General features: G+C 40.9%; 1 protein-coding gene across 4 annotated transcripts; it reads right to left on the reverse strand.

Moving 5' to 3' along the window:
• Positions 1 to 1,686: 1,686 nt before the first annotated feature.
• On the reverse strand, positions 1,687 to 56,770 carry HSF1 (heat shock transcription factor 1). Of its 4 annotated transcripts, none has more exons than XM_031947389.1 (14): positions 56,654 to 56,770; positions 25,396 to 25,504; positions 19,599 to 19,735; positions 18,657 to 18,781; positions 8,338 to 8,413; positions 8,124 to 8,185; positions 7,845 to 7,941; positions 7,396 to 7,532; positions 6,787 to 7,047; positions 6,200 to 6,286; positions 4,064 to 4,169; positions 3,909 to 3,974; positions 3,538 to 3,607; positions 1,687 to 3,279 (listed from the first exon to the last, which is right to left on the reverse strand). In XM_031947389.1, the coding sequence occupies exons 1-14, from the start codon at positions 56,768 to 56,770 to the stop codon at positions 3,074 to 3,076; spliced, it is 1,656 nt and encodes a 551-aa protein (XP_031803249.1). In that variant the 3' UTR covers positions 1,687 to 3,073. The 4 variants fall into 4 exon arrangements, with proteins under 4 accessions (XP_031803249.1, XP_031803248.1, XP_031803250.1 ...); XM_031947388.1 differs by having other exon boundaries at positions 3,538 to 3,631; XM_031947390.1 differs by lacking the exon at positions 6,200 to 6,286 and having other exon boundaries at positions 3,538 to 3,631.
• Between the last annotated feature and the right edge of the window lie 15,319 nt (positions 56,771 to 72,089).

Consider the following 72,089-nt stretch of genomic DNA (forward strand, 5'->3'; position numbering starts at 1 on the left):
GAAAGCAAGGGAAACGTTCTAGAGTCCGAGTCGCGAGATGGCCCCGATTCTGACTCAAGCCAGAACTTTGCTGAAGAGGATGCAGGCAGCGAAGAGGCAGATGGTGAGATTCTCCAGACAATGAGCCCATAAGGGAGGGGACTGTGCTCCTCCACCCAAGGCAGGGATATGGGAAGATGAGGCAGTCTGATCAAGAATTGCTTTTACCCTTCCTTCTCTCTCCTTTGCCCCTTGTAGAAATGGAAGACGAGGAGAAGGCAAACGAGAATGAGGAAGAGGAGCCTTTTCAGAAGGCTCGAGGTGAGCTCAGCATTTTCCAACTGGATCTTAGGGGGAAGGGAATGTATGTAGGCACAGCATACAAGAAGTCAACAGACAAGAAGCAGAAAGCCAGAAAAGTTAATGAATTTTAGGTCTTGAAAGGATTTATGGAATTGTGGGTCTCTAACTTTGAGGATTAGGGCCGGGTCACCATCATCAAGTGCCTGAAGGATTTCCGTGGGCAAGAGAGGGTTAGATTTGATTAGTAAGGCTAGAAGGCCAGGAGTCCCTCTTGGGAGAGGTTTTTTTGGCAAGGATGACTGACCAGAGGGATTGTGTCAAGGAGGGGATTCTCATTCAGGTCTAGATTGCACATGATTCCTACACTCCCTTCTACTGAATGAATGGGCAGTTTGCCTGTGGGTGGGACAACCCTGGGAGTAATCTCTCTCGCCCCCCACCCCTAACAATTGTAAAGACAAGCTGGAAGAGTTCAAGGAAATAACTCCCCTGTGCCTCAAAACACTCATTTCTCAGATGAATGCCAGAAAGGGAAGATCTAGGAAGAATTCACCTTCATTAAGTGCTGGCACTATGGGAATATGGGAGGAAATGGGCGAGAAGTTACTGCATTCAACCTGGATGAATGACTGCCAACAATGACTCTATCCATGTCCTCCTTATACCCCCAGAGGTGGCAAGGACCTAAGAAGAGTTAGGGGTGTAGCAATGTGAGACTGGAGCTTGAGACCCACTGCCAGACAGATTTCTTAAGTGAAATCTGGTCCACAGATTAGGCCTCAGGGAGGGCTGTGCAGGAACCCAAGGGAAACCCTAGTCTGACATCCTTTTTTCTCTCACAGGCCTATGAAACTGTGGTCAGGAGCCTCTGCTAAGAATCAGATACTGGTCTTCATACCCTGTTCTCTCTTCTCACTTTATTCCTGGGTGATAGGGAAATATTCCCCTATCCCCTCAATAAATATATCTGAGAAAAATCTGGCCTTAGCTAATGAGGGGGGCTGGCTGTGGACTAGGGACAGGGAAAGAGGGAGGGGGAGACAGAAACAGAGAGAAGAGGGGAGGGGGAGAGAGAGAGAGAGGAGGGAGGAGATAGGGAGAGAGAGGTGGAGGGAGGAAATAGAGAGGGAGGGGGGGAGAGAGGAGAGAAAGAGAGAGAGAGAGAGAGAGAGAGAGAGAGAGAAAATGAATGCGTTGTGTGACTTAGGGGAAATTTGTGTCCTTTAAATTTTGATACACATCGGAATGCATCTACCTTACACACTAAAGGGGAGTCCAGTGGCCCAATCACAGTTAGTAGCAGAGAGGCTGGAGGGAGCACAAGTCAGGTTGGGGAGTTTCTTCACCCAAAAGGTCATTAGGATAAAATGCAGAATAAGAGAAATTTCAAGGAAGCAGGACAAATCCAAGTAAAACATCATAGACTTCATTAGTGAAAAAAGACCTTCAATGGGCAAAGGAGGGAGACAAGAATGGCCTGAAAAGAGAAGACAGCAGGAGTAGTGGAGCACTGAATTTGGAATCTAGAAGACCTGTTTATGAATCCTGGTTCCATTTACTATCAGCTTTGTGACCATGGGTAGGTCACTGAAGATCACAGAATTTAGAGAAGGGACTACAAATCTAGGAAGACTTTTTTGCTTTAAAGATGAGGAAATTGAGGCCTGAAGTTAAGGGACTTGGCCCAAGATCACACAGCTAATTTGGAGCCCAATGATTCCAAATAATCCACTGTTATTTCCATGACATGATGCTCTCTTAACCTTTCTGGGCTTGGTTCCTCACCTACAAAAAGGGATTGGATTAAAAAAATTTCTGGTTGCTTCCTGTTCTAAACTGTATAATCCTGGGGTGGGAGGGTCCTAGGTCACCCCTTCAAACACCCCACTACAAAGGGAGCACAGACAAATCCATAAGGACTCGGCAGCTTCCCCTGCTCAACAGAGGGCCCCTTCATTTGGGTATGGTCCCCAGCCCAGAGGCCAGCTCCTGCTGCCTCTTTTCCTTCCTGACCTCCCTCCTCAAATACAGAAATCAACTTAGCAGCCTCAACACAATCCAAATTCAGTGTAACTCTCCCCTGAATGCCAGGGATAACAGTCCCCATTAGCTGAGAAACCACAACCATATAGCCTCTCTGTTTATAGATGTCTGTCTTCATATATATATATATATGTATGTATGTATGTATGTGTATATATATATATATATATATATATATATATATATTATATATATATATTCTCTATATAGGGGGAGAAGTAGAAACTTCTCTCGTGTAAAAATCCAAAATACAATTCTATCAACAATCAGCGGGGTCAGTACAAAGTGTAACCGAGAAAACCCCAAACCAACCAACAGGAGAACATACGGAGCCAGGGATGGGGAGTGGGGCAAGCCTGAGTTGCTGCCCAGTGGAGCCACAGGAAAATGTGAGAGGTGATGGGCAGGATCCCACCCCATGGCATGCATGGTGTTGGGGTCGGGTCCTTTCTCCTGTTGACCTCTGCTCACCTGGGGCTGCCTCCATTATACCAAGCTCTGTCCAGAACAGCCCCTTGGGTGCACACTCTCCCCTTGCTCAGATGGGTGGCCCCTTAATTATGGCCTGGGTCCTATCTGTTGCCAGGTTCCCTCCACCAGGCTTGTCTGGCCCCAATTTAGATTTCTGGCAACTTCTCTGAGCACAAACACAAGGGACAGTGTCCCTCTCCCACCCTCAGGAAGGCTGGCAAGGGAGGGAGAGGGACCCTGATGCCTGGATCATCCCCCTCCCAGAGGAAGAGGGGCCTTAGGAGACGGCAGGGTCCTTGGCCTTGGTGGGCTCAGAGCCAGACAGCAGGGAGATGGTGGGATCATCACTGTAGTCATCCCCCTCCGAGAAGTAAGGCCCCTCCCCCAGTTCGAAGAAGATAGGCAGGTCATTCCCTGTTGTATCCAAAGTGCTGGAGTCTACCAGGAACAAGGGCTGGGCTGTGTAGTGCACCAGCTGCTTCCCTGGGTGGGTAGAGGAAGAGGGTCATGGGTGGGGGGAAGGGAAAAACAAGCCTTTGGAACTTGAATCATGGGTAGCATGGGGATCCCTCGCCCAGGACGGTGTGATAGCGGGAAGGGGGGTCACAGAGAAGGGGAACAGGCCCCAATCCAGTCCAGAGCCGAGGAGAAATGGAGATCCCAGGTACTGGTGTCTGGGATGCCTGGGGTGGGAGCAGGGGACCACAGGGATGGCAGCCCAAACTTCAAAATCCAGCTCACCTGAGTCTGCACCACCTGTCTCAGTCTCCAGAGGCTTTGGTTGCTCCTGGGAGGAGAGGAGATCCTGGATCTGTAGGGGGTGGGGAGTGAGGGGCTGTGGGAAGGGGAGGGGGGGCAGCTGGGTCTGGGGCCAAGGCCTTAACGACCTCTCTATCCCACCCTGGCCTGGACCATCCCCGTCCTATCCCACTCCACCCTGTCCCATCTCTTCCCTTTCTACCCCAGCCCCCCAGCCCTTCTTTTCCCACCCCCCTTGCCCCTTCCCTCTGTGCTGGGGGCCCTGGGGATCTGGCAGAATCGATGGTGGACACCCAGGACTCCTGCTAACCACTTGATCCCTCCCCCGGCTCCCGGGGCCCTTGGCTACGCACACTGGCCAGGCTGCTGTCCAGGTCAGGCAGGCTCATGTCTGTCACAGACATTGAGGGGCTAAAGAGCTACCAGAGAAAAGACAGGTTGTTGAGTGGGAAGGCTGGGCTCACTACGGACGTTGGGACAGTGATGTGGGCGGGCCTGGAACACTCACATCTAGGAGGGCGCTGGTATCTACACTGAAGCCGTGGGTGGTTAGCATGGTCTGTAGGTTGTCCAGGTTGGAGTCCATGGTATCCAGGTGCTCACTAAGCTCATTTCTAACCAGGCAAAAAAACAAAAGGGACTAAGGATGAGAGGCGGGACCAGACCGAAGCCAGCTCTGCTATTCAGAGCACAGGTCAAGGATGGGAGGCCATCCTAAGCTGCAGAGAGCAGGGAAGCAGTTAATCGTGGGCCCCAGAGCCCTGGGGGGCTCCTGGTGACCCATCTGTCTTGGAGGAAAAACCGTGGCTGTGTACGGGGTCTCATTCACAGAAGCAGGGCTTATAGACTAAGAGGCCCTAAGAAAGGTCATTGATGCAGCCTAGGACTGCGTACAGACATGGGGGTGTGAGAAACTAAGTGAGTGAGACATAATTGGCTGCTATTGCTCCTTCCCACCCCAGGGCTCCCTCCCTTTCCTCACAAGGTCTGCAGACGTGCCCTGGACTTAATTTCCCACCTCAATTCCTCTCAATGACCCCTTCCTAGTTGATGGTCCTGCCTCTGGGCTTTAGTTCCCACTGTACAACCAATGAAGTGCCCACACATCATGGATGTCTAAGTGCTGGCTGACTATACATCATCACCTGACACTACTTCCATGGCTGCTTAAGAACTCCCAAACCTAGCCAAACTAGGATCAGAGCACAAATGCCCCTGACAAAATCCTGGATTAATCCAGATTTATTCTCTGGACAAGTCTAGCTGCTCTAAACTCCTGACTGGAATTTAACCTTTCTCTCATTGCTCCTAAGACAAAGACCTCTGTTCTATCAACTGAGCCCAGAATAATGTCTTTCATTATTCTCTGCCCCTGTACTGCTGTCCTTCCCCAGCCAAGAGCTAGGCTTCTCTTTCTCACCATCCTGGTGATGGTGAGCCTCACCATCCTGCCTGGCTTTTGGTAGACTGATGTGTAACTCAAACGTAAATGCTTTTCTTGGAGGATTGGGAATTTAGGAAGGAAAAAGTTCATAGTGAAGTTTGGACACAATGTTGCATGGGAAGATAAAGGAGAAGAGTGACTACAATTAAGTTTCTGATACAGGATGAGACTAGACTAATTTTAAGTGACATCAGGCCTGGGTGTAATAGCTGTGGAAAAAAAGGAGGGAAATTTTCACTCTATGTAGGACTAGCAACAGAGCTGCCCAACAGCAGAAGAGGGGGAGAGGCAGGCAATGATCTCCATGTTACTGGAAGTGTTCAAGTAGAGGCTGGGTGACCGTTTTGTGGTGGGAGCATTTTGGCTAGACAGGATGACCCTGGAGATTCCTTTTAATGGCAAAATTTTTTGATGCTATTTAGTGCTGGGCTCTTGGAAAATGTGTGGGAAGGAAGAAGTAATAAATAAGAGACTGAGGGCAGAGGTTAGTGTAGCAAGCAAATTTTTCTTGGGCCACAAATTAATACTTGGTTAACAACAATCCCATCTGACCAATCAATATAGCAATCAATTCCCCCTACCAATCAAGGGAGAGGTGGCTGGGGCCTGGAAGGGATGCAACTCAAAATGCTTTCAATAGCTGTCCACCTTTCTCTAGGTTCAAGTCCCAAATGGGTGACCTTGATCCATACTGTGTTTCTGCACTCCCAAGGATTCTAGAGCCTCACTGGGGAGGTGAGGCCCTTTGAAAACTCAGGCAAAGTCTGAGCGCACAGGATGACCAGCCTCTGAACAAGCCCCCAAGGATCCCGGGGACAAATGAGCTGGCAGACCAGTGGATGTCTCTCCACCATCGCTAGACCCAACTAGGGAGCCTACCTTAAGGCGGCTCGACTATCTATTCCTGGGAACACCTGGCCTAGGAGGGTGGTGACTGACGTGGCTTCACTGGGAGTGACTCTCCCCTGCATAGGAAAGGGAAAGGATCCCGCATATTACTGGTCTCATCCAATCCAGGTTCCCCTGGGATGTCTTCTGGGCCAGGCAAGCCTCCCTTTGGGGTCAAGTTCACCCTAGCTGAATCACAGTCACTGGCGTGAGCAAGCTGGGACAGACCTTAGGTGGAGCCTTGGGTGGATGGGTCAGGAGCCCTTCCCAAGCAGGCCCTTTGGACCTCCCCCCTTCGGGGGCAATGCTAACCCTGGCTGTGATCGGCAATGCAGAGAGGAAGAGGCAGGGCTGGGGAAGAGGCGGCTGACCTCAGACATCTGTGGAGTGCGAGTCAAACTGTAAGATACAAAAGACAACAGCACACGCCCCATTCAAAGTAGGGATGGGTGGGGGGGGGTTTCCACCTCACCCCTGGGCTCCTGGCCAGAAAGCGGGCCAGGCCCTCTGGGAGCCCTAAGCCACTGTCCAAGGCCCTGAGCTTCTCTCCGGGGTTGGCCCTAGGCCAGGGCAGTAGCTAAGCTGGGGCTCCCTAGGGGCCTATGGCCTGAGGCCTGAGGAGGCAGGGGCTATGCAGGACTAAGTGAGCACATACAGCACTTCTTCCCATCCAGGGAGGCAGATGGGGCAGAGAAAAAGCAGCAAAGAGCACGGAGCAGCCAGCAGGTTAAGGACAGAATCAGAGCAAGCGGTGGCGGTGGCAGCGGCAGGCAGAGGTGTGTGTGGGTGCTGGAAGCCCAGCTGGGCGCAGCTCTCCCGAGCCAGCAGGGAGTCCCAGCGCCCGCTCTCCTTCCCTCAGGCGGGCTCAGGGCGCCGTGTCCCTGCACACCCACACTCACTTGTCGAGGCAGGCCACGCTGAGGCACTTCTCAGGAGTCTGGAGGGGGCCAGGGGGTGGAGGGGAGATGGCCCCCCCCACCGTGCCAGAGACAGAGGCGGCAGTGCTGGGCTCACTCTCCTGAAGAATGGAGTCGATGAAGGTGCAAGGGGACAGGGGCGTCTCCACCACCGAGGGGGGGTGGCTCGGGCTGATCTCCTCGATCTGGGGGCTTCGTGGTGGGCTGGGAGGCTCCTCCTTGATTCGTATCATTGGGCTGATCCTGAGGAGAGATGGGGTTGCCCATACATATAGACACCCAGAAGCAAGGTCAGCATGGCTTGTGGGGGGCCCTTCCTGAATCCTCATATTTTCTCTCCCTGGGGCTTCGTGGTCTATGGCTTCTACTGTGAACTGTGATCTGGTCTTAGCAAGGCAGGGGTTAACAGGAGCGAGTCAAGCGTGGGAAGAAGGTAGGGGGCCATGGGGAGTGCTTACAGAGGAAGAGGAGGGAGGCCAGAGAAGACAGGCCAGCCTGCCCAGGGGTCTCTAAGTGCTGACCTCGACTCTGCGTCCCTAAGGCTCTCCGGGGACGCCAGGACCGGGGGAGGGTGTGGTGCTGGGGCCCTACCTCTCATCCACGCTGCCACTGGGGGAGGCCGAGGGGCTGGACTGGGCCAGCTCTGTGACATCTGAAATGATGGGTCCACTATTGGCTGCCGAGTCTGAGGAGTATAGGTTGGAGCCACTATAGGTTGGGGAAGAAGCCTGGAACAGCCAAACGGTTGGGGGGATGGTCAGGGCAGTAACCCTCACTTCTCCTTTCCTCCTCTTCCTTCTCTGTTCCTATAATCTCCAAATGGGATTCCCTTGCAGGGCTAAGCTCTCCCTTCCCTGTCCTGGCCCCAGGATGCGGACTTTATCCAAGGCCAGCCTCCTGAGTCTTTCCTGACCTCTTTCCCTTCTCCTGTCTCCTCCACACTTCCTTCCTCCCAGGAACAGGACCAGAGGAGCGCACTTCTCCCAGTGCCCAGCCCACAGCAGGCGGGCTTGTCGGCATCCCCTGCCCCGTGTGCTCACCGTGTAAGGAGAGGAGCCGTGGACGTGCTCTAAGGAGTACTGGCGGCTGTACTTGGGCATGGAATGTGCCGAGCTGCTGTCATTTAACATCAGGGGGCTGCAAGGGAGGGAGTCACAAGGAGGAGACGTCAGGCAGCAAGGGAAGAGTGCTCAAGGACCACTGGCAACAAGTGTTAGGGGAGGACGGTCTGGCCCTTGGGAGAGCAGGCTAGGGGACGCCGGGGCGGTGGCTGGGGGGTTTCCCAAGGTCTGCTCTGAGGGATGGTGCGAACTACTCACATCTTCCTCTTCACCCCCAGGATACGGTTGGACTGGACCAGAGAAATTAGGAACTGGATCAGCTGTACAAACAGAAGAAGGCTGTCGGCCTGGGCTCCCTATCCCTAGGCCTTGAGCATGTGTCCCCTAGCGTTAGGCCTAGGAAGTGGAAAGCAAGCAGCTCTGGGACCCAAGGGGGAATCTACCCTTTCTCTCCTATTTTCACAGCTCTCACCTTGTTGACTACTTTTTGCTGTTGGGCGTGCTTCTGCCGAAGACTGGCCACCTCTCTCCATAGGGCTTCATTCTCACTGCAAGAAAAGCAACGGAAGAAGGCTCTGAGAACCCACAGGAACCCAGAACAACACTGTGCTGAGCATTATCCTGTGCCTGAAGAAGAAGAGCCTCCACTAGACAAGCTGGCTCCCCTCATGGGGCTCGCGCTAACAGAGGCAAATAATCACACTATACAGTAACACCGAAGAGCGAAGCAGGCATGTCACGGATCATTTAGTGTTATCTTGTTATTTTTCAGATAACGAAATTGAAATTTAAGTGATTTGCACAAGTTTACAGATGTCATAAATAGTAGGGACAGGATTTGAAGCAAAGCTCACTGAGGCCTCCTCTGGCACTTCCTCTGCATCACAGAGTTTATGGGGACTGGGCATGACTGGGGACTTAAACTGGCCCCACAAAGTGCAGCTGCAAGTTTGGAGCACAAGCTAACTCCCCTCTTTTCTCTCTCCTTTCATTGGTCAGACTAGCTAGATAACTGGGGTATTTATTTAGCCAAATCTTCCTTGGGAAAGGAACGACAAGTGCCCTGCTCTACAGTGAGAGAGGCTGGAATCAGGGGAGAAAGCCTTGGTCTCAGTACCCTGATTTGGAAAATCAGGAAGAAAGGACAAGCAAACGTCAAGATAATGATTTTGTCTCCTTGGAGCTGTCACTGATGCAGCTTAATTAAACATAGCCCCAGATCTCATCATGTAACAATCAGGACAGGTTATCTGATGGGCAAGGCTCTATGCTGGGGGTATGCCAGGAGGCCTAATGATGGCTCAGGCAGCATGCCATTTCTCTTTCTGTATTGACCACCTCTTCCCCCATCCCTAACTGCTCCCTACTATTTATTTTTTTAAGTCTGCTTCCTGGCTTCTATTAGCAATCCAGAAATAGAATCTTTAAAAGACTAAAGAGACAGAAATCCATCCAAAAGACAATGAGGATTGTTTCTGACCTTAGGAGTCTTACAATCACCTATTTCAAACTGCTTCTTAAAAACGGTGGGATGGAGAGGATTTCTTGAGAAGTTACACAGGGATGCAATTGGACGCTTGGTTTTTAGCTGAATTGTAGCCTGAGGAGTAGACTTGGGGAAATATGCGTGAGACCTTTCTGGAGTCATGTCTCAGTTCTGGGGTCACAAAGGTCATTGGAAGGAGTCAGGGGGAGGAGAGGCAGTTGGTGCCAGTTGGGTATACTTCAGAGGGTGGGACCGTGGGGGTAGGTGGAGTCCCTATTCTTCTGGAGACCAAAGTGAAGCAAGATTAAGAATAAAAAACAACACAAACATCAATCAATCTTCAATGTCATAGGCTACTAAGGACAATAGTCACAGTCAACTGTCACCAAACGTTTGTATAATTCTACTCTACTTTTTGTGATGGGGATGTGTTTAACTGCTCCCACTGCTGGAGGGAAAAAACAAGCTCTCTGCCTATATCTCAGCCCTTTTTGACCTGGCTAATATTCCCGTGTTGGCCCCCACATGAGTACTCTGTATATTTCGGAGGTCCCCGATGTTCATTTCTGCCAGCTTCTCCCCCTACCCCGATGCACAGCTCTGCAGGCAAGGGAGGGGCTGCTGGTCTCACACTCACTTAGGAATCACAAACTTATAAAGCTGGGCATCAAGCCTGGCAAGATTTGAAGCAGATGGGTGGGGTGGGAGGAGTGGGGGATGGGTCTCACTTTTTTCAGTGGGGAAAACGAGCACAAAGTCAGCCTGCATAAGTATTATACTCTGAATCCCAGCAAAGAAGGCCAGAGGGAAGGTTTCAATAAATGGCTCTTGTGGCCTGGGTCAGACGCCACCTTTTCCCACTGAGACATAAGCTTCTCAACATGTGTTCCTTCCTTCCCTCCAGGCCCCAGACAGGAGCACGGAATCATTGTTGCCGTTGTTGAGCTGGTATTCGGGCATGTCCAAGACACTCTGTGACCTTCTCTGGGTTTTTTTTGGGAAAGAGACCAGAGGCGCAGGTGGGTGGAGCCCTAGAGTCAGGAGGACCTGACATCAAATCTGAGCTGAAATACGCATTAGCCGTGTGGCCCCGAATAAGTCACATACTCCTGATCTCCTCTTTAATAAAAAAAGATACTGGCATGTTTTGCCCGGGGTCACCCAGCTAGTGCCTGTCTGGGGCCAGATTGGGAGGCAGGAAGAAGCCTCTCCAGAGTCCCCGCCAGTGCTCCCTGCACTATGGCACCACCTAGTGGCTCCAAATATATAAGTCAGAGGGAAGTAAAGAGCAAAAGGAGGGTTAGCTGGGGGGCACAGTGGGCAGTCCCAGGCCTGAAGTCAGGAGCACCTGAGTTCAAATACAGCCACTTCCCACTTCTCACCTGTGTGACCCTGGGCAAGTCACTTAACCCCAACTGCCTCGCAAAAAGAAAAACAAAGAATAAAGAGAAGGCACAGCAGTAGTGGGGGAGGCGGTTCCTGCAGGACGGAAGAGACTCAGGTCAGCTCGTAGGAGACCATGGCTCCTATTTTGCCAAAAAACAGGACCCTCTGGTTCTGAGCAAAAGACCCCTCAGTGAGGGCACTGTATAGGGGAGAACTGAAGCCACCTCCCCAGGACCCGTGAAAGACCCAGGGAAAGGATAGGAAAGGGACCTTCTTTCTCACCAGTCTCCTAACTCCTGGTAGCTCCTGATGGATCATTGAAGAGTGTTGGTCCCAGGCTGAGCTGGGGGGCCGGCCAAAACCTCTCTTTGATTATTCAGCTTTCCAACAAAAAGCTCTCATCAGGACTGCACAGGCCTGCCAGGATCCCAGCACTGAGAGCTGTCAAACTGCCAGCGTGCAGCTAAAGATTAGCATCTGGGAGTACTTGTGTGTATGTGAGCGTGCACATGCCTCTGCCTGGAGATCACAGAGAGAAGCAGCAGAGGAGGAAGGAATCTGACACAGCGCGGGTGGCCAGACCAGAGGGAACCTCCAAGTGGGGAACAAAGGCAAGCAAGGAGATGGAGTCAAATAAGAGGAAGAAGGGAGTTCCTGCAACATACACTGCCCCTTTTTTGGGAGAGGGAATGGAAGGATTGGGAAATAACTAAAAAGCTCTGCCCTTTTCCCTGAACGCCCCAGGAAAGGGGTCTACATTCTCCACCATCCTCCTTCCTTTGGAAGAATCGATCTTTCCTGAAATATGTCCAGGGAAAAGTGATCAGCATGATGAGAGAGCTGAGAACTGGATACCATGCCATGTAAAGATCAGCTCAAGTAAGTGGGCAGGCAGCTGGAGAAGCCACCAAGTACAGGGGACCTCATTATCTGAATGTTCCAAGTTAAAAACATTTCATTCAAATTAGATAAGGTACAAAGACTGGATGGTTCTCTCACCTACTTCATAAATAGACTCTACTTCCCTCCAATCCTCCTCAGTTCACTACTGTTCTACTAGTCATCTAGGTTTCCAATCTAGAGGTCAACCTAAGTTGCTTACTCTCACCTCTCATGTAATAAAAACAGCTATTGTTTACACAGAGCTTTAAGGTTTGGGAAGTGCTTCACAAATATTATCTCATTTGATCCTCACAACAACCTTGGAGAGAGATGCTATAATCATCTCCATTTTACAAATGTACAAACAGACTGAAATAGGTTGACTTGTCCAGGTCAAATAACTACTAAGTGTCTTGAGCCTAGACTTGAACATTTCTTCTTGACTGAATTCAATTCAATAAACATTTTACTAAGTATCTACTGTGGGCCAGGCATTGTGTTAAAATCTGGGGATACAACTAAGAATATAAAAAGACAGACAGCATATAAAAGGAAACTGGAAAAGTATGTTGTGGACATCAGGGGGAACCTGGCCTGGGCGCATCTGGTTCCATGGAGTAGTCATTCAGTCCAGTAATCTGGTTGTCTTGATGGTTTTTGAACAAAATTCCTCCCCTTTTCTCCCCTCCCATATGGCATTTTTATTGATTGCCCTTCCTTCCCCGTCTGGAATTCTCTCCCTCTGCATCTCTTTACCTCCTTGCTTCCTTCAATCTCAGTTAAAATCTCATCTTCTACAAGTCTTTCCTGATCCGCCTTAAAGCTAGTACTTCTTTGACATCATCACTAAACAGCTTATTTTGCATTTATCTTGTTTTGCTCTTACATGCATATCTTCAACCCCCCACTAGATTGTAATCTCCTTGGGAGAAGGATGAGAACTTTATCCCTAGTGTAAAAACTACACCCTCTAATGTATATACATACATGGCATAGGCACTACTGTAAGCACAATGTATGGCACACAGCAGGTACTTAATAAATGCTTACTGACTAGAACTATATAACTAGGGATTCCTCCCCTTCTATTTTTTAAAGGGGAAGAGTTTGGTAGTGGTGGTGAGGCAGAAGAAAAGAGTTGAGGCACATTTTTAAAAGTACAGAGGAGAACAGAAGGAAATTAGGATAGACACTTTTTTAAGCAAGTGAAATGGAATGACATTCAGAATTTTATACAGAACCCCTTTATTTGTGGGAGTATGGTATAAAAAAATTTCACTTCCAATTTTTAAAATTAATTTTTTATTGTTTCCATGATTTGTTATTTGACTCACCAATTCTTTAAAATTAGACTCCAATTAATTTTTAGTTCTTTCTTTAAAGGCCCGTTACTGAATCAACTTGTATTGCACTGTTTTGAGTAAAGGATATCTCTGTACCATTTCTGCATTTGTTAATGAGGCATTTATATGCTAACATATGTTCAATTTCTATACAAGCGTATTGTATAGTAGAGGGATATGTATAATTCTTTTTGTTCTTGTTCAATAATAGTCAGAGATAATCTCTAACCATTCCAAGAATCTATATTCCAGGATATTTAAATTTGTTAGATTTATCTAGGTCTGAAAATGGTACACTGCTTTCCTGTATATTTCTTCCTTGACTCAGATCATCTTTTCCTTTGGATGCAATTTAGCATGTGCATGCTTGTTGCTACAGTGTACATATGCATTGCTACTGATTTGCTGCCTACGTGCCTTCAAGCATAGGGTAGAGGTTGCCTGCTAACATGTCTATTTTTGTTCCTTTATGAGATGATTTCTCCATTTTTCTTTTTGAGTTTGCCTGAAGCAGAACAGCTTTTGTCCTAGTGCTTTAAAATATGAATCTTTGTTTTAAAGATATTTCTTATATATATTTTGTCAGATTTTGCTTTCTAATCCCCAATTCTGCCAATCCTCTTCTGTTTTATGGGTGAGTTTATTCTATTCATATTCAATAATGTATTTTCCTCCATCCCATCATCTAGTACTTTTCTATCTCTTTCTTCTCTCTTTACAAAATGGGTAATAAAAGAGTAAAGTGTTTAACTCTAGTGATAATTGAAGCCATGTTTCCAGTCTGTTACCCCTCTTCTTTTCCTGTCCTCCTACATCCTATCATAGATTTTTACTTTTTACTTCCTTTTAAAAGCAGCTAGGTAGCATGATAGATATAGTTCAACTGAGAGTAAGGAAGAGCCAAGTTCAAAACTTGTCTCTGACACTTGCTATGTGACTCTGGGCAAGCCACTTTCTGCTTCAGTTTCCTCATTTGTAAAATGTAGCTAATAATCATCTACTCCCAGGGTGGTTGTGAAGATTAAATAAGATAATAATTATAAAGTATTTAGCATAATACCTGACTCATAGTAACCAGTATATGTGTTAACTACTACTTTATTATCTTTTCACATTATCGCCTCATGATACTAGAGTTTATTTTGGTTATGATTAATCCATCAACAGTTTTATTACCCCCTTAAATTTTCTTCTGATTTCTTCAAGTCTCTGTTTCCTTGTGACTTTTGACGTATTTTCACACCACATTTTGTGATTGTGCATGTATACATATGCACATGTTCAACTCTGCTTTTTGTTCAGATGAAACCAAAGTTATTTATTTCTCTTACCCTCTTATTATTATTCAGCTCTTGAACTCTTAATATGGGAGATAGTAAGTCCCAACCCATTTCCCTTCCTTCCTTCGTATATTCCCCTTTCCCATCTTTTTTTCTGTTTTTCTGGACAATAAAAACAGATCAGTCTCAGATACTTACTAGCTGTATGACCTGGACAAATTAACTTTTTTCAAACTGTTTGTTCATCTATAAAAAAAAATCTTCCTCACAAGATTTTTGAGGATCAAATGAGACAATACATGTAAAGTGCTATAGTAAACACTGAGTGCCATTATTCTTCCTTTCTCATGATGTGGGCAGGCCTTGCTTGGTTGTGGTAGCTAAAACTAAATCCTGATGTCTATAAGTTATTTTGGGGTTTTGACTCAGTCTCTTGGTGGCTTGATTGAGGTTGGCTTCCCTTCCCCCGATCTCTTCTTTACATAGTCCTGATCTCAGAGCTTACACTACTCTTTGCTTTGACCCTGAGAAGCCCCAAACACATATCTACTGAGCTGTTAGCAGACCTCCTGCCAGTTCCCAGATGCTGTTCTGGTATTGTCTCCTGTTATGAGTTCAGGTTGTGTACACATTGTGTACAACAGGAGTTGCCTCAAATAACAATCTTACCTACTCCTGATTCCACCCAGAACAGATTTTTGTAAATAATCATTATTAATTAATATAATATTATTATCTTACCTGTGAATTTCTAGAGCTTTAATGGGATATTTTGGGGAGTAGAGGGAGGATGGGGTCCTCTAAGTTTTAATACACTGTTATTTTGGCCAGATAGTACTAAGGAAGGAATTTTAGAGATTATTCAACCCATTACTCCATGTCTTCATATAATATGGACATGAAACTCCTTATGGATTTCATAACTATCTTATGAGGAAATTCAGAAACTTCATGATATCTACCCCTAGGTTCTTTCCACTTTCAGCAACTTCTTAAGCCTTAAGGCCAGGAAAGTCAGAGAGTCTGACCCCAAAACTAGGTTTGTGACAAGTCTAAAGGAACCAACTGTAGAGACTGTAGTAAGCTCTGTAAAGCTCATGCAGGAGACAAGATGTTTTGAGCTAATTTTCTTTAGAATGTTCTAGAGCCAAAAGGTGAATCCCCACTTTATAAGGATGGGGAAAAGTTCCACTACAGTTTACATTTGTGGGTTGGAATTAAGGGCATTACAATCTTAGTTGAACCTCATGAGTGTTTGTGGAGGAGACTGGGAGACACCAAATGCATGTGTGATATAAAATGACTATATCTGGGATATAGGCAGAGGTGTGAAGGCTCTATTTGCATTTTCTTAATAAGTTTGCCCCCTAAGATTCAATAGCTATTAGATAAAATCCTGCCCCAGTGACATTAGGTCCATACAACCCAAGATGAGCTGAGGAAGCAAAAGTCATTGAGTGAGCAGTGGAGAGAAACACAGCTATTGCCAGCACCAGCATTCACTGCCTGGGCTTCAGTCTCACATGCAGGATACAACAGAGCCATCTGGTCTCTTTCCTCTCCTCATCCCAATTCTGCCCTTATTTCTTTGGAAAAAAGAGGCAGCACAAGACTGGGTCACTGTTCTTTTAAGCCATAGGCCTGCTTCTGCCACTCACTACCTGTGTAAGCTTGGATAAGTCTCACCTTTCTCTGGAGCTCAGTTTCCTCTTCTGTAAAATAGGGATGGATAAAATGACTTCTAGTTCCATTTGGCAAGATATTTAGTTATCTATTATCCCTTGTGACTGCCTATTTTACAGTACCCATTGAAGACCCCAATGGGAAAGAACTACACAGAGAGGAAATGCAGCCTTGCAGCCTGTCTAAAGTCACAGAACTAGCCAGTGGCCTCTCCAGTGCTCTCCTCACTGTCCCCGCTGCTGGGGCTTTAATGTAAGTGCCTGGTCCTCAGAAAGATCTCCAATTTACAGTGCAGAACTTGTAGTACAATGCTGTTTAAAATGATATCTCCCCCATTAGAATGTGAATTTGTTGAGAATAGAGACTACTTTTTGGCCTTCCATTGTATTCCCAGTACAGTACCTGACACACAATAAATATTTTAAAAATGATTGTAGAGTGATTCAAGATAATTCCAATAGACCTGGGATAGAAAATGCCATCCAAATCCAGAGGGAAAACTATGGAAATTTAATGTGGATAGAAGTGTACTATTTTTTCCTCATGGTTTTTTCCTTTTGTTCTGATTTTTCTTTCACAACATGATTAATATGAAAATGTTTAAAATGATTGCACTTGCAATCAGATTGCTTGCTGTCTTAGGGAGAAGGAGGGAAGAAAGAGAAAAGAGAAAAAATTTGGAACTCAAAATCTTACAAAAGTGAATGCTGAAAAAACTATCTTTACATGGATTTTGGAAAAAAAAAATTAAGTGAAAGTAAATTTTAAAAAACCACACTTAATAATAAAAAAAAAAAAGCCTGTATAATGATTGCTCTAACTCTAGTGCAAAATACTCAATGAAGGTATTAGGTTCTCTTCTTTCCCCCCTGAGCCATCCTGCACTCTGTTAGACTCATCTTCCAAAAATATCATTGTCATTCATTCAAACTACAAACACTTATTACTGTTTATTACACACAAAGATCCTATTCTGAAATATATCCTATTCATACAAAAATGAACAAGTCCAGACCCCCATTCTTTAGGGAACTCAAGGAAGGGGAGGTAGAGAAACACATACACAAATAACTATAAAGTACAATCAAGATGCTCTGTTGGTCAGAGGGAAGAGAGACCATTTCTTGACAGGGATGAAAAACTTCCTGAAGGAGGTAGCATTTGAGCTGGCCCTTAAAAGGGAGATATTTCAAAAGTAGAAATAAGAGAGCATCCCAGGCAGAGGGAGCAGAATGAAAAAATACAGGCAAGAACGAGCCAAATATACTTTCTTCCATGTGGTTGGAGCATAGAATGTAGATAAAAATAATGGGATAAAACTTGAAATATACAGAGAAGACTTATGGAGGATTTTGAAGCAGGTCATAGGACTCTTTATCATCACTTATAAAAGCACTTGGCCCATGCCCCAAAGTGGCAGAGAACATATTTCTAGGCTGAGCTTGGTAAAGGTCTCCTATGCAGGTCACCCTAGGAAGAGTGACAGCAGCAGAGTGTATTTTCCTTTCTGAGTTGGAAGAATTAAGGTGGGAACAGCTGTTCCTAGTTGCTTGCTCCAAGGAGTAAATCTTTCCCTACATACAAGGGCTCCAGGCTCTAGAGGCATTACAGAACCCTGACTCATACTTTAGAAAAATGACAAATAACTGGCAACTAAAACTAAACATTTTTTTTTCTGGAAAGAAGGGAGCTATTCCTGTTCCTGATGTGTCCAAGGCTTTGCCTTATTTCCTTTCAAGAAGGCAGACAGCAGATGTAGGTGCCCCATTCCTTTTTTAAAGTCCATGTCTGATAGGCTGCAGGCTCCTCTGGGCACTCTCGTTTCCAAAGGAATAGCTATCTCTGAGGCCACAAAAGGAACCTGAAAAAATCTTAGTTGGTCACTCTATGTAGAAGATTCTTGCCTCAAAGACAATTACAGAGAGATGATGGTCAGGGATGTGAATTCAGGCACTCACTCTGGCCCTACGTTCTGAAAACTAAGAACAAGTCCGAGGATAAAGGAGAAAAGCTTACAGATCCTTCCCCCAGGGGTAGCAGAACTGAGACCGGAAGTGGCTCAGTGAGGCTTCTCTTGCTCTGGCCCACATCTGAGGTGAGAAGGAACAGGACTGACTGATCTTTAACATCCCTTTTAACTCTAAATCTATGATCCTCTGACCCCTCAGCTTGACAGCCAAGACACTATTCTGCCTCTTTCAGGCTTTCCCCAAATCCTAAGAACCAAAGTACTTTGAACAACAGAGTCTACAAAAACTGAAGGGGAAAAAGGTTCTTTTAAGAAATATCTTTTGAAGCAGGGCTGTCCCTGAAAATTCCGCAATGGATTCAGCCAGAAAGACAATAATTATAAAGGCAGAATAAACTCCAAGGCCCAATTCTGTGGTGCTGAGTGAGGTAGGTGGGCAGAGGGGGAAAGAATAGGGACTGGCCTAAGGTTCTGGGATGAGAAGGGCGGTGCTGAATGCACCTGAGAAGCCTTCCCCCAAAATAAGGAAGGCACTGATAGGTCAGTGCACATGTTCTCCCAGTCACTTTGTTTGGCCTCTCAGAATGGAGATGGGGAAGAGGGAGAAAAGAATAAAACTAACCTTATCCCAAATGGCTCACTAACCCACCCCCGCCCCAACCAAGGAATATCAGCCACATCCTCATAATTCCCAAACACAGAAAGCCATGTGCCACACATCTTCCTCTCTGTTCCTCTCCCCTCCCTTCCACATGTACTTACTGTTTCATGGCCATGAGCTTTGAGTCCATACTCTCCTGTTTGCCCTTCATCATCTGAACATCTGTTAACAGCTTGGTGACATTGTCCTGTCGGACCTTTATATCCTCATGCTTTATACTGGAGACCTGGGGGCCCGAAAAGATGGACTGAGTCAAAAAAGTCCCTCATTCAATCTTGGTCTGCTTTAGGACCTATACAAGCCAGAAATTAGCCCTGCAAGCTTGAAGCAGGACTGGAAAGCAAGATTCAGAAAATAGGTTTTATGTTTTTTTTCCCAGAAAACGTATGTTGGCCTGAGGGGACTCTTCTGTTAACAACAGAGGGAGGAAGGTGGGGTTGAACCAGGTTAGTTATGCATGCATTCACACAGCAACATACACCCATATCTGCAGAGACATTTTATTTTCAAGTACCCTGGGACTAAAGCAGTCTGACCACTGAGCTAATGGGGAAGGAGTGTACAAAGAACTGTTGAGCAAGCAAGCAAGCAAAATGGGGAACAGAGAATGAATGGGGATTGGGGTCCTTGGGGTTTTTCCTTAGACCTAGGTCAGCCTGGACACTGCCTCCATTTCTTGTGGGAACTGAATGCTCTGGCTACAAAGTAGTACAGAATTGTATGCTCTAATGAGCTTCCTCCCACTCATGACATTCCAGGGCTCTTGATTCTGAGCTGCCCTTTTTCATATGTGGAGGGAAGCTAAAGGGAGGAAGTGCAGGGAGGGAATCTAGGCACCACAACCTGGGGACTCCAATCTGACTCAGATGGGGTGTAATTCAGAGGGAGGGCCACACAGAGATCATCTAGGCTCAACAGGTAGAAAAAGAACCTGTTTTGAGCTGGACACTCAGTGCTGTCCCAGGCATCTCTGCACTGAGAGCTACAAAAGCTGTGGCAAAGCTGGCCCCCACACAGGCTGCCCACGCTGTCAGGATACTCACACTGGTCACTTTCCTCTTGATGTTCTCTAGGAGCTGCTCCTGGCCCCGGATAAAGTATGGGTGCTGAAATTCTGTGTCATCTTTCTCCGGCTTTACAAGGCCCCCTTGTTCAATGTGGACAACCTTCCGAAAACCATCTGCCAAAAGGAAGGAAGAGAAAAAAAGGTCAGAAGAGCCCACCCAATCTTTTCCATGCTACATCTATCATGTCTCTGGGAGGAAGGAGGGACGGGGCACGACCCTTCAGGGCTTAGGGCACTTCTTAAAAAGCCCTCTCTTGACAGAGGTGTGAAGGGAAGCACCACTGCATCAAGGTCCTCCCCACAATGCTGCATTTAAAGTCTCACCTTCAGGGAAGGGGCAAGAAGCTATCAGCCCCAAGGCAGGTACTGGGTCTTTCCTGAAACAGCCAAAGTTTATCTTTGCTTTCTTGGCATCTGGATTATACTGCTGACTCATATTGTATTCAGGCCATTAAAATCCTGAGATCTTTTTCAGATAAAACACTCTATACCCACACCATCTTGTACTTGTGAAATAGATTTTTTGGAACTCAAGTATCAAGTCTTTTTTTTTTTTTTTTTTTTTTTTTAAATTAAAGCTTTTTATTTACAAAACATATGCATGGGTAATTTTTTCAACATTGACTCTTGCAAAACCTTTTGTTCCAAATTTTCCCCTCCTCTAGCCAGCAGGTAGTCCAATACATGTTAAGTATGTTAAAATACATGTTAAATCCAATATACACACACACAGTCATACAGTTATCTTGCTGCACAAGAAAAATCAGATCAAGAAGGAAGAAAAAGAAAAACTGAGAAGGAAAACAAAATGCAAGCAAACAACAGAGTGAGTAAGAATGCTATGTTGTGGTCCACACTCTGTTTGCATGGTTCTCTCTCAGGGTGTAGTCAAGTAGTAATTCTTAACATTTATCTTTAGTAAATTTTATTTTATTAAATTTGGCAAAATTATATTTTGCTCATCAAAATCTTTGTGTATCCTGACTCTATTACCCAGTATTAGTTAGAAAATGAGTTAGAATTAGTTCTGGGTAGTTCTATTACCCAGAATTATTAGCTAGAAAATCCTTTTCATCCTTCCTTTCATCCTATCCAAATCCTATTCATCCTTCAGGGCTCAGGATTTCTCCCTGAAATTTACTTGATTACTCTAGTCTACCTTCTGCCTATGAAAAATTATAATCTGTATCGCTTCATTTAGGGCAGAATCTTAAGTATACTTTTTGTTCCCAGTACACAGCACAACTTGATTCTCAGAAAGAACTTAAGAAAGATTTGTTGTATTAACACTTATGTTCTACAAATGCCCTCATCTTGTTGTGAAGGTGTTTTTGAAGACTATGCAAGCAAAGCATTAAATTCTAGTAGGTACTATCATTCAGCAAAGGGTTAGCTTATGTAAGACCCTGGGAATAAACTGTCTGATGTTCAAGGATTAACTAACCTAAAATAGTTAGTAGGTTGGAGGCTAAATGATGAATTCTTTGACCATGGCACACATGAAACATATCCTCCTCTGTTTCTGTAGTGATGGTGGTAGAGAAGTAGCCAGAAGGTGCTTTTCACCTCTAGTTTCCAGATTTTACAAATATAACTGTCAAGTACTCATTGGAGTCTTTGACTACAGAATTGACACACTGTTGTAAGGACGCCAATCACACCAAATGGGATTGAAGGATGTCCTTAGTAATCAATAAAAAACAACAACAAAAAAAAGAAGTTACAGCCAAATGGAAGGTTAGTTCAAAGTAGTTCAAAGTAACTAAAGGGAGTAAAGGAGTTACTTGCGTTACATACCCAAAGGCAAATATATCATAGGACACTTGGTCATCATATCTAGTAGTCCTCATGATGAGTTTGAGCAAAAATATCATGACAAATATACTTGCAGTTTAAGCCAACATGTTTACAAATCACAGAGAAGAAGCTGACAATCTCTTCCCAAGTCAACCATGGCTTTTATTTGGTGACTTCAATGTGAAGTCAGGATTGAGGAAGAAGACAGCTGAATTACAGGTCTGCAGACTCATCTCACTTATAGGGCAGGAATGTACCATTCCTCATGTACTGTACCTCCTTTTCTCACTAAAGAGAATATCAGTACATCTACTGGGCTTGTACTTCAGTCCCGACGCCACCTACTTCTTAAATGAATTTAAGCCTAAATTGGGATGAATATCACCACATAAGACAAAAAGTCCCAAACCACGATGCTGGTGTTTTCCTTCCAGTTCTTTGCCTTTATCACCATGGAACGGCATGGAAGGCACCACTGGCTCAGTGATGAGGTGATGATGCCCTGCTTGATGTTTTATTGTTTGGATAAGTGAGCCTGAAGTATAATCTAGAAGTGAAGATGACTGATCTAGGTTGGGCCAGCTGTGACAAATTGAACTGTCACTTCAGAGGCTGGTGAGAATGGGATCACAGGATTGTTGATTTCTTGTTAATCCTGAATATCCTTTTAAAAAATACCTTTAGCCTCATGTCTCTTTCATGTAGTCACTTCTAGCACTCTTTAACAGGAAGTATTGATCAATTGATTCTTCATGTTGAGTAAAGAAAGGAGTAATAAAAGATGTGTTGGAAAACAGTTTGGGTTTGAGAAACAAAAATGGCCAAAGATTTGTACATTACTTGCAGTTTCATGCCTATATATTACAAATATTTATTTCAAATTGAAGACTGCTGGACACTGCAAAAAAGTAAAACTGTCTCTAACTTAAACAGCAAATACTGGTTACTGATGTGGGAGTCAAATCATAATAAACTCTCTAACAGTCACAATACAAATGAGATATGAGATATACTAAAAGTTAATATTAATAAATTAAAAGGCCAAAGATGAGAAGATGGCAGTGGAAGCCCTGACTTGATTTATTCAAATAAGCTTTGAAACCATATAGAGAGAAATGGAAGACAAAGCTGCTGACCTCGAGTATTGCCATTTTTTTTTTCTTATTACAGTTTAACTAAAGTAAAACATCTTCCACAAGGAGGTGGCCACAGCCAGTCTGAAACATTGCTTGATCTCATAGTCAAGCATAGAGATGCCACTCAAGGGCAACATGCAACTCAGAATACAAACTTACTAGGAAACTATGATGGAGGAGGATGGTAGAAGACTACAAGGGCTATCTTCTTTATAAAATGGTGAAAATAAAAACAAGTCTATAGAAAACTTGGCTTGAAAACCAAATGAATCATATTGTCAAAGAACATTAATAAATAAAACTGGCAGAAGAACGACAGAATGAAATGAATGTCAAAATTTTCATATTAATCTAGTTTCATAATTATTGACAGAAGAATTATCTTATTTGGATCCTAACACCACATCTTTAGTGTTATGAATCAGAACTGGTTTTAGAAAAGTAAAGCCTAGCTGGGCCTTTTGGCTGTGGAGGCTAAGGCTAGTGAATTGTGTGAATTTGGGAATTCTGAGTTGCAGCAGACCTAAAGCCAAACAGGTGTCAGTATTAAGTCTGACCCTGAGACCTCAAGGGCTGAAGGTCACCAAGCTACCGAAGGATATATGAATTGGCCTACTTGAGAAAACAAGGAATAGGTTCTAGCTTTTAAATTCATCACTATTGGGATGTGGCCCCTGAGTGGTTATCACAATTCCAGGCTGAAAAAAAAAATAGAGACAATCCAGTTTCCCCTTATCTTATCACTCCCTTTGCCCCACTTCGCTCCCCTTTCCCCCCAAAAAAAAGAGAAGGAAGGAAGGAAAGAAAGAAATAAACGTCAGAAGGAGTGGCAGGTATATACCAAAGAAATCTATGCTGGATGCCATATAAACTTAGAAGCCTAAATTATTAAATTAAATTTTTATTTTCAGACCCTCATTATCCCTCCCTCCCCCCATTCTCCTCCCTCACTGAGGTGGCAAGAAAAACAAAACCTGTTACAAATATGTATACTCAAAAAGAACAAATTGCCACACTGACCATGTCTCCAAATATGTGTGTACGTATCTATATCCATACATATATCTATAAATTGAGTCTTTCGTTTCTCTATCAGGAGATGAGTAGCTTGTTTCATCTGGAGTTGAGGGATACATTTATAAGAAATCTCAGAGAGGGTAAACAAAAAGATAATAAAATAAATCAGAGATGATTTTAATATCCCAAAAGGCAAATGAGATATTACCAATGAAAAGATGCAGGGAACATACAAAAACTAAAAAAAGCCCACATGCTTTTGGCATGGTGAGATCCAAACATGGCCTTAAAGACTACACTTCAACAACGAGTTTCTTATGTATAGTTAAGATCACATAAAATTTATTAGAAAAAAAAAGTTTCTCTTATTATCAATGTCAATGAAGGTATAAAATAGGGAGATATATTCTTTCCAAAGTGGCTGATAAAATCACTGAGGATAATTTTTAATAAAAGTCCAAATGGAAGAGATATTCCTCCCCTCCCCCCCTAATAAAAAAGATGGGCCACCTCTAGATGGTCCAGCTTCTGGATGATAATGTGCTGATTATATCAAGTCCTAAAGAAAACATATTTCCTCAATGAAAGCCATCCCAATCTTAAAGAGACTGGCCTAACAATCAATTTAGGAAAACTAAATGAATAAAAAATGCTTACTATCTAGCCTATGACACACAGCTTAGAAGTCTATCTTTTTTTTTTTTAATTAAAGATTTTTATTTTCAAAATATATACATGAATAATTTTCAACATTTACCCTTGCAAAACTTTGTGTTCCAATTTTTTCCCCTCCCTTCCCTAGACGACAGGTAACGTATGTTAAACATGTACAATTTTTCTATACATATTTCCACAAATATCATGCTGCACAAGAAAAATCAGATCAAAAAGAAAAACAAAAAGAAAACAAAATGCAAGCAAACAACAACAGTGAGTGAGAATGCTATGTTATGATCCACACTTAGTTCCCACAGCCCTCTCCCTGGGTGTAGATGGCTTTCTTCATCACTGAACAAGTGAAACTGGTTTGAACCCTCTCATTGTTGAAGAGGGCCACATCCATCAGAATTGATCATTGTATAGTCTTGTTGCCATGTACAATGATCTCCTGGTTCTGCTCACTCACTTAGCATCAGTTCACGTAAGTCTCTCCAAGCTTCTCTGTATTCATCCTGCTGGTCATTTCTTACAGAGCAATAATATTCCATAACATTCATATACTACAACTTATTCAGTCATTCTCCAGCTGATGGGCATTTAGTGGTTTACTTTTAAGGAGATGTGTGCTTGAAGAAGGAGGCTGGCCATTTATCTGACAAGAGCATTTGGTAATCTAGAAGAGGCCTTTGACAGGAGGGCTGTGCTGGTCCTGCAGGGAGGGTCTATGCACTGCTGAGTTACCTACATCAGCAAAACTACAGGACCCTGAAATCAAGTGCTGGAGGACCAGTGCTTCATCTTAGAGATTGCTGTCAGAATCACTTTAACACTGGATGTGACCTGAGAAATCACCCAGGTGAATCTTTTCTTTGACAGAAAAGTCCAGAAGTCATGTAGCACCCCATGGGGGAAGTGGGGCCAGAACCAGAAGACTAAAAAAATAACTAAAAGAAGTACTTGGGGTCTCATTTGGTCTCCTTGTGCTTCACCAGGCTGTCCTCATCTCCCCTCCACTACCTCTCCCCCAAGAAGATGGCACTCTGTGGAGCCCAGAGCCTCACCGCCCCCTCCCCCGGGAGAATGGAAGGGAACAGATCTGATGTCTCATCTTCATGCCCCCATGAGTGCTGAGGTCTGGCCTTATCCACACCCAGTATTACTCACACATATTGAGTTGCCGAACGAAGCTGGCCATGTTGTTGTGCTTGAAGTACTTTGGCAGCACCTCCTTGGCAAACTGGCCTTGGTCAAAAACATGGAAGCTATTCCCACTCTGTGGAGAAAGGAGGCAGAGGGGAGTTAGTGATGGACCTGCAGCAGGGAACAAGATCTCGCCTTGTCTCTCACTTTCCTTCCCTCCTGCGTTAAAGACAATGCTGGAGCGCTGGACCTGAGTAATGAATTTGTATGTTCGCCCAACCTGATAGGTAAGCATGGTCTCCACTGGACAGACTAAAAGTAGAGGGCCATCAGAAGACTCAGCATTTAGAAACAGAGTTAATAGTCACAAAGGCTCCCTCCATCTGGCACAATTCCCATGAACTGTTTTCTCCTGACTGCCCCTGGCTTACCCGGAACCATTCTGATCTTCCAGCTCAAGATCTCTCATACACAATGCTGGATGATGGGCTTCCACTCCCACTGACCCTAGCACTTGAATGGACCAAATAAAAAGCCAGATTCAAAAATTATAATCACTGCAACTCAATCCCTCCTGGCATGTGGGCCCCATTGGCAGTGAACTTTGGAAAGCCTAGTAAAGACCTGAGGTTATTTCTAGGCATCTGCAGAAAGCCTCATGGGCTCATGAGAGATGGCTGGAAAACGCACTGGATAGAACAATGGGCTGGAGGCACAAAGAGTTGAGTTCAAATCAGGTATAAGACATTTTCTAGCTCTGTGACCCTGTGCCAAATATTAAGCCTTTGCCTGCTTCACTTTCCACATCTGTTAAATGGGGATCGTAATAGTATCTACTGTCAAAGCTGTTGTGAGGTTCAAATGTGAAAATATTTCTAAAGTGCTTAAAACAGTACTGTGCTTGGCACATAGTAGGTGCTTAATAAACACTAGTTTCCTTCCTTCCTTTCTGGTTAGACTAACCCATCTTAAACACCTGCTTTTACATTATGTTCCCCCTCTTCTGGGAAACTAGGTGGCTCAGTGCCAGGCCTGAATGCAAATCTAGTCTCCTACATTTCCTAGCTGTCTGACCCTAGGCAAGTCACTTAATCCATTCTGCCTCAGTTTCCTCATCTGTAAAATGAGCTGGAGAAGGAAATGGCAAACCAACTGCAGTATTTTTGTAAAGAAAATCCTAAATGGGGTCACAGAGTCAGACATGATTGAATGAATGAACAATAATCCCTTTTCTGGAAAGTTTGACCTCGCCCTTTTCTTAGTTTTTTTTTCTTTTCCAGAGAGTTGTCCTGGAAGACAAAGTAGAGCTACCCCCCCCACAATGAAACTTGTATTTCAACTATTCCAGAGGAAAGCCAATGACAGTGGTTTGAAGAATAAAACATAAAGCAGGAAATAAGTAAGACAATAAAATCACGTCTACAAAAGCTGGCTAGAAAATTTTCTGCAACAGGGTACAATTCCTAACTTAATTTCCTTTCATGAGAAGGGTTTGCTCTAGTTTCACTTTTCCCTGTGCTAAGTGGAGCAGTGAATAGAGTGCCATGCCTAAAGTCAGGAAAACTTGAGTTCAACTATGGCCTCAGATGTTTACTTGCTGTGTGACCCTGGGCAAGACACCTAACTCTTTGCCTCAGTTTCTTCATTTGAAAAATGAACTAGAGAAATGGCAAACCACTTTAACCATGTTGCCAAGAAAATCTCAAATGGAGTTACAAAGAGTTAGACATGACTAAAAAAATGATTCGACAATAAATAAGAAGAGAAAAAATTGATGGATAGAAACTGAAACTGAAAATTAAGAGAAAAATAAGAGATAAAGAGGTAAGGTCTCTAAAATGATAAGAGGATCAAAGGCCCAAATAGGAGCACTGGTAGTAGTAAGGGGAAAAACTATCTTTTGCTCCAAGACTGGGGTAATTAATAATAGCTGGCATTAATATAGTGCTTTATGTTTGCAAATGGATGTACAGAAAACATATATTAGCTCACTAAGGAGAGAATGGGATATTGTTGAGATGAATGGCTTAGGAGAGAGAGCTTGTGACAGATGGTCTCAATTTTCCCAGTAAAATTTGAGGCAAGCTTCTATAAAATACTTTGTAAACCTTTAACTAATGAAGAAATGTTCATAATTCTACTATTCCATCCATGCCATAAAATGATAATGTAGCTGAAAAAAAAAATGCAGATCCTACTTTCAAGATATTTATAGTCTGAATTCCTCAATGGATCTGTGATTTCACTGGTGTGGGTATCCTCTTCAAAGGTGTAGTGTAATCAAAACATATTTTCTCCTGTGGAGCTTTTGTCCATATCCTTCCAAATGTCCTGCATAGGGAAACACCCTCTGCAGCTGAACATTATGTGGGTACCAATGCAAAGGTCTTTCAGACCATGTATTGTCCCTTACTCTTTCTATAGGACCGATCTATTTCCTTATGCCCATCATATATCTCTCTTATGCATTAAAATATGGCATAGTTAGTTTATGCCAATCATTTCATTTGTGTCTCCATTGTCCTTCAGCTTGTCTTCAATTTTGATTCTTGGAAACTGTTGTTTGCCATGATTCCCAGACATATTACTATAAGAATATTGATGTGAAATAGATTATATTTCAAGGAGAAGCCTGTTGAAAAGTGTGCCATTTCAGTCCATTTCAAATCCATTCAGTCTTTTTTTTTCTAACTTTTCAACTGTTAACTCAGGTCACACTGTGTCTATTTTTAATTTCTGGACAACATACATATATAGATAGATCAATTGAATATCACAATTTGGACAGTGTTTATCAACTTGGTTTTTCCTACCTGGATTACTGGCTGAATTCTTGAATGTCTATATTCCTGGACATCCTCATAGCTAGATCCTTATTAGTTGTAAACTGACCATATTATTTGAATCTTCACAATACATTTCCATTAGGTTGGTACAATGACCAAATTTTATGTAAGTATGATTTATTTTTCAATGCAACATTAAGAGAAGATTTCATTATAATTGAAAATATTTTTAAATTAAAGTGACAGAGGCAGCTAGATGGTACAATGATTAGAGCAATGAAGTCAGGAGGACCTGAGTTCAAATGCAAACTCAGACACTAGCTGTGTAACCCTGCACAAGTCACTTAACCCCAATTGCCTCACAATCTCCCTCCCAAAAAAGAAAGTGACAGAATTAGATTCTAGTGATAAGAGCTCAGTGTGGTATAGATGTAGCTTTTTGTGCAATCTGGATAATCTGCATGATTCACAATCACTTGCATAAAAATATATATATATATAATAAAAGGGCACAAGTTAGGTGGCACAGCAGTAAAGCATAGGCTCTTGAGTCAGGAAGACCTGAGTTCAAATGTGACCTCAGAGAATTACTACCTGTATAACCCTGGACAAGTCACTTAACCCTGATTGTTTCAAAAAAGAAAGAAAAACAAGAGCAAACATTTTCCAAGTTACTATAAAAGTAACTGGCTTTATAAAAAAAAAACTTTTCATCATGAGAAACACTCTTTGCAAAATTATGTGGCAATATTGGGATAGGGGAATAGAGGGCTCCTATATTATTGCTCAAAATGGGGGCTTTCCCATGCCAAAGTATTTCAAAAGGTGTTTGAACTGAAATAATTTGCCATTTTCTTCACTTATGAAAAAAATTCACTTTATAATAAAAATTTCTTCTTGAAATTACAATTATCCTTCCCATATTGCAACTTTTCCCCATCACAGTTTGGGAGTTTTTTGCAAGTTTTGCAGAAGCCATAGATGACTTATAATGGCCAGCATATGACACAGAAAAAGTTTAGAAGCTCAGAAATGCTTAAAATATATGTAGTGTATAATATCAACGTATTTTATTCTTTGAAACTCATATCCAATTTCTTTTTTTAAAGTTAAAGTAAGCAAAAAATTAAAGTTTGTGAAAACATGAAAGTCAGCAGATGACACACTAAGACTAGAAATATAAAGATCTATTTAAAAGTTTAGTAACTCAACACCCTTTAAAAGAAAAGAAAAATTCAGACTTCTCTGGTATGAAGGGAGGGCCAAAATTTTTTTTTATGAGATTTTCCAGATTGTGAGGGCACTGTACCCCTATTCCCCATAATGTGGAAGGAATAACTGTAGTATATTTTTTGTACTAGATATTTTTGAAACCTGAGACCTCTAAATACATTGCTGTAAGGGCTACAAAAATCATATACTGATTCACAAAGATAAAATGACTGCACTTATGAAAAAACTGGAGCTATAGACAATAATTTTCAAAATATTTTAGATGTATAATTTTTAAAATGACCTGTTTTGCAAACAAAATATAGCATTTAAATAGTGCCTTAAAGTTTGCAAAGTGCTTTATACATTTTATTTCATTTTATGCTCACAATCACTCTGTGAAGTGTTTGGGACCTATTTTGAATACAGTCTTCCTTGCTTTTGGGTCCAATGAAAAAAAAGTAAAGACTTACTTACTGACAACACTCCAGTTTATAGAAGTGTTTCTCATTTTAAAGAGCTATATATTTCTAAGTATGAGTGGATAAGAAATTTGTTTTACTATGGACAAGACAAGAATGGTTAAAAGACTTAATTAAAGCTAAAAGTAGGGTCAAGTCCTGTCACTGAAAAAGACTAGCTGTATGACCTTGGGCAATTCTTAATCCCTTGGTGTTCCTAGCAAATCAATGACTTTAAGCTGAGAAGCAAGTGTTGATATATTAAAAGATGTTTCCTTAAACCATTTGAAGGTACAAGTTCAATTAAAACAAACAAACAAACAAAAAAAAAAACAAACCAAAAAACAATCCAAACCCATCAACACAGTTCCTAAGACTGGTTTATAAAAATCACACATTTTTTGTCATCAATTGCAATAATTTATTTGTGTAACAATTTTTTATGATAGCTATTATGTAAACAAAATTAGTAGTATTCAAAAATAGTTATGAGTAGCAACATCCATTATTTTGATATGCTTACAAACAAGATCATTCATATACTATGTTTACAAATTATAAACATGAAAATTATAAAGGATTTTTTTCAATAAATCTGCATGTATTTTTGTGCTATCATAAAGTCTGATATTCTTAATTTTATTTGAATAGAATTTGAACTAACAATGTTATTTTCATAGATTTATCATGAGAAGTGTTGGGGTGTGACAACTTTTGTTTTTTTTTTTTTTTTTTTTTTAAAAAAAAGAGGCTTCCATATTATCACATGCAGTTTGGACATCACTGCCATTATGACTTCTCAACATACATATACATTTGCATATATTTGGCTGAGTTCAGCTGTTCTGTCTTTTTTTTCCCTTTGAGGCAATTGGAGTTAAGTGACTTGCCCAGGCTCATACAGCTAGGAGTGTTAAATGTTTGAGGCCATATTTGAACTCAGATTCTCCTGACTTCAGGACTGATGCTTTATCCACTGTACCACCTAGCTTGCCTCTCCTTCTTTACTTTCTTTAAAGTGCCCCTCACATCAAAGACAAGAGAGAATCCTAATATGATGGCTCTGGATTTTCTTTTCTTCTTCTTCTTCTTTTTTAAATGTTTGAAGCTTCTAGCTTCATCAAATACTCTTTGGATAACCTGGTTTGAATAAGTATTAAACTAAGCTTTCTAAAAACTGTTCTCTGAATTGCTCCTTAATCCCATAAAGTGATAGTGTTCAAAATTTTCCACCATTATTCTCCATAAGATTTTGCAAGTGAATTTATATCTCAAATCAGTCTGGATATTGCTTTCAGATTATCAAGCAGGTCAGATGTCTGCTGGGTAAAGTAGTGTACAGGATCTTTTGGTCTCTACATTATGGCAATTGCTTTATATTTTATCAATAGATGGTGGTGAGAGATCATGATGATGTCAGTTCATGCATTCCTTTTCCCACTTTTTGGAGTCAAAAGATTGTTTAGATAGGTTACTTTTTTTAGTTATGTTTGTGTTTTTGTTTTTTTTTTTAATTAGCACACCGTAATGTCTCATCTCTTCTAATTTGGTGCTAATTTTTATCTTTACATAATAAATCAATGATGTGACTATCCAGATGTTTATTTTATTTTAAAAAATTCATTTTTATTTTGAAGATAAAAATCAACTATGAATATTTTAATAAAGATTAAAAAGCAATTTATATTCAGCTACAAATCTGCTTATATAGTTATTTAAAAGTCTGTATTAAATATAACACAAAGTAACAAAATTGCCTTCCCTATCTTTGTCATCTCCTGAGCTTCTTTCTCCTTTTTGTGGTTTACTTCACTGATACCTTTTCTTGCCTGGCCCCAGTAGTCACTGTCCTAGAAAATAGTCTTTGAAGATGAGACCTATATCCCCACAGTTGTTACAGCTCCTCCTTTCCTTGTAAGGCAGGTAAGAACAGCTTGGTAGGAAACAACTACTGAGGATGTAGAAGACAAAGTTCTCCATCTTTGCAGAGACCTGCAAGTCCTTAACATTTATCAAATAGTTCAACTTCAAAAATCATGTGGATCTGTCAAGTAAAATGACATGAAATAGATAAAATGCTACCTGCTTTTTGACCATACCTGAACAACCACAAAACTTTTCAATTTGACTTGCTGCTGAACTCTCTCCCAAATGTTGTTTATCTTCTATGAGAATGAGCTTCTACATAGAGGAGGCTGTCTCATTTTAAAAATGTGTGGTCTCAGTGCACAGTACAGTTCTATGTATATATATGTATAAAGCTATAAAGAGAGTCTCAGCTTTATGTATAACCCTCCGTTTTACTGTCTATATAGAAACGTTCATTTTAGTGGATGTAAAGTTCACCAAAAATATAGTACTCAAAGTTTTTTTCATTCATTCTTTTCTTTCTTTCTTCCTTTTGAATCACTTTCATTATTCACCATTTCCTAACCTACTAGAAAGTAGCTGTTGTTCAATCATGTCAAACTCTTTGTGACCCCATGGACCCTTGCACACTAGGCCCCTCTGTCCTCCACTATCTTTTGAAATCTTTTAGGCTCATGTTAATTGCTTCCATGAGACTATCCCTCTCATTCTCTGCTGCCTTCTTTTGCCTTCAATCTTTCCCAACAAGACTTATGTTGGCCAAAGTGTTAAATTTCAACTTCAGTATTTGTCCTTCCAATGGATGCTTTGACTTAATTTTTAAAAAGTATTGCCTGATTTGATTTCCTTGCTGTCCAAGGGATTCTCAAAAATCTTTCTTCATACATAGCAGCATAATCCAAAAGTATTAATTCTGTGATGCTCAGCTTTCCTTATAATTTAACGCTTACAATTATGTATTACCACTAGAAAAACTATAGCTTTAATTGTATGGATCTTTGTCAGCAAGAGAGAAGCAAGCCATCTCAAAAAAGGAGTCAAGAAAAAGAATTTTAACATATATCCGTACCTCCTGTATCTCTTGTTTCTCTGCTAAATTAAAGGAAGGGTTTTTTGAAATCATAATTAATTTTGGCCTTGATCATATCTAATTCCAAAGCTGTTTTCTTTAATGTTATTGTACTCAATACTTAACACATTTTGGTTCTCTTCTAGCTAGGTTTATCTGAATCGAAAATATGTCATTTCTTACAACAGAATGACATTCTAAAATTGCCACAGAATGGCAGAATAATATAAACCATTCAGTTATTCCCCAATTGACTCCTATCTTTTTTTATTTCCAGTTCTTTGTTTCAATCAAAAGTGCTGCTTATTGGGTTGTAAGTGATATCCCTAGATCAAAGAATATGCAGTTTAGTGAGTGACTTTTGGGTACAATTCCAATTTTTTTCCCCTAAATGGTTGTATTTATTCATAGCTCCATCAACACTGCACTTGTACTTGAGTAGCACTTCTAAAAACTGTCATGTTCCTTTTTTGGTCATCTTTGACAATCTGAATGGTGTGAAGTAGAACTGCAGAATTATTGTGTTCTGTATTTCTGTAACGATTAGCAATATGGAGGATTTTTTTCATCTGGATGTTGATAGCCTGGGTTCTTCTTCTGAAAGCTGCTTGCTCATCTTCTTTGACCATTTATTTATTTACTGGAGAATGCTTCTCAGACAAGTACTTTAAAAATCATTCATTTCTTGTTAATTTTACTTTTTTTTTCTGTGATGCTATTTGATGTTTACCATGTATACTGTTTCTTTACTTTTATTAAAGGGAAGAATTCTATTTAAGGTCTTTCATTCCTTGGTCCTGAGCCATATTTTCCCAATTTTTTTGGCTGTTCTCCCCTACTAACACCTTTACACTGGAGTTTCTGAGTATTAAAAAAAATAGAATGATTTAATTTGGCAAGCCTATTCATCAAGTTAATTAAACTTTTCAGGATCTGTGACTGATATTGATAAGTAAACTACAATTATCTTCATGGTAGTCTTTGCTTTTGCAAATCATGGGCACCACAAACCAAGATGACTAAGTGTTCCATGAAATGGTATTTTTACTTGCTTTTGGACAGGATAAAAACAACTCTGCCAACTTCTTTACTTGCTTTTCCAAGGAGAATCTAACTCATCCTTCCACAATGATGCAATTTCCTTATGCCTTATAGTTTATATAGAAACTGTTAATTTATATAGAAAATGTTAATATTGATATGATTTAATTCTTCCAAATATATGTTGATTTACTGATTATTGGATAAGGATGCCACATTAAGAGATTGAGTGCTTATAGTCTACAAACTGAGTAATTCTTAATACTCTCTATCACCTGGAATGCAGAAACAGAAAAGGGTCAGAGAGGAATGAAAGTCATTTTATAATTTTGCTTTATGGCCAAAGAATTAATGAGTCTTGTAATATGCATTTCTGTGCTTAGATAGTCTGGGTAGCAGATACAACCTGTTGTTAGAATTGTATTTCTTAAGGATGGCACAACTTGCCAGAGCTTATATTTCTTCAGTTTAGCTCTCAGGATTTCTAAGCTATATCACTCAATATTCAATCACTAAGTATTAGAATAAGACTACAGTAGAGTCTAGCATGAAAAATAAAACAGGAACACATACAAGACAATATGGGATAAGACATGAGGAGAGTAACATAGCATTTATATAACATTGACATTTATATAGTACTTTAACATTTGCAAAGAACTTAAAATGTTATCTTATTTGATATAATGTAGTACAGAGGTTCAGTTGTCGGGGGAAATCAGGGAGATATTAGTACCTGAATTAGAACTTGAAGGATATGTAGGATTTCACCAGGCCAGTGGAGAGAGAAAGACAATGCATGAGAAATAGGGAAAGCCCTAGATTTTTATGGGGAGTAATGAGTGGTTAAATTTGGTTAGAATCCAGAGTCCATGGACAAGGCAGATTGTGAAAGCCTCTTAATGCCAGGCTGCAGTTTATGTACTTCATTTAGTAGTTGGCACCTCATGTTGGCACTTCACTAGTATATAGATTCATTTAATCCATTCTCTACGTGCAGCTGACAATGACAAAGATAGTATCGACGTGGCAAGAAAGTGGACCTTCGATGCAGAAATTAAGAATGTGGAGAAATGAAGAAAACACTCCGTCTTATTGAATTTGTAATTTCTTGACTTGAATCACATCATGGGCCACTATTGCAGCAAAAACTGTAGGTCAAACCTATAAAGGAAGTTAAACCAGTGGGCAGGGGGCATTCCAATCGCTTGTGAAGTAGGCTTACAGGCCTTTCATAATACACTGGTGTTAAAAATACTCTCCTGACCACACAGCCATCTGACACATGATAATGTACCTGGACCAATGTGCTTTTGCAAGGCCATTCCAACTTCATAAGCAAACTATTCAAACTTTTGGCCAAGATGACTACTGAACAGTGAGAGATGCAGCTCTCTCATGCCTACTCCACAAGTTACAGCAGAGTGAAAAATAATAGAGACATCCAATGAGAATTGGCTAGGCCATAGACAACAGAAAGAGGTCCATAAACAAAATCAGCACCAGCAGAAGCTAGTTAAGTTGGAAATCTACCAGTAAAATCACATACTAATCAGACATCTATGGCCTGCAGGGTTCTGTGTTTAGAGGCAGCAAAATTTTTCTCCCGAAAAAGCCCCAGGGTAGAAACATTGTTAACTCCAGAGCAGCAGCAACTAATCTGAGAAAGTTCAGGTACCCAGAGGTCCTTATTACTCTGTTCTAAAACATTCTAGAGCATCCTAAAGATATAGCTCTCTGAACTACAAAAAATCCAAGAGGACCTGACTCTGGGAAGTGAAGATTAAACAAAAATCCAGGTGATTCAGGTCAGAGTTGACCATCACTCAAAAGCCCTAATACAAGCCCTAGTTAAGGACTAAAGTTAGAGAGGAGACACCCAGTTAATATTAAAAATTTTTGTACCTTTTAAAGAACTCTAAAATGGTAAAAGTACTTCTACAACAAGCAGGGACTCAAAGGGGGAAAAATGAATTTTTCATAAGGACTACATGAATATCAAGAAGACAAAAGAAAGTAAATAAAAGCTGTGGAGGAAAGAATTAGGATGATAAACAATTTAGAAGAAAAAATTGTAAGCCTAATTAATGGACTTCTTGAAAATCAGAAAAGAGCAAAAAGAAAAGTAATTTTTTTGAGACAAAAAGTATTAAAACAAAATCAAGTGACTGAAAAATTTAGAGAAAAAAATTAAGATATGTGAACAGTTAATTAAAAAAACCAGGTAAAAAAGAAATAGCTTAGGAACCACAGGATCCTCTGAAAGACATAATTAAAAAAAAAAAAAAAAGAAAGAAAAGAAAAAGAAACAGTCTGGCACTACAGAATGCCAGTCTCTGAGGTCTAGGGAAGATAAATCAAAATTTTGGGGAAATTATGAAGCCACAGAACTACTCTTTTTCTCCAATTCAAGGAAAAAATGTTGACAGGAAATACTTGTGTTTTAATTTTTTTTTAAAGTACTAAACTCCTTAAAGTCTTAATGCACTATGGCATGCAGGTGACTTTGGGTGTTAAGGACTATGCCAGTGTATGCAAACTTCATTAACAAATACTTTTGTGTCAACAACTTAAGAAACAAAAGAAAATACAAAATAGGCTTCAGTCTAATGTGGCCCTCTTCTGGTTTCTACTGTGATAATGGCAGAAGAGTGGAAAGGCAGGAAAGTGCTAAGAGAAAAAGTCTTTAGACTTTAATATGGTTGTTCATATCATAAATGTGAAAGCTTCATTCAGTGACCAAGAAGACATACTATATTTCTGGAGGAAGAATATTACACTGATCTCGAAATTTAAAAAAATTATATATGAATCCAGGACTGAAAACTAATTTGCTCATAAAAATGATCATGTATGGAATAATTGAATATGAAAGAGAAGAAGAATTCATCTTACCATTCCTTTTGGATCTACTGTGACTTTCCAGGAGATTAGCATGAGCCAAAATCCTTAGAGAGGAGAAAATTGTACCAAATCTCCTTGTATCTGAATCACAAATCTCCATGTCAATTAAACCAAGTGGCATTCACAGTCCATGTTTGCTTGAGGACTAAAATGGGACTATCATGGAAGATGGACAAAAATATTGGGGCTTATGGAGATATACTGGAAAGCTATTACATACTCTGATATGTATAAACAGAAACTGTTTTTTTAGGTTTTATACTGGCTTCCCTAAAATCTTCTAATGCCTCCTCATTGTGAAGAAGAAATACTGAGTTGTTGAAGGCTTGCCAACAAAGAGCCAATATGGCAATTCTTAGTCATTTGGAAAGGTCTGAGTATTGACTTGGTGATAGATTGTATAAGAACCAGGCTAGTACAATGTTTAGTTATCACAAAATAGTTGCCCTGTCACATCATAAATTTTGTAAATAGATAGTAGAGCTGTGAATTGTGTTTGTAAAGTGATTACGAATACTGATGGGATCTATATAGATCCTTGGGGATCCTAGGGGATCTATTACCTAATGATTTTCTCCAAGGATCTGAATTTCCTCTATATCTTTTTGGGAACAAAAATTGGACTATCCCTAAGTCAACACCCCAAGAGACCCTTTATCACATTTTTGGCTTTGGCTACCATTCCTTCCTCTTACTCTTATCTCTTCTTATCTACTAGTTTCTTGCCTGCTGCCTAAAAATATGTCACATCTCCTCTTCTCTAGAAAGACTCATTTGATCCTACTGTCCTTACAGTTATCAGCCTATATTGCTCCTTCCTTTCTCTGCCAACTCCTTAAAAATGAATAATGTCTGCATGGATGTGTGTGTGTGTGTGTGTGTGTATGTATGGTACCCTTTTCTCTCCTTACTCTTTCCAATCTGACTTTCTACCTTATTATTTAACTGAAACTGGTCTTTTCAAAATTACTAATAATCTCCTAAATGATAAATCAAATGTCCTCTTCTCAATCGTCAAAGTTCTTAACTTCTCTGCATCAGTAATTGGCATTTTTTAGCCACAATTTACTTTATGCAATCTCAACTGAGCCTTCAGTACAGAAAGGCAGTCCTTTTATACCTCTCTAATTGCTTTACTAATCTTACTCAAGAGAGCAGCTTTTTCAAACCTTTTCATACTTCCTCAAATCTCTTACAGCTAGTCCTCCCAATTCCTTCCTTCTCAATTGAGATCCTTGCCTGAAAAAAAATTAAGGCCATTCACTCTGAGCTTCCTCTTCTCCCTTTCTTCCTAAACTCGTACTTCCCAAGTGCTTTGTACTACTCTCTCTGACTTCACTAATGTTATGTCTAACAATGGGGAAGCCTTTTCCTCACCTAGGTAAATCTTTTTCTTTGTACAAGGGATCTCATTCAATCCTGTCCCTTCTAATCAAACTGAGCCTACTGTCACTCAATCTTTCCTTCAGTCTCTCCCTGTCTACAACTTTTTCTCTACTGCCCACAATCCTGTCCATGTTTACTCATCCTGGTTAGCTGTCTCATACCTCTCCCTCTCATTTGCAGCTAAAATTCCTTGAGAAAAACCACCTGCAAATGGAATTTCTACTTCCTTTCCTCACTTTCTTCTTAATTCTCTATATTCTGGATTCTGAACTCATCATTCAACTGACATCAATCTTTTCAAAGTCATAAAAGATTTCTCAATTGAAAAGTTTAAATGGCCTTTTCTCAATCCTCATTCTCTTTGACTTCTGACCCTGTCAGTCTCCTTTTCCTCCTTGAGACTCTCTTTGTATTCTTTAGATTTTCAGGGTACTACTCTCTCTTGGTTCTCCTACCTATTAGACTGCTCCTCTAGTCTCCTTTGCTGGATCTTCATCCAGATCATGCTTTCTAACTACGGCTACCCTTCACAGTTTTGTCCTGTTTCACATGGTGATCTCCTAAACTCTCCTGAATTCAGTTATCGCTGTGCTGATGATTTTCTAATCTTCCTCCTGGGCTCCCAATGTAGCCATCATTCTCACCTTCTCCAATGGAATTTGTTGCCAAGGCCTGCTGACCGTTGCAGTATCTCTCAGGTATTCTTTTCACTCCTCTAACACTACCACAACCCTGGTACAGGCCCTTCCCCCCCACCCCCCACCTGTTATTACAAACAGCCTGCCTCAAAAGTCTCTCTCTGTTCTGGCCCAAAGTGACCCTCTTAAAACAAGATTTGACCATGTCACCTCCAAGTCCCCATCTAACCCAGCCGCCTCCCCTTCTAATAACCTTACTCCCCCCCATGGACCCTGTGATTCAGTGGTGCTGATCTTTTTGCTTTTCAAAAGCAAGACTCCATTTTCCAACTCTGTATGATTTTATTCAATGTCCTCTATGCCTACAAGGCTCTCCTTCATTATCTCCACCCACTAGCTTACAAGTCCCAGATAAAACCTCACTTTCCACAAGGAACTTTTCATGATCTGCCTTCTCTATTGATTCTCTTCACTTCATCCTGTCTGATCAAACTTGTTTGGATGCTGTTTACACGCAATCTCCTTCAGTATACTGTGAGTTCTTGGAAAACAGGTACTGCCTTTTGCCTTTCTTTGTATCCTTATCACTTAAAACTGTGCTTAGCACACAGTAAGAGCTTAATAAATGTTTATTGTTTGACTGTCTTCTGGATACTTTCACCCCTTCGATTCTCCTAAAACTGTTCCCCTCCCATCTGACCATTATTTTGCTGGATGTTCATGCTTTAATGCCCTGAAACTGAGAGTTTCTCTTAAGGATCTATCTGGGACTTTCTTTTCTCCCCATACTAAGTGATCTCATTAAGTTCCCATTTTTTCCCAGTATTTAATAAATACTTGTTGCTTCAACCTAGCTACAACCCAGTCCACTTCCCCTTTTTGAATATTATATCTATTTGAAGATTTTTTAATTCTATTTTTTATGTGCAATGGTATATGTTTCAATCTTTTTATGCATACTGTATATGAGAGGTCCACTGTCCTTTGATGACCCGAAATGATGATTGACTGATAAATACAAAAATAAAAAACATGCCAAAAGTTCAAAGAGGAAGAAAAAAAAATGTCAACAGGCACCCTGAATGAGTTAGAACTTATATTAAGAGTTTTGGGCTTCTAGCAGTCAAGAGAAAAAGAAAAACACATTATCTTTAGATTTTCAGGATACTACTCTCTCTTGGTTCTCCTACCCATTAGACTGTTCCTCTAGTCTCCTTTGCTGGATCTTCATCCAGATCATGCTTTCTAACTACGGCTACCCTTCACAGTTTTGTCCTGTTTCACATGGTGATCTCCTAAACTCTCCTGAATTCAGTTATCGCTGTGCTGATGATTTTCTAATCTTCCTCCTGGGCTCCCAATGTAGCCATCATTCTCACCTTCTTTAATGGAATTTGTTGCCAAGGCCTGCTGACCGTTGCAGCATCTCTCAGGTATTCCTTTCACTCCTCTAACAATTCTTATCTAATAAAAGGAAGCTTGCAAAGTTGTGTAAAAGACCATACATTTTCCTGGCACAAAGTCAACTGGACTCTTCATTCTTTAAAAAAAGGAAGGAAGAAAGGAAGTTTCTCAATGAACAAAAATCTATTCCTTCTTTCTGGGGATTTGAGCTGATTGACACCCCAGGCCATCACAGTGGGCAGTGTACCAAAGCACCCCATGGAAATTACAAAGAGACAAGACTGAGAAAGGACATGTCCTAGGCCAGCTGAATGTCAAAGCCCCAAACCAGACAGGTTTCATCATTCTTGAGTGCCTTCATCTTTAGAAGGATCAAAGACACTTTGTATTTGTATATTGTTCTAAATCATAGTATTCCATTGCAGAATTGAAAGGGACCTCATCTGGTTCAACATTTCTTAACCTGCTGAATTACTAAGTCTTTAGATGCCAATTAAAATATTCTTCCTTTATGTCTTAATGAGGAACAACCTTTGCCTTCACACCTCACATAACACTTTTCATGTAATACTGCTTACAGCTGTTTCTTATTACTCTACTAGACTTTAAACTCCTTTAAGTAGGAAATATGTCTCAAACTTTGTTTTTCTCAATGTTCAATAAAAGGTGTTGCACAAATTAGGTTCTTAATAAATGTTTGTTTAAAGATATCACAGAAGAATGGGCAAGGTGAATGGGGGCAAAGGGATGCTCCAGCTAGGATGGGATATGGAGGGAAGTTGCTATCTTGACTGGAGAGCAAGTCTACTCTCCTAGGATCCTACTGAAAAGAGGAAATATCAATAAACTTCTGGAGGCTGAGACTACTCCATTAGGACAGTCCAGGATTTAAAGCTCTGAACCTCAGTTTTTAACACACCTGTTGAAGTCAATATGTAATGGGTTGTGGGGTGATGTCATCCTCTGGTTAGGAGGCACCACTTCATTGTCCTCCATTTTCCAGGAAAAGTTGGGAGAAGATTACAAGGGAGGAGGCAGGTGGCTGGGGAGCTCCTTCAGGCACAGTGAACCCATTCTCCCTCAGCCCTTCCATTTCCATATCATCCTCTATCCTTCAACTCTGTGTGGCTAATTATCATGAGGTCACCCTCCAACAGATGCTTCCACTTCCTTTCCTCTCATTCATCTTAAGTCTTTAAGGTCCAGTTTTTGACCACATCATTCCACTGCTCTCTCTCCAAAGTTACCCCTGAGATCTTAGTTGCCAAATCCAATGGCCTTTTCTTGAGCTTTATTCTCCTCAATCTCTGCAGCCTGACATTGTTGATCACCTTCTTCTCTCTAGGTTTTTGGGATACCACTCTGTCCTCTTGGTTCTTCTACCTGATTGCTTTTCAGGCTCCTCTGCTCTATCTTCATGTACACTATGACCTCAAACCCTAATTGTTCCACAGGGTTTTATCTTGGGTCCTCTTTTCCCTTCTTACCACTAAACTGGGTGATCTCATCAGCTCCCATGGATTTAGTCACTATCTCTATGCTGATGATTCTCAAATTTATTTACCTTGTGCCAACCTTACTGCTTGCTGACTTCTCATCTCACAACTCCAGCTGCCTTTCAGACATCTCAAACAAGATGTACAGTATGCCCACAACAGAATTCACCTTTCTCCCCTAAACTCTTGACTTCTGTAACTCCTAACAAATCAGTATAGAAGGTAACGTTATCTTCCTGGTCTCTCAGAATTATAACTTAGGTGCATGACCTCAATAAATTTCACTGGCTTCTTATAGCCTCCAGTACCAAAAACAAAATTCTCTAGAATTTATAACCTTGTTCTCTCCTACCTTTCCAGTCTTCTTACATCTTACTACCTGTCATGTACTCTTTGATCTTGCTTTTCCAGAAATATGATACTCCATCTCTTAGCTCCAGATACTTTCTCTGGCTGTCCCCCATCTCTGGATTGCTATCTTATATAAAACATTTTTCCCAACTCTGTCTTTTGCCCTTTTGAACCCACAGAGCTTAGTGCAGTGTCTGGCACATAATAAGTACTTAATCTATTTTTAGAGATTTACTCCCTCATCCCTTACACCTAATGAATTCCCAATTTCTGTTATTCCTGAGATTTCTTCACAAAGTCCCCTGCATCCACTCTTTTCTCTTCATGTCTACTGCTACCATTCTACTTCACCTCATCATAAGATCACAGCCTTATAAGTCATTTGCCCTATACCCTCATTTCACAGATGAACAGACAGATTCAGAGAGGTGAAAATGACAAGGTACCACTGGTAAATCTTAAGTGGCAATGGAAGGTTCCACCTTAGGCTCTTTGTAAATTCAATACCTCCCCTCTCACCTGAACTTGTGACATAGATTCCTAAAGGATCTTCCTGCTTTCATCTCTCCTGCACAAGCTATCCAATTAGGCTTCTGAAAGCATGTCATTTCCCTGCTCAAAACCTTTCAATGATTCATTCCGGCTTTAAGGAATAAAATTCAAATCCCATGGTCTGGTAATCAAAAATATTTACTTTTCCAGCCTCATTTCATACAATTTTATATTCTATTTTGATTCTAGTTATTCATCTTATTGTGTCTGAACTAGACCAAATTCCATGAAAGCTGAGTCTAGGTCTTCATCAACTGAATGTCCTTTGATGTAGCCAAGCACAGAACTTTGTACAAAGGAGACATCAGTAAATGAATGTTTGCAGAATTGCACTGAATCAGTCAAATGATCAAGTATTAACTGGCTGTCTACTAGATACTAGAACACTAGATACTATGAATAAGGCAAGAGATGCTACAAGTTCTTTGGAACCACATGGAGATCTGGATGGGAGGGCAAAGAATTTGACTCTCTCCCCTTTCCCCCTAAGTACATAGCCCAGTTTAGCAGAATCAGTCAGGGTGTACCCCAAGAGATCAGTAACTAAGGAAATTTAATCAGCAATGCACCCAAATTTCTCTTCTGGGAACCTCTGAGTCTATTTAGTTAGCTCTTGATTTGACTGAGACCCCTATGTTGCTTAGGGCATAGCTCAAAAAAGCCAGGGAAAACTAGGAACCACGAAACTTAACATTTTCAGATAACCTTAAATGTTCTACCCAAGAGCTCATAGACAATCAATGAATGGGGTGAAAAATCAATTTGCAACCATCTCTTGATCTGTTAGTAGACACGTACAGTATGATGCATGTAAGGTGACAATTTTGAGCTATCTTGGAGATGATGACAAGAAAGATACAATAAAATATATCTCCCTAGATTTTAATAAGGTCACTGAACCTTTCTCATTTACAATTTAGGAAGGGGCTTTCCAACATTTGGCAATTGTAAAGGTGAGCTTTTTTACAGGTGTAAATTTTACAGGTGTAAAGGTGAGCTTTTTTGCCTTAAAACCCTACCTTTCCCCATCTCACTGCAGCAGTGAATCACCAGATTTAGAGAAGTCATTAGATCTAAGTTCATGCCTTTGTTTTTGCAGACTCTCAGAGCTGAAAGATGCTTCAAAAGCCATCTGGTACAAACCATATTGGAATAAGAACTCTCCTCTTTAGCACAACCAAAAGGTGACCCTTTAATTTTTGTTTAAAGACCTCTAATGACAGGGAAATGTGACAGTCTATTCACCAGTTTCATCTCATTCTGGGGTTTAACATTACTGACATTATTAGTGCTAGGCCTGGAATCTGAAAGACCTGAGTGCAAACTCAACTATAGATACTTAATAACTGTGTGACCCTGAATAAGTCACAATCTCTGTCTACTTCAGTTTCCTCATCTGTAAAACAAGGATAATAATAGTACCTACCTTGAAGAGCTGTTGAGAGGATAAAATGAGAAATTTGTAAAGTACATTGCAAACCTTAAAGTGCTATATAAATGCTAGCTTGTATAAGTTATACACCATACTGAGCAAGAAAATGAAATATATTCTGTCAATCATTTTCTACAGAGTCTTTATGTAGTGTTCACAAAACTGTACTGAAAGATTGACAAAACTGAGGGAGTAAAAGGGAATAGATGGCAAACAATAGATGGAAGGAACAAGTGGAACATTTAGGAATACAAATAAAATCAGGAAAATTAGGATAAGACAAAAATTAGGAAGGAGAAAGAAGATCAAGGGTTGCTGCCAAAGATGGCAACATGAAAGTTTCCAGCCAAGTTCACTTCTAAACCATCCCAAGACCAATGTAAAGTAAGGCAAGGTAAAACAAAGGATAAATAGACAAAAAGAAACTTCAGGTGGGCAATCCCCTCCCCACCTCAAAACAAAAGAACACAAAAACAAAAAATCAGAATTATAAAGGATCTTGCTCTAGGTCTGATACCCCATCTCAAAGGATGAAAAGATGCCTATCTAAGTTCCAGGTGCAGAAGGCCTAGGTCCCCAGTTTCTCCAACCATACGCAAGACTAAGAAAAGGAGTTGGACCACCTGATTTCCAAATCATCTACCTCATTTATAACTTCAGGAAGAGACAGGGCACAAGCTCAGTTAAGTTATCCAAGACAAAGAATCTATCATTAATAAAGATTGCTGCTCCAAGCCATCTCTGCATAAGAGAAGGCAAAAATGGGATCCAATCTGTACCACTGGTAGGAACACTCACATCAGTGAGATCAGTGGAAGTAACTCCAGCATGTAGCAAAGTGTTAGATCTTTAAAAAAAAAAAAAAAATTCAATTCTGACAGATGACTAATCCAAGTCAATTAATGCTGCCAAATCCACGTGAATTTAGAGTTCCAAATCAGGAGAGGAGTATGGCTTCCAGTTTCAGAATGAAGATTACTGGCTCTTAAGTCAAGAGCATGGGTTCAAATTCTACTTCTGATGTCAGTTTGCTCAAGATCATATCTTTACAAATCACAGTCTTTCGTTTCTCAAGTTTAAAAGGATGCCTTGTGGGCTTTGGAAGTCCCTTCCAGCTCTATCCAAATCTATCCCAATTCTCCGATTCCCTTGATCTTGGCTCTAATTAACAATGAGGAAAGGAAAAGCAGGTCACTTGGGAAAATTTAGGGAGTTTTGGGACAAACCATGCATATTAATTGTAGATTTCTTTTAGAATACTGCTAGTAGGTGAAACTCAGTCTTTCTAACTTTACTGCCCAACCCAGTGAGGAGTCTGGCACTGGTCCAAAGGAATATTGGAAGGTTTTCCATGATTTCTGCCAGATTATCAGGATAGGTCTGGCCAATTCCAAGAATTTAACATCAAAGAGTTAAGAAAAAAGAAAAAGAACTTTTATTATACTCAGTAGTTGACTGGGTAAGACCAACAGAATTATGTCTCTTACTACAAAGAAAGCTGTATAAGGTCAGGGAATCACTTTATTTTACTGCCCTCCTACTCTTCTTTAATTTTTTCATATATGACTTATGCTCCCAACTGGACCAGAAAACTGGGAATGTAGCCACTTGCTTTTATGTTGCCACATCTGTTCATCTGCAAATGGGGATAGTATATGCACTACTTACTTGACAGAATTATTGTGAGTAAAATAACCCATAAAATTTTTAGTATTATGTGAATGTAAGATAATTGTATCATCATCTGCTTGTGCCAGAGTTGGGCACAGTTGTTGAAGAGTTGATAAGACCACATTTCCTCAGAGAATAAGTCTGAATCTAGTGATTTCTCATTATCTGTACTAATCACCTGCATGGAACTAAGTGCTCAAGCTTTATTTATGAATGTAATGATTTGTGAAAAAGTGGATAATGATTCTAAAGTTAGGATTGCAATCAAAGCCAGTATATTGTTCTGACACAATAGAGATAGGCCATTTGGGGATTAAAGGAGTGACAACAAAAGGCTGCAAAAAAGATCTGTGCCACACACTGAGCAAAAAATATAATTGTGAACCTACACTATAACCCCAAAATAACATATGAAGTCCCAAAAAATACCTTTTACTCCACCCTCCCAGCTATTCCATACATATTGCTCAATCCTTATGAAGATACTATGGCTTTTTAAAATTGACTATCTTTTCAAAAGATGCTTGCTCCTTGGAAGGAAGCTGTTGCAAATTTGGACACCATACTATGAAGCAGAATCATCACCTTGTTGACAAAGTTATGTCAAAGCTATGCTAGTAGTAATGTATAACTGTGAAAGTTGGTCAGTGGAAGAAACAGTTTAAGGAAAGTTGAGAGCTGTAGGATCAAAGATTTCAAACTGTGGTCCTGGAGAAGAATTTTGAGAATCCCCTGGACAGCAAGGAAATCAAATGAGTCAATACTTAAAGAAGAAATTTAGACTACCCAACAGAAGGACAAATACTGGACATTAAATACTTTCCCCACATAATGAGAAGGCAGGGCTCATTGGAAAAGACCCTCATGCTGCTTAAGATTGAAGGTAAAAGGAATTAGGGATGACAGAGAATGAGATGAATAGTGTTATGGAAGCAATGTACATGAGTTTGAACAGACTTTGGGAAATAGTGGAGAATAGAAGGTCTAGGTGTGCTATGGTCCAAGGACTCATGAAGAATTGGACACAACTGAACTAGGGAACAACAACCTCCAAAAAGATGATTCAGGAAAAAATAATAATGAAAAAAAAAAAAGGGCAGGTAATATGTAATTTAAGAAGAATGAGACTGGCCTCAAAGGGACTTTCACAGGATCTATGAATTCTTCTCATCCTTCAAGGTCCTCCTTTTACACAAAGGTTTCTCTATTGATTGCAGCCCACAATGATACAAAATTAGCTGTACACTAATTACAAGTAGTCTTGTATTCTTTAATCATGTTACTATACTTCATCTCATCTAGAGTGAATGCCCTTAGAAGGAAAAAGACTACATTTCTCCCCTCTCCAGTATCTAGCATAGGATTAGGGGCATGGGAAATAGTAGCTATATAATTAATGTATCTACAAGAAGGGGTAGGTGGATAGATGGGAATAAATTTAACAGTCTTCTCTGTAAAATACTGTTACGAGAAAGAATACAATGAGTTATTTTGCAACTCTGCAAAGGACCAAGTTAAAAGACAAAAGGCATTATCAATAAGAAGATAGAATCCGGAACTAGGGAAATGATAGTCATAGGATCATAGATGTAGAACCGAATGGGACTTTAGAGATCATGAAGTCCAAAATTCTCATTTTCTGACCTAATACTATGCTCAATTTTATAAAGTAAAGTGTGTCCAGAGACAGGAGAACAAGATGAAGTGTCTAGAAACCATGGCATATAAGAAATGGTTGAAAGACCTGAGAAAGTTTCTAGGTGTTTTCCAAACCCCTCCTTGATGATAAATTGTCAAGACCTCCCCCTTTAAATGAAATAAGCTACACAATCTAGGCTTTATTAACTCTTATTTTATTAAAATGGATGAAAAATGTATTATAATTTTAGCCCATACAAATCTTAAATAAAAAAGCAATATAGATATCTACTGATAAAATCTTTTATGAAATTTAAACTTAATTGAACATTTCAATTACTGAATTGTTTTCAATATCTTCAATACCTTAAAAATTGCAGTTTTCTTGAATATCAGCTTATATTTTTATTGTGAAATAACATATGGTACTTAACATTCATACAATGATTAATCAAGTTTATTCACATTTTATGTCAAAGGCCATAAACACAGCAATAACAACTCATGAGTCATAAACTTATGACTAACTGTGATGGCAGATTCAAATAGACCAATTAAAATCTGACTTTGTGCATGCTGGATTACTCTTCACACTACATTTACTGTCAGCTGGAGTAAAATTTAACATCTTATTCTTTTGCTCACTGTGACCTAACCTTTATTTTTTAGAAGTAGATATATTTGTGCAATAATTTTTTTTTCTTGGCTGAAGCAATTGGGGTTAAGTGACTTGCCCAGGGTCACACAGCTAAGAAGGGTTAACTGTCTAAGGCCATATTTGAACTCAGGTCTTTCTGACTTCAGAGTTAGTGCTCTATCTACTGTGCCACCTAGCTTCCCCAGTGCAGGAATTATTTAGTAATTCTGACCAATGTTTTTTAATCTGGCCCCACAAGGGTGTATTGTGTTTAGGAATGTTCAATAGTTTAGAAGAATATGATTAATTTGATTTGATAGAAAGTGGGACATTTGGCTCTTCTTGGCTTTCAGCAAGCTATTCCTTTTAGAAGGGGTATTGTCAGCACACGGTAGGAATCAAAAGCTACAAGAAACCACTCTCAGCTTTCAGTCATTGGCCCAGAAGTAAAGCAGCCAGAGAGCAGCTAGGGGTAGCATGGTAAGGGGTTCCTGCATGGAGTCAGGAAGACACTTCCTAAATTCAAATCTGCCTTTAGACACTTACCTAGGTAACCCTGGACAAGTCACTTAGCCCTTTCTGCCCGTTACTTCATTTATAAAATGAACTGGAGAAGGAAATGGCAAACCACTGCAGTATCTCTGTCAAGAAAATCCCACATAGGGTCATGAAGAGCTAGACACAATTGAAACAACCGAACAACAAAGCAGCTAGAAGTTTTGGTGTGAGACATCAAGAAAGAGACAAGTCCTGGATAGGGCCTGAACCTGGGATACTAGTCTCTGTGGCCTGCCCCTTTCCAAAGTCATAGGTGGGACAGCTGAGTTGAGATTCTGACAGCCCAGGGGCTCCCTAGTCATGGCTGGGTTTTGGAGAGCTAGGGACCAAGGCCTCTTGGACATGGATTTTGTTTTTAAACCATTAGGACTGAGAATAGAAGGGGATCAGGACACCCTAAAAGATACTGATAAAGTTCTATTGTTTACCCTGACCTGCTTTTCTAACATCCAATTTTTGTTTTGTCTTAAGTTTTTCTAATCTTGTGTGTGTTCCTAACTGCCCCAGACGTGTCTTTGACTTAGTTCATTCTCAATGCTTCCTACTGATTGGACACTCTTTAGTATTTGAATATATTTTGACCTGTAGTACAATACCTTTATTTCAATTCCCTCCAATTGGTTTAAATGACAACTGAAGAAGGGATCCCTGTCCCAAGGCTTCTTTTTTTAAAAGATTCTCACATGAAAGGATTGGAATTATTCTTTCTGGTTTTAAGGGAAGCATTCTAAACTTCATTTTCCAGGTGCATTTTCACTTTTAAGAAACTTCTATCCTGAAGTTTTGCTTGCCTTACTGGTAACTACATGCCTGGGGATTACTTCTTCAGGAATGGTACAGCCATGTTTGACTTCATTTAGGCAGTCTCTGAATTACCACTTTTCCTGCTTTTGAAATGCCTTACCCCTTTAAAACACCAGCTCCCTGAGGGTAGGTGCTATCTTGTTTGCTTATGGGTGCTTAGCATAATACCTAGTACATGGTAAAGCCCTTAATAAATGTTTCATCTTGAATAGTAGTGAGTTCCCTATCACTGAAAGTATTTAAACAGAGGCCAAATGTCATAAATACTGTAGAAGGGGTTCCTGTATTAGTTGGACAGTTGAATCACACTACTTCTAAAATTCTTTCCACCTCTAGGCTTCTATGAAAAGCAAAAACATTTGCAAACTTTTTTCCTTCAAATAACTCTGTGAAGATGGTGATCTAAGGCTTATCTCTATTTTATAGATGATAAAACAGAGGAATGGAATAATTAAGTGACTCATAACTAGTAAGAACCAGAGGCAGGATTTGAATTCACATTTCCTGTATGATTTTCTTTTTTGTAAAATGAAGGGATTGGACTAGATGATCTTTAAGGATACTTCAAACTCTACATACTTGTGTGTAGTTTCAGATCCAGGATTTTTCAATTGTTCCATGCTTGGCTCTCGGCTTTGGAGAAGAATCTGCTGTCTATTTGACATAATTAACATGTCTTCTTTTCTGAACCCTGGGATGGGGGAAGTGGTCCGCTTAAGATCCCTTCCTGTTTTAGGACACTCAGGGGTTCAAGATTTCAAGAACACCTCAGCCACGCTTCATTTCACTTTACTCCCTGCCCTGCTGCTGTGCAGAGCCATATTTTTCTTTTCTCCCCAGTCCTGGGTTCATGAACCAAGTCAATAAGCATTTAGGTACCTATATGTACCTGTTATAAATGCTAAGCATAGGTTCCATCTTGGATCCTATACGGCCACTGTTCCTGGAAGAAGTGTGTCATCTATTCTCCACTGACCCTAAGAATTTAGAAAATTTCCAGGCCTCTCCCATTAGAATATAAGCTCTGAACAGGTAAAGAGGACTTGTATTGGCAGCACTTAGTAAGACTTAATAAAAGTGTCTTCTTTTATTCACTCATTTTTTTATTATTATAGCTTTTTATTGACAGAACATATGCATGGGTAATTTTTCAATATTGACCCTTGCAAACACGTCTGTTCCAACTTTTCCCTTCCTTCCCTCCACCCTTATTCACTCATTTTCATTCATTGAAGACATCCACTACACCAACAGCAGTCCTATTCTTGACCTTTAAACTCTGAGCTTCCTTCAAATAAAGATGATACTAACCAGTATTATATGCATCAATACGTGGATATCATGTATGGATGCAAATTGTGAGGGAAAAAAGCAAAAGATTCAAAGTAAATCATACCAATGTGAGCAGAAGTAAAACGTAGTTTCTAAGAAGCCCAGCAAAACAAGTCAGTTAAATAGTTGCAACAGTGTCCATAGAACTGAAACTGGTACTAATCAATGATAATAGTAGGAACTTAGATCTTCTGTCCCTTGATGAAATCAAGAGTAGCCCTGCAGAACATGTATGAAATAGAAATGTTTTTAAAACTTCTATCTACAACTGAAACTACAGTAAAAAAAAAAAAAATCTGTTTTGAGGTTCAGAAAATGCTTTTCATACACCATCTCAAGCCTCACAAAAATTCTATGAGGTAGTTGCTCTTTCTTCCATTCTTTTTTTTTTTTTTTTGGGGGGGGGCAAGGCAATTGGGATTAAGTGACTTGCCCAAGGTCACACAGCTAGGAAGCATTAAGTATCTGAGGTCATATTTGAACTCAGGTCCTCTCGACTCCATGGCTGGTACTCTATCCACTGTGCCATCTAGGTACCCCTATTTCCATTATTTTCTAGTGGCAGATTTCAAACCCAAATCCTCCTGACTTTTAAGCCCAGCTACAGTACTCTATAGCTACAGGTTTTACTACACTACAATGTCTGCTCTTTCTAAGAAAAATAAAACCCCATGGATCTACTGAAGGTTCTTAGCCAGCGGAGGAGACTCTCCTGTTTCAAAAATATTGAGACATTAGTCTAAGAGACTGTCTCAGTCAACAGGCTTCTCTTTCTGGCTAAAATGAAACAATGTAAAATGCACAGCTGCCTCACATAGAGTATTAAACAGGGCTGAGGACAAACAATCCTATTGACAGTACTTTCCCTATTGATAGTAAAGCTTTTTATTCAACTTACTTTAACTTTTAGGACTTGGATGCTGTTTGCCTAATTTTTATTGTTTTGAATTTTCTTGGCAGAGATACTGGGGAGTGTTGGATTTTAAGCAAATGCTTATCTAGATCCTCAGTTTGTAGGATACTTCCTGTTTGGCTGAACTACTAGCAAAGAAGGGCTCATAGCCCCAACAGAAAGATGACTTCCTCTCAGGTTACTGACTTATCCAAAAGGGATCTTTGCAGCTAATGATTTTGGGTCATAGAGCCAAGCTACTCCTGAAAAGTGAGTGATCTTTCTACAATGTGACAATTTTAGAGTACCAAGATCACCTAGCCCAAAGAAAGATGGGCTAAAAAGCTAGTAGGAACTGGAATAGATAAGATAGGACAAAAGGCTACAGAGAGCAAGATATTGATGGTTATTATAACAGACTCTCAAAAGACAACAGAGGACAATCTTTTCCTATTTTCTTCCTTTCCTAGAGATCTAAAAGGAATGCTCATGTCATATATCTACACATTCTCATTTTGATCATAACCTTAATGTCACTAAATTAGTACTAGGTAGTCAACAAGATGGAATCACATTTTAGAGCAGCTCTGGGAGAAGGGGAACCATAAACTCCAGATGACTTTGGATATTCAAGAAAGAGGTCCTATATTCAATGGAGTGTTTATTAAAAGGGTGGGAATGAAAAAGAAATAACAATATGTCCAACTTACAGGAATGAAGCAGTCATTATAACGTCTCTTTCCTCTTCTTGAGGATGGTGATTCAGGCTGATTTCTCCCAATACAGGATGGGCAAGAAGGGTTAGAATCCCATGTTTTTTAGAGGCCACCTAGGCTATTCCTATTTCGAGATAAGAATGCCCCCCAAATTTCCTGGATGTAAGATTGTCATTCCTTGAAAAGGTACGTCCATTCCTTACCAAGCTTCACTGAAACATCCACTGAGATGTTAGGTAGAATAACAGACTGCAGAGTTATGGGCTGATACAAATCAGTTGTAGTCATTTAGTTTCCTGGTAACCTTATGTATCTTTGTCTTCATCTAGGGCAATCTGCCCTGGAGGGCTTAGGTTCCCACAGAGAAAAGTTTATCAGCCTAGCAGGAGGGACTTGGGATAATAAATTGTAGAGAGGTTCTTGACTAGAAGTCTTATTCCAAGAAGGCACAGCAGACTCTTTGGCCATAGAAACAGGAGGTGGTATGTTGTGAATATTGGGCTGCCAACCTCAGACAGTTTTGTGGTATGATGACTGGCTTGATTCAGGATAAGACTTTTGTGTTGCCTGTACCAATCTACATCCCTTTCGTGTCTCTATTCAGCTCTCATTTCTGCACTGTCATCACTGGCACTCAACCAGTCATCTTACGCACCAATCCCAGCCTAACCAGGGTGCTGACTAAGCAAGATCAGATCACAGGCCACAAATCAATTTTGGTCTCAATTCTACTTTGCATTTCTACAATAGGAAGAAAGGATTACAATATAAAGAGCAAGAGATGAGGCTGGCTGGGAACTTTGAGAATACTAGTCATCTCTGTTCACTTTAGTTTACACAGTATCCAGCCAAGTATGAATCTTCCAGGGGCCCTAGATACTATCCTCTCAGTTTTTAATAACACTAACTATAGAGAAGAATTCCAGATTTAATGAAGGGGACTCAAAACTACTAGGCCACAGGAATTACAGTAAGGGTCTTTAAAAAAGTTTCTTTCAAGTTATTTGTGACAAATAAAGCTGTAGGAAGGATGGTTAAAAAAAGAGAAACCCAAAGTGGCCCTTGAAGTGGTAACCACAAAATTGAGGAAACAATGACAAGAAAGTACATTAACCCCCTAATTTATTACAGCCACAATCACAATCTCAACAATGAAAGGGATAATAAAGAATATTTAGTCCTGCATTTATTTATATGAATAAGAATCTTCTTATATACTCCCAAAGACCTCTAATGATAAGAACCTCCCCATCTTTCAGACTAGCTTCCCTCATATTCCAGCTATAACTCCATCTTCTACAGGAAGAATTTCCCAATTCTTATGAATGCTGGTGCCTTCTTCCTGTTGACTACTTCCAAATTAACCTATATAAAGCTTGTTTGTACATAGTTTTGCATTCCATCTCTCCCTATATGAGATTCTGAGCTCCTCTTGAGATCAGGAAACATCTGCTTTTCTTTGTATTTGTAGCACTTTGCACTGTGTCTAGAACATTATGGGCATTTAATATTTATTGACTGACTAACATGTAGCCATTCTACTTTTAGATTGACTTATGTTTGGAATGAGAGATGGGTGATACAGTCAGGGATAGCCCACCATGAAGATTTCATTGACAAAAATCACCCAAATCCTGGAAATAACAAACAAACAAACAAAAAAACCAGACACCTTAGCGTTGCATAAGTAGAATTAGGCTGGCCAAGGCAGTCCAACTTGGCCTCAGGTAAGGGAAGACTCAAGGGGTGGGCACGTCAAAAATTTCCTTTTCCTGGTTTCTCAAAAGATTGATTTGAAGGGAGAACTCCCATGGCATTTATTTTTAACTTATCAGGGGCTACATGTACTCAGAGGCCCAGATCCTGTCAGGTTAAGATGGCTTATGATTTCTACTCTTTAGAGTATATGTCTATATTCAAAAAATGGGGAAGAGAGTCAAATATCCTTTCCTCTTTAGCCTTAAACACCTGGTTTCTATGGGATTTACAGAGTATTCTGGGATGCCAGTGCAAAATGTAAACAGCAGCCTTTTCCTGGCTGAGCTCGGATTTTAGAATTCCGGATAGACTCCCAGATTTATTTGTGCAAATCCCAGCTGTGAGGTTGGTTGCCTATGCCTCCTCAAGCAGCTAATTATCTAACATATGCAAACAAACAAACAACAACAACAACAACAAAAATCAACAGCTGATTTCTTTGGATCTTCCTTTACATACCTAAGATTCTATCATTTTGCTTTCCATTTTTGTTATCTGAACTTTCCCATAAGGTTTTTCAGCATACAGTCAGCCACTAGTTTAACATGTCACAGTCCAATGCATTTGAGCCAAATCATGCCACATTTTCTACTGTCACTGCTTCTGGCAACACATGCATTAATCACCATGTAATCTAACTTCCTGGGAATGGTGTTTGTGTTTGAAACTCTGGGCTTGTTGAGACTGACAAAGATATTTCTTTAGTTGTCTCACAGTTAGGTAAGACCCAAGGAATGAGAGAACCTGGCCCAACCCTTTTCCTTTCTGGTTCTGCCCATCCAAGGCAGACATCAGCTTAGTCAGGGAAGAGCTAAGGATTTAGGGATCCACAACTAACCACTCTGACAAGAGGCTGAATGATGCGGAAAAACAAGGGCTCCAAAACAGTTTTGTTCACTTCTACCTCTCTAGGTCCAGAGGAAAACTTTTTCTTTTTCTTGCCTCTGTCTAGCCCCAGTCTGGGACAAACCTATGGTTGGCAGGCTGCCCACCGGGCAGAGAGGGTAAGTATTTCTTAGGAGGATCCGATATTCCTTAATCTTTAGTAGATTAGTAAGTAGTTAGCAAGGATTTAGTATGGCAGTAAGTTATCATATTTACACATAAATATGGTTCCATCTGATTTTCACAAATGTCTCAGTAGTTGGGTGCTATTTTACAGATGAAGAAAGAAGGCAGGCTTAGGTAAAGTAACAAGCGCAGGGTCACAAAACTATTACGTGTTTAAGATCAAATGAGCTCGGTTCTCCCTGAGCCCAAGGCCGGTGCACCACCTAGCACTGGGCATGACTGCTACCTCATCTCTCTTTCCCTTCCTCATTCCTACTTTTACAATGCTTCAGACAAGGGAAGGGGTAATAATAATCACGATAGCTAGTATTTAAAACGTACCTAATACGCCCCAGGCACTGTGCTAAGTGGTTCACAAACTCTTTTATCCCGACCACAACTCGGGGAGGTGTGTGCTGCTACTATCCCAACTTCTAGAGAAGACAACCGAAGTTATTTATCTAGTGTCATACAGCTCCCAAGGGTTTGAGGCCCCATCTGGACTCGGGCCTTCTGGACTCCAGTCTCTGCACCCTAGCTGCGCTAAATAAGTGACCTAAAATCTCTACCCCCCACCCTCAATGGAGGATAAACAAAGCAGAATCTAGGGTCTCTCTTGCCAGGCTTCTGGAGCTTCCTTCCTGAAGCTCCGCGGAACGGGCAAGCCAATACCGTCTATCCTCGGACCAGGATCGAAAGATTTTGGAGTAGGAAGCGACTTTCTTTACTGATCCACGTGAAGCCTTTTCCCTCAATCCTCCCAAAGTGCGAGGTCCCCAGGGCCCCGGATGTCAAGGGGAGGAGGATGCCCTTCCTCAGAAGAAACAGTCCCGTATTGCCTTTCCTCCTCCTTTAGTGACCTCGGTCAGGATTTCTCTCCTTCGATTCCGGAGCCGAACCGCTAGGGCATCTCCCCAGGCCCGGTTAGAGCCTCCAGCCACCCCCGCGGCTGAGTCCTCCCAGCCCCCGGCTCTGGGCAAATGCTGCTCTGCGCGCGAGGCGCACCAACTCCGAGCCGCTGGCCCCCCGCCCCTAGCTGCGCAGAGGACGACCGCCAGCGCCCCGGCGCCCAGCCAGGTCTCCGCAAAGGAGGCACCAAATACTAAGCGCGCCCGGTGGCTGGTCCGGCTCCGCCGGAAGAGGAGCAGGAACCGCGTGCACCACCCTCCACCTGCACCGCCCCACACCTCGGGTGCAGCGAACCGGGGAGCGCCACCCTGCGCGCCCCAGCCCCTCTCCAGGCTCCTAAAGGACGCGGCGCAGTCACTCCGTGCTCCCCGTCTCCCCGCCGCCCGCCGCTCCGCGAAGCAATGGAGAGGAAGTCCCACGCGCCCCAGCCCCTCTCCAGGCTCCTAAAGGACGCGGCGCAGTCACTCCGTGCCCCCCCCCCCCCCCCCCCCCCCCCCCCCCCCCCCCCCCCCCCCCCGCAGCAGCGGAGAGGAAAACCCCGGACGCCCCAGCCCCTCTCCAATCTCTAATCCCCAAAGCGGAACGAGGTGCCGTCAACCCGCGCCCCTCCTCCCCGGGTGCAGCTGAAGGGCCTCCACTCAGCGCGCCCCCAGACCCTCGCTAGGCTCCGAGAGAAAAGGAGGCGCCGTCAACCCGTGCCCGCCCCAGGCCCTCACCGGGCTCCAGCAGATTAGCGCGTCTGTTTCCGGATCGCTCACTAGGGTCCACAGCTTGGTCAGGAAAGCAGGGACGTTGCTGGGCCCTGCCATACCAGGGCCCCCGGACAACTCCATTCCGGGGGCCGGCGGGCTGGGCAGGGCAGGGAGGCGGGCACCGAGGGAGGCGGGCAGGGCAGGGACGGGGAGGGGAGAAGAGGGCCGGCCTGCTACGAATGGAACGGCTACGAAGGGAAGGAAGGCTGCCGCTTAGCGCCGCCGCCGCTGGGGCTGCAGGAGATCCGCTGCCTCGGCCTCAAGCGCCGTAGCCGATTCCGCCGCTGCCCGAGCCGCTACCGCCGCCCGCTGCGCAAACAGAACTCCGGGGCCCAGCATGGCCGCCGCCATCTTGCGACGGGCTCGCCCCCGGCGGCGTCGATGACCTACGCGCGTGCGCGCGCGTGACGTCCCCTCCGCCCAACGGCATTTCGGCCCCGCCTCTCGCGTGCGCGTTTATTTCTTCCTGGCCACTCTTTTTCCTCGGTCCCCACCCCTACCGCGCATGAACGCTTGGGCGCATGCGCATCTTGCCTCTTCGGGAACGCGGAAAGGAAAGCTACTCCTTAGGGCGGCCTCGGCGGCCCTGACGCGCCCGTCGTTGCCCTAAGCGCAGGCGCGTTCTGTTTGTGATCCAGAACCGGACCGGAAGGGGCGGGAGGAGAGAAGAGAGGAGGTCTTGGGCCGCCAGGGCCGGGAAGCGGCGCGAGGAGCGGCGGGAACATGGTCGGGGCGCGGGGCAGGAGGCGCGCAGGCATGGGAGCAGGAGCCCCCGTAGAGGCCGGAGCGAGGGCCGGGAAGAGGCCCGCGGAGCAGCAGCCCGAGCTTCAGGAGGCGGGGTCCAGCGAGGAGGTGACAGTGCCAGGCGGGCCACGTGCACGCGGGCGGAGGGGAGGGGACGGGAGGGCGGCCGGGGCAAGAGGGATGGAAGTGGCACCGAGAGGAGGGGGATGAGGGGTGCCCTCCGAAGGGGTAGCGGGGTCCTTAGGGGACAAGGAGAGGAGGCCCTCAGGGCACAGGGCTGCTGAAGGGGCCCCAAGCATCCCGCAGAGGCCCTGACAGGCGCTGGGTCGCCCAGGAAGGAAGTGTCCGTCACTAAGCGTGGCTTGTCCACAGCCAGGCACGAGGCTGAGGACCGGGGATGCTAAAAGGCAGAAGACAACAGCAAAGGGGGCTCCCCCCCCCCCCCGGCTGAAGGGTGCGCTTTTAATGGGCAACGATGTGTTTGGGGAGATGTTGTGGTTAAGGGGAGGCTGAGGAAGTAGGACCGGCGACCTTAGAGAGGATGGGGGGGGGGGGTAAAGAAAGAACTCCCATCGCTGACTAACCACATTTAGCGGGAATTTTCAGAGGAGTGATTTAAGTGAAGGGATTAGTGAGGGACGGGAAGTGGGTCCTGGGAGGGGCAGTGTTGGGAGAGACCTGGAAGGGATAGAAGGACCTGAGGAGATGGCAGAGAAACTGTAGCGTGTGTGTGTGGGGGCACAAAGTGAGTCCGAGGTGAAGGGGGCATGCCGCAAGAATGAATTGGCGCTGCGGCGGTACGATGTCAGGGCCGCTGGAGCGGAGAAGTAGCTGAGGTTGATGCACCAGAGGAGACGGGATTTGGAGGTGTTTGATAGTTGGAGTGGTGAAAGTGGGGAGATGGGGGATGCCTTGAGGTGGTGTGTTTAGGAAGTAGGCGCTTTGGAAGAAGGGTCTGAGGGAGTGAGGGGAGGGCAGAGACTAGAGAAGGGAAAGGGACCAAAGAGTTGGGAGTCTGACTGCCCTGGGGAAAGAGCTAGACCTTTTGGATACAGTCCCCAGGGATGTCGAGGCACTGGCAAATAAAAACTTACTCTTCTGATTCTATTTTTCTAAATGAGAGGCTCCCTCTAGGGTTACCAGGTACCCTTAGTGGGTTTTTCTGCTTTTTCTCTAATCTCTTTGGGGGGAGGTGGCAAAGACTTTGTATTTATAGCAGGTATGGACCCTACATCAGAGTAGCCAAGCCGATATCAAACCTGAAAAGGACTGTAATCTGGGAGTTTCTGGAGCTAGGTATTTCCTGATGCGGTGTCCAGTTATTTCTTAGTGTCTGTAATTTACCTGCCTTTTTCATGTGATTTGTAGCTTGATTATTGCTCTCCTTATTAGCAGACTTTATACAAGGCTATTTTCCATCATGGGTCTGTTTTGCTGGTCTACGAAGGAAGTCATATTTCAGAAGTGATTTAAATGGCTAAATATAAAAAAGTTGGTATTCTAAACATGTGCAATTGGGAAAATAAGGGTACAGTTTATATATATATATATATATATATACCCCTCTTCATCCTGTGTAGAACCTATCAAAGTTGTGTATTTGCTGAGAGATTATGAGTAACCAGATGAATGGACTCTAAACTCAGTAGGAACAACTTAAAGAGTGTCCCTCCCCCCTCCATGAAGCAATTTGGAAATATTGATAGTAACAATAGATAACATTTATATAGCATTTGGAAAGCACTTTGCATTCATTATCTCTCTTGATCAGTGTTGTGCTTGATCTGCCCATCTGGCTAATGGTGCCTTCAACTCTCTTCTGACTGGTATCATAATAAGGTGGAAGGGGTCTTTGATGTTTCTGTACCATAATATAAATGCTTCTTTGGCAGCTGCCTCTCTTCACCGTTCCAGCCCCCAGCCACAGTGCTGCAGACAGTGAGTCTGGCTCATCTGACAGTGAAGAGAGTGTGTTCTCAGGTCTGGAGGACTCTGGCAGTGACAGTAGTGAGGATGATGACAACAGTATTGAAGATGGACAACCCAGGAGCATCCCAAAGATGACTCAGGACAAACTCCAGGTAAATAAAAGAGTTTTAGTTAAAGGTTCTTTTGAAAAAAATATGGTAAGTTTGTGTGCCATTCCTTTCTTCTTTTAGCTCTCTGGCTTCAGGTAGTTGTACCCCTTTGTATCTTTAGGAGCACTGATGACTATCCTTCAGCTTTCTTTGTCATTGTGTCAACAGACATTTAAGACTTCATCTGTAGACTGGTTACTATGCTATGTGCAAGAGATGTAGAGACAAATAAGAGAGATACCTTTTCTTAAGGAACTTCCATTCAGTGGAAAGGGGACTGAGCTGGGAGCCATCAGGTTTGAATTATTTTATTTCATTTTGTTTTTAAACTTTTGAACTTAAAAATCAAAAGAAGAATATTTCCACATATACAATACAACATTAAAAAAAAAAGGATTGTATATGAAAAATGGGAATCTCTAATACAGCTCTTGGGGAAAAAATATAAATTATATAAAATACTTTCCCCTCCCCTCTCCCACATTACTTTTAAAACTATACTCTTTTTCTGTTCTTCCTCCTGAATTTCCATTCTCTTCTGTGCATTTGGGAAAATGTTCTGTTTTTTTTATTGCTAAGCCTATTTCCTTTCCATTCCGGTTTAAAAAAAAAAAAACTGAGAAAAAGGAAAGAAAAAACAAAATCACTTTGTAAGCATGAGTAGACAAAATGAATACACATGGTATTCATGTCCAAAAATTTGTCACTTTCTGTACCTTGAGTCTGTCACCTGTCAAAATTTGTCATAGTTTAGAGGGATTGATGAGAATCGTTTTGAAGTTATTTTCTCTACAGTGTTGTTATATTTGTATAAATTGTTTTCCTGATTTTGCACACTTCACACATCATTAATTTATACTCATTCTGAAATCATCTTTTTTTTTTTTTTATGTCTTGTAGTACAGTAATATACCATTAGTATTCAACCATTTCCCAAATATGAAAGAGGAAATCTAAGATACAAACTTAGATTCTAATTCTTGGTGTTAAATCCTCTCTCCTCCTCCCCCTCCCCCCCCCCCTTTTAATCCCTAATTCAGGATTATGAAGTTTGTTTTGCTAGTAGCTCCACTTCCCCTCCCTTTTATTATCTTCCTTCTTAACCTCCTTGCTTGTTTCTCCATTGAGTTTAATGTATTTCTTTCTGTACCAAGCTATTGGTATGTATTTTTCTTCTGGAAAATTCATTTTCTTTTTTGAATCTCTGCTTGAAATTATTGTGGTGTTCGTCTCTTCTTTTTGACAATCTTTAGATTTGCAATAATTTTTTATTCTGGTTTGTGTTTTCTTTGATTTATTCAACTTTTTGGCTTTAGTTCCTGAATTGGGACTTTGGCCTAGGGTCAAGTTCTGCCCCCTGCAGTGCTTTTAGATGGAGTTAATCAAGTCTGCTTGATCTAACACAGGGTCATCTAGGTTCCTGCTTTGACCTTCCTAATTTAAGGTTTAGTCTCACTGGATATTTGAGGTTTAGAACTACTAGATCATTAAGACCTCTATTACATCTCAGGACAAAGTGCTAGGGACCTTGGCATAGGGTTCTTGGTTGAAGCTTTAAAAGTCTCACACTTCTAACTGCTGCATTTATATCATTCACTTTGTTTTACAACAACCTCAGGTAACCCTTCTTTACTGTCTCTAGACAAGAATGCCTGCAGGCTTCATGTATTACAGATCTACTTGGGTTTGTTTTCCTATGTTGGTGCTTGCTTTGCTGGTGATCTCCTTTCCAAGTCATCAATTAGTAAGCTTTTATTAAGTTCTGGGGATACAGTTTCAAAAAAAAGAAAACAAAAGATAGTCCATGCCCTCAAGAAGCTTATAGTGGTAGGCGAGGAGGGCCAGGGCTCTAATGGAGAAAGACCACACATAAGGAAACTGAAAAGCAAGGGGAAGGGAGAATTGCGGGAGCTAAGATATGGGGTTGGGGAGAGAGGAGAAGGCATAGAGTGATGATGAAATCATGGAAGACCCAAAGTAGTACAGGGGTGAGAGAGGAAGAGCCATCTCTGCTGAGCCCTTTCCTTAAATGGAGGCTTTGGAGTTCATGCCTCTGCCTCTGATTAGAAGGGCAGAAGGTAGTTATGAAGTGTGACTCCCAAGGCTGATTGGATCTTGTACCTTCTGACTTTGAACAAGTCAACTAACTACCCTGAACCTCAGTTTCCTCATATGTAAAAGGGAATGATAATGCCTGTTTTGCTTGTGTCTCAGGGCTTTTGTGAGGATCTTTAACTGTTAACAACTGAGAAAAGTAAGGCATTATTATTTGGTGATAAGTAGAGATATAGTTGGATAGAAATTAAAATAATCTTATGAATTTCAGATTAATCAAATTGCTGACAAGAATATTATAGAGAGATAGGGATACCTTCTCTGGCCTTTTACTACTGGTTCTAGCCATAATTTGAGATGGCTCCCAAAAGCTTATCTTTCCTGTGCCCAGATACTATTAGCATTATTGTAATATTGTGGTATAGTCACCTACAGTGTAACAGTTATCTTTATGGCCCCATGGCAGGGAAGGCAGGAGTTGAACCCTTCTGTGTTGTAATCTTAAATTGGGGAAAAGCAGTCAGTTTCTAATACTGTGCTTTTCTAATAGAGTGTAGTGATTTGGTAGTGTATGTTCAGTTTGTCTTTTCTAGAGTGCTTTCCTGGATCACATAAGGGGCATTAGAGATGAAGATATATATTGCCTCTTTAGAGAAAGAGTAGAACAGATATCCATGAAATAATCACCAAAAAATTGTCTTCAGCACTTCAGAAAGGCTACCTCTGACCAAAATTACAACCTGTACTTCTTTAGGAATCTGTTGTGAAACATTGGAAAAACTGGAGACTTTCAGGTGATTTTCTGGGAAAATCTCTTAGCCGTTACAGATGTCTGGAGGATGAAAAGCATTCAAGATCTTTCACTCACTTCCCAGCCTTCCCTTGTGTATCCCATTAGAATAGTCCAGTCTAGTCAAATTGGATTGTCCTCTGTCCACCCTGTACTTCCTTGCTTTTCACCTCTACTCGTTCTTCTTAACCTTTCTTCACCTGTGAAATTCCTCTCCATCTTTTATAGCCCAGTGAACATTTCATTTCCTCTTGATCTCCATTGTGGCTAACCCTCTTTCTCTTCAGTCCTTTGAAGGCATTTGAATTTTCTACCTTTCTAATGCACTTGTTTTGTGACTCACTCCTCTGCTAAATTGTAAAATCAATACTTAGTTCTAGATCTTAACGCTAGATTGGAGCTTCAGGACTGTCTTAATCTAAAGTTTTCATCCTAGTCCCTAAAACAGTACTAAATAAATACTTGGTTTAAAAACCAACTGAGAGCCTAAATTAATTGTGTGTGCCTGAGCATTATTCTGGTGCTGAGTCAAGGTTACTGGGAAGATGGTTTTTGTCACTTTCAACATTATAGCTATCTTTTCATCTCTCCTTTGGGAAACTATCTCTGTTGATGCCAACCTCTAGCTTTTTTTTCCTTTGGAGCCCTATATATGTTTTTTCACATATGTTAATATTGTCTCTCCAACTAGCCTGTGAGTTTGAACCAGATTGATATTTCTATCTGCCATATTTTGGGGCATTAACGTTCATTGGTTGAATCTGTTGACCAGTTTATTTCAGATGAGCAATTAGGGGGAAAAGTTTTCTTAAAGTCTCCTCTGTACTGCAGAAGTCTACTTTGCTTTTCTTTGTAGGCCTGCTGGGCCTGTGTAGTGACTTTATAGTATTTTATAGGATGGGGACAAGACTTGTTTTCTTATTAAGGTCATTGCATTGTCTAGTTATCTTTTTTCCTATATTGTGAAGGGTGAGATACTTGCTGGTTATATGCAGTGAACTTTAAAAATATATATCTATTAAATTTTTTATTGACATTCTTTGTTTTATGTCACTTGATATTTGCCCTGCGATCCTTCCTCTCAAAGGACTATTTCTTATAATGGATCCCTCAAAAAGTTTTGCAAATCTAGTCAACATATTACAAAAGTCTTATATGTCCCATGTGTATGATCTCTCTCCTCTGCAAAAAAATGAGTAGAAGTATCTTCTTTCTCTTACTTGGGGCCAAGTTTGTTACAATTTTGTAATTTCTTACAAATTTCTTTAAAAAGTTTTTATTGTTATCTTTTATTTTTCATCAACTAGATTTACTCTGTATTCTACCTTTTCTCCTCTCTCATTCATTATTTTTTTTTTTTATTTTTATTTAATAGCCTTTTATTTACAGGATATATGCATGGGTAACTTTACAGCATTAACAATTGCCAAACCTCTTGTTTCAATTTTTCACCTCTTACCCCCCCCCCCTCTCATTCATTATTAAAAAGAATTTTTTTTAGAAGAGAAAAAAAGCAAAAATCCATTTCACCTCTGCAACATATACCACTTTAGTGCAGACCCTCATCCCCTATTATGCCTGGACATTACTCTGCTGGTGAATCTGCCTGCCTCAAGATTTTCCTTACTCCAGTCCATCCTCCATTCAAGTGCCAAAGTGATCTTTCTAAAGTATACATCTGACCATGTCATTCTTATACTCCATAAACTAGAGACTCGATGTTGCCTCCAGAATGAAATATAAAATCAGTTTGATGTTCAAAGCTTTGCAAAAAATAGGGTGCCCCCCTACTCCATCTTTCCATTCTTATACTTTATTCCTCACCATGTACTACTCGATACTAGCCTCTTTATCATTATTTGAACTTCACTTGATGGTCCTCCATGCTTGGAATGCTCTCGTTTCTGCTGCCTGGCTTCCCTGGCTTCTTTCAGGTCACGATTAAAATCCTATAGAAAGCCTTTCCCAGCTTAGTTTCTAGTGCCTCTGTTAATTATTTCTAATTTATCCTGTATATAGCTTTTGTATGGATATTTTTGCTTATTGTTCCCATTACATTGTGAACTCCTTGAATTCTGTCTTTTTCTTCTTTTTGTATCCCAAGCACTAGCAGAGTCACTTAATAAATGTTTATGGACTGATAGATCAATATATTATGACATATGCAGTACTCCACACCTATAAGGGCTCTGCTATCCCACAAAAAAAGTGGAAGAAGATATTTTTTCATAACTCTTTAAAAAGAATTTTAATTTCATTCTATCTCCCATTAACAAAAAAATCTGTTTTTTTCTCTCTTTCAACCTTGACCCCAGTTGGAAACAAACAAACAAAATCCTAGCAAATACTCTCATTTCTTTTTTGGGGCCCATGCTTGTTCTTTAATTCTGTAGTGTCATTTTCACTTACTTTGTGGGTATCATTCTATCTGTTTACATTGTGGTAGTCGTTGTTTATATTGTTTTTCTGGTTCTGCTTCACTTTGTACCAGTTCATGTAAGTTTTACTCTGCTTCTATGAATTTATCATGTTCATAATTTCTAAGAGCATTCTATTACATTCTTTTACTATAGTTTTTTAGCCATTCCTTAATGGATGGGTATGTACCCAAAATGTATTGATAAAAATATTTTGTTGTGTTTTGGACTTTTCTTTTTTGTCCTTTGACTTTCTTGGGGTATATATCTAGGTGTGTCTCTAAGAGTATGAACATTATAGGCACTTTCTTTGCACAGTACCACATTGCTTTCCAGAATGGTCAGCCAGGTCACAGCTCCAGGATTATTATATTAGTGTATCTTTCTACAACTTCTCCATTGTCCACTATTCTCCAATTTTGACATTATTTATGAGGTGAAATTTTAGGGGTGCTTTTATTTGTATTTATCTTATTATTAATGATTTGCAACTTTCATTTAGTTTTCAATTATAACATTAACAGTAAGGATTTATTAAGTAAAAAATAACGAATGTGGGCACAAGCACAGTCTTTTCCTTTAAGGTTACATTCTGATAAACAACAATTAAAAGGGTGCTGAAAGGGGGACAAATGGAACTGGCTTGGAAAAGGAGAGTCAGACATGGCCTGGGAATTTCCTCAAAATAGAGTTTGTGGGAGGAATTCACCAATGAGAGGAGGGGGCTACAAAGACTGGGAGGATGTTCCAAACTGAGAATGCTACAATTATCTATAAGGTAAAATTCTTAAGAACACACAATATAATCAGATTGGTCTTTTGCTGAATGGCCATAGGTATCTATCTAATCTTCAAGAAGCAGGGAAAAATAGAAGTAAGTGTAGGAGGGGTGGGTTTCTTCACAGTAAGCAACCATCAACTCTGGAGCCATGGTCACAGCTCCAGAATTATTATATTAGTGTATCTTTCTACAACTTCTCCATTGTCCACTATTCTCCAATTTTGAAAACATGAAGGCTAGTCTAAGTTGATCTTCCTCTGCCCTGCCATCCCCCGCTTCAAGAAGCTTATTTTGTTCTAACCTTGTAAGCCTGTGACAGCTCATCTTATCTGGGATTGACTCAGGCCAGTTTCCTTGTAGTTTAGATTGTTAGTAATTTGTAACATGATAATCGCATTCAGTAAGTTGATTTCATAGCCTGAAACTTCACTAAGTTTATTGTCTCAATTAGTTTTATTGCTGATTCCTTGGAATTTTCTAAGTAAATAGGATATCATCAGCAGAAATGTTATGTATAGTGTATTTAATAGATCCTTATAGCGGGCATCCAGATTGTTATAAAGTATGGTCTCTGTCCTTAAGGAGCTTATCTATTTGGGCAGACTTTTTGTTGTTGTTCAGTCATTTCAATTGTGTCCAATTCTTCATGATCCCATTTGGGGTTTTCTTGGCAGAGATGCTGGAGTGGTTTGCCATTTCCCTTCCCAGGTCATTTTATAGATAAAGAAACTGAGGCAAAGAGGGTGAACTGACTTGCCTAGGATCATCCAGCTAGTTAGTGTCTGAGAATGGATTTGAATTTAGGAACATTTATCTTGCTGGCTACAGGCCTGGTGCTTCATCTACCACACCACTTAGTTTCCCCATTTGGGCAGACTAGACATATATAGAGAGGATGAACAGTAGCATAGAGGCTGTGTGATGCATTAAAAAGAGCACTGGATTTGGAGTTAGGGTGTCTAGGTTTGAATATTGAATTAAATGACTGACCAAGTCCTTTAAGAGAGGCAGTAAATAATACATTCTGGTAGAGTGGATAGAGTGAAGGACTGGGAAAGAGGAAGATTTGGGTTCAAATTCTGCCTCTGGTCTATCAGGAAATGCCTCGGCTACTCCTAACTCTGTGTCTCTGAACAAGACACTTAGCTTTTTTTTAAATAACTTTTTATTGACAGAACCCATGCCAGGATAATTTTTTACAATATTATCCCTTGCACTCACTTCTGTTCCGATTTTTCCCCTCCCTCCCTCTATCCCCCTCCCCCAGATGGCAAGCAGTCCTATACATGTTAAATAGGTTATAGTATATCCTAGATACAATATATGTGTGCAGAACTGAACAGTTCTCTTGTTGCACAGGGAGAATTGGATTTGGAAGGTATAAATAAACCTAGGAAGAAAAACAAACGTGCAAGTAGTTTACATTCATTTCCCAGTGTTCTTTCTTTGGGTGTAGCTGCTTCTGTCCATCCTTGATCAATTGAAACTGAGTTAGATTTCTTTGTTGAAGAAATCCACTTCCATCAGAATACATCCTCATACAGTATCATTGTTGAAGTATATAATAATCTCCTGGTTCTGCTCATTTCACTTAGCATCAGTTCATGTAAGTCTCGCCAATCCTCTCTGTATTCATCCTGCTGGTCATTTCTTACAGAACAATAATATTCCGTAACATTCATATACCACAATTTACTCAACCATTCTCCAATTGATGGGCATCCATTCATTTTCCAGCTTCTAGCCAGTATAAACAGGGCTGCCACAAACATTTTGGCACATATAGGTCCCTTTCCCTTCTTTAATGTCTCTTTGGGGTATAAGCCCAGTAGAAACACTGATGGGTTTTCAAAGGGTGTGCACAGTTTGATAACTTTTTGAGCATAGTTCCTAATTGCTCTCCAGAATGGCTGGATGAAGACACTTAGCTTTTTAGAATTTCAGACAACTCACAAAATCATGGAACCTTCTATTATTTGCCTCTAAGGTAGAATATGTTACGTGCAAAGGGAGAGAGGTTTGATGAGAAATTTGAATGTTCATCCTGGGGGCATCAGGGAAGTCTTCATGGAAGACAAGTACTTGAATTGGGCACTAATAGAAGGGAAGGAGTAAAAATATGTTATGGCTTTTGTTTTTATGTCATTATTTCCATTTCTTCTCCATACCCACACCCTCCCTAAAAAAAAGAAAAGCAGTTTAATTAAACTAATCAGCGGATTAGTTGAGTCTGGTAGTCTATGCCATTTTCCATACTGAGAGTTCTTTACTTCTGCAGAGAAGGGAATGAAATAGAATCTTTATTCCTTATTTTTTCTTTCACTTCACATTGTTATCATTGTGTATTTTCTTGAATCTGCTTACTTCACTTTGCATTTATGTAAATCTTCTGTGCTTGTCTGTATTCATTGGATTTATAATTTCTTAAATTGTAGTAATATTCCTTTTCATTGTGTACTACCATTTGTTTAGCCATTCCTTCTTTAGAATGACAGGAATGAAAGAACCTCATAGAATATCTAGTACACCTGATGGGGTCATTTTTCTTTTCTTTGAAGGTTTTCAAGAGTGCCATTATACTACCTTTCAAAATGTTTTTCCTGACAAGCCTAAATTTACCATTTGCAACTTCTTCCCACTATTCTGCTAAACAGAGCAAATCTAATCCCTCCTTCATGTATTTGAAGATAGTTAAGATGTCATTTGTGAGTTTTCTTCTCAGGCTTAAATTCCATTCTTCCTTCAGCCAATTCTCATTATTCCAGAACTTGCTAACACTTGGCCTGTAATAGGGAAGGGAAAGAGGGAGAAGAGCTATGACCAAGCATTTATGTATCTTCTATGTTCCAGACTCTGTGTTAAACATTTTATAAATGTTTTCTCACTGTGATCCTTTACACTAACCTGGTGAAGTTAGTGCTATTATTATCCTTGTTTTACAGTTGGGGAAACTGAGGCAAACAAGTTAAGTAACATATCTAGGACTCTACACTTAATTGAACTCAATCCAGTGCTACCTTACTACCTTAAGTAGGCACTTAAATGCTTTTTAATTGGTACAGGATAGACTCAAAGCCCTTCATCATCCCATTTGATCTCCTGAACACTTTCCAGCTTATCAGTGTTCTTAATTTGTGAAGCTAATGTGTTTTAATCTGAGCAAAGTACAGTGGGACTAAAACTTCCCTTTTTCTGAAAGTTTTGCCTCTCTACCACAGCACCAGGATCTCCTTAGATTTTTTTTAGCTGCCACATCAAGATGCTGAATCATTGAACTTCTTGCAATCAATCAGTTAAGTAGTCCTTTAGATTGTAAAGTCTTTTGAGGACAGGGACTTTTTGCTTCTTTTAGTATCCTTAGTTTAGCCCGGTGTCTGACACATAATAGGTTTAATAATTTAATCTTAACAAACATTTAATAAATTATTATTAATTGATTGATTTGTTGATTAATAAATTAATGAGGATGAACAATAGAATATTATTTGATCACTGGGTCCTTTTCTCTTTTATGACAATTGGTACTTTTCATTTCTCCAATCTTGTGTGGTACCACTCCTATTTTCCATTAATTTTGGGTATCACTAACAATGGATCATCACTTGCTCCTGCTGGTTCATTTTGTGTCCCAGGGATGTGGTTCATCTGAGCCAGGTCACTTGAAGTTTGTCAAGAGCAGCTAAATGCTCTTAGTCTCTCTAAACTTATGTTGAATAATTGACCTTTTTAGTACCATTTTGCCTGTCATTTTCAATTCTAAGGCTATTTTTCTTGGAAGAAATGTAACAATTGAACAACTCTGACTTCTTTCTGTTATCTGTTTTTGTCCTATCCACCAGGAGCAAAGGTCTCTTTTTCTCATATTTTCATTGTTTTTCCTCACATAGCTAAGAATTTTGCTTTTTTTTTTTTTTTTTTTTTTTTTTTTTTTTTTTTTTTTTGCTTTTTTGCTTTTCTATTAGCCTCAGATCATTTTGAACTTTATAATTCTTGACACTACTTTTATAGGACCACTACTATTCTTTTGTATTCATGCTTTAATGTTTGATCTTGGTTCTATATTCTAGTCTTTTGATTTTTTTTGAAGGTTTTATATGGTTGGTGAGGTTTTTGTAAATTTATATCAGTCTCTTCTGATAAATCCCATTTTCCCTCCTCATTGGAATTGTATCATCTTGGGCTGATTTTCCTTGCAGCATTTTAGTTGATTGAATCCTACCTATCTTTCCTCTGAAGCTTTTGAAATCATTGTCCCAAAATTTAGACTGCATGTTAGACTATGTCCAGATTTCCTTTCTTAGAGATCTTTGTCACAAATTATAGGAGAATATGATTACTTCCATCTAGGATTTCCATCATTTCCTAGTTCTTCTTTTTAGTGAGAATCAGATCCATGACATGTTTCTCTTGATTCCTGTGCCTTTGAAAGAATAAAATTATCACAAAGGCATGATTATTATCTGCTTTGTTTTTGATCAAGATTTTGTCATGTGAGTGAGATAAGTAAAAGGAGAGGCAGCTTGGGTAGTCTTCTGTCATCTTCTAGGAGAGAAATGGGGGCTTTCCATCTGATCCCTTGGCCTTCTGTCTCCTTTTTTATGTCTTCTGCCTGATCTCTAATCTCTTTTGGGAAGAGGAGAGTGCCTTTCACCATTTAATGATTACTTATTAGCACATGGTCATACTCTATACATTCCAGTAATTCTGAACTCCTGTAGACAATTATTCAAGCCCCATTCCCCATTCCTTATGACTACATTACTTATTCCAGTTCTCTTTAATCCACCCAATACAAAGTGTAATCAAATGGTACATAGCTATAGCTATATTTTGCTTCTGACTTCATTGTTTAACCAGAGCCACTCTCTTCAAAGTTACTCATCATCCCTACTTTAAACTTTTTATTGATATTTTTTGTTTCTCACATCATCATTAGCAGTCCCAGTACTTATTTTTCTTGACTTTACTGTAGCATTTGACAGTGTTGACTTCTTTTTCCTTCTGGTTACTCTGGTTGATCTGGGTTTTTTGACATTGTTCTTTTTTGTTTTCCCACCTATGAACCCCATTCCATTTTAGTTTCCTTCAATAGCTTAATTGTGAGTGTTCCTCAAAGCTTTGTCCTGGCTCTTTTCTTTCTCTCAGTGACCTCATTACCTCCCCCAAGTTCAGTTATCTCCATGCACATGATAACGAGATATTCACATCTATATCTGGTACACTGGTCTTTCATCATCATCTATCCAGTACACATTTTAGCCTGGGGAACTAGGTAGTGAAGTGGATGAAGTACTGGACTTGCAGTCAGGAAGACCTTAGTACAAATCTTGCCTCAGACACATATGAGTTGTGTGACTTTAATCATTAACCACTCGCCTTGTTTCCTTATCTGTAAGAAAAATAATAATGGCATCTGCCTCCCAAGATTGTTGTGAGGATCAGATGAGAACGCATAAGTCAAGGGCTTTTCAAACCTTAAAGTACTATATAATATGCTAGTAAAATAAAATGAAATGGTGCCAGAGGCATTTTATACTCAATAGAACAGAATCCATTATTTTCTCCCCAAAGGCCACTTCTCTTTCAGACTTCAGTATTTCTGTCAGGTTCACCTTAATCATTCATTACTTCTTGCCTTTCCTGCCTTGATTTTCTCAATACTTTGGCCCAGAGGTCAACTCCTGAAAATAATCGATTTAAGAATGAAGTTGGGAGATTGAGAAAAAAATTTGAAAAGTAGCCTTTGTGGGTATGAGAGTCAATAACTGAAGATTTAAAAAGTTGTTGTATAGTAATCCTGTTTAGTTAAAATAACATTGCATAAATTTGGCGGGGACCTAGCCTCCCAGTGATCCAGGATTAGGAGCATATAAAAGCATGCTGTTTGCATTTCTCTTAGGGTACTTAATTGTGTCCACCTGTTATTTTTCCAGGTCTTTCTTCTGTGCTAAATTGCAAGTGTTTTGAGGATAGGAAACTGCATATTTTTCATTTTCATGATTTTTCAGTTTAGCAGAAGGCCTTATTAAGTAGAAATCTTAATACACTTTTCAACATCATGAATTGTGCTCTACCAAGTATAGAAAACACACCCACATATGACAGTATGCACTCTTCTCTGTGCTACCCTGGGGCCCAGGTTCCACTGTAAACCACTGGACATCTAAGAGTTTCAGTTAACTTCAGTTATCTGTAAAGTGGGGATTAATATACTTTATAGGGTTGTGTTCAAATGAGATATTGTATGGAAAGTTCAAATGAGATAATGTATGGAAAGTACTTTACACATTTCAAAAGTGTTATGCAAATGTTATTAAGCACAAGCAGCTAAAACATATCCATTGATTTTTCTTCAACTTATTTGAATAAAAACTAAATACGATGAAATTTTGACAGTGGTTAATTATTGTTTTGTTTAGGAAGGTTTGAAAATTAAGCTGATAGTGGTTCCTGCTGTAGTGTGTTTGTTCTCTGGTCCAGGCAGAATTCTAGCCTGTGTGTCCTTGATAATGATGATTCACACAGTGATTTTTAA

This window comes from Sarcophilus harrisii, chromosome 1 (genome assembly GCF_902635505.1).
Source record: "Sarcophilus harrisii chromosome 1, mSarHar1.11, whole genome shotgun sequence".
Lineage (NCBI taxonomy): Eukaryota > Metazoa > Chordata > Mammalia > Dasyuromorphia > Dasyuridae > Sarcophilus > Sarcophilus harrisii.

Bases quoted from the DNA above. Each gene is read 5' to 3' on its own strand.
- HSF1 (XM_031947388.1), bottom strand. From the start codon at position 56,770: ATGGAGTTGTCCGGGGGCCCTGGTATGGCAGGGCCCAGCAACGTCCCT. The intron at 7,942-8,123 runs GTGAGTAGTTCG...CCTCCCTTGCAG, and splicing joins CTGGGGGTGAAGAGGAAGAT to CCCCCTGATGTTAAATGACA. The intron at 3,632-3,908 runs GTGCGTAGCCAA...CCCTTCCCACAG, and splicing joins TGGACAGCAGCCTGGCCAGT to CCCCTCACTCCCCACCCCCT.